The 72,089-nt window shown below is 37.1% G+C and overlaps 2 pseudogenes, besides 1 other annotated feature; both read left to right on the top strand.

The window, feature by feature from the left end:
• On the top strand, window positions 24,781–25,704 carry LOC100419795 (zinc finger MYM-type containing 1 pseudogene; annotated as a pseudogene).
• Window positions 43,279–43,779: an enhancer, noted in NCBI's record as "H3K4me1 hESC enhancer chrX:141478562-141479062 (GRCh37/hg19 assembly coordinates)". NCBI's record gives its function as "activates a minimal SCP1, AML or CMV promoter by ChIP-STARR-seq in primed H9 embryonic stem cells {active_cell/tissue: H9 hESC(primed)}" and the evidence as "EXISTENCE:reporter gene assay evidence [ECO:0000049][PMID:30033119]".
• RNA5SP516 (RNA, 5S ribosomal pseudogene 516) lies at window positions 63,556–63,674 on the top strand (annotated as a pseudogene).

Consider the following 72,089-nt stretch of genomic DNA (forward strand, 5'->3'; position numbering starts at 1 on the left):
CTAGACAATGCGGCCTGCATGTGAGCAGAGGAGGTATGCAGTTGCAGGTCTGCTGCTGCTCCTTGCTATTCCTTTCACATTCAGCATTTGCCATGTCTACTATGTGCCTTTCATAACAGGAAAACCTGTACTCAGACCCTGTACTTGGTGTAATGTCCTGCTGTCACCATCTTACGATTCTTGATAATTTTAACTCTGAACTTGTGTTTTGTAAGTCCGATGGAATAATGGAGCCTGTTGCATGATCAGAAGAGTTATCTACAATATGTTTATCCATGGCTATTTCTTGCTTCTGTTCTTGCTTATAGAGTTGGTGGTGCCCCATGAGTACAGAATTCTGGTTTACCCATGATGTGTAGGAGTTCAATAAAACTCAAAACAAGTACAAGGTGAGCATGTTATGTCTATGAGTAAGCCATGTGCTGATATCCCTGAGTGTCCACATTTTTTTCATTCTTTCCAATGCAGAAAGAACGCAATGGCATTCTAAGAAACACAAACACCAATGAACCCTATCATAATCTTTCTTTCTTTTGTTACTTCACTGTGTTAACCAACCACTTACCCTGAAAGTGACGACATGGACAGAAAGGGAAAGATAGGGCTACCCATAGTTCCTTTTCCTTTCAGTTCTTCTTTACTTATCAATTAGTCAAGGATAGAGGGTGTTGGTATAATGTGTGTGTACCAAGAAATCAAATGGGCCGGGCACGGTGGCTCATGCCTGTAATCCCAGCACTTTGGGAGGCTGAGGTGGGTGGATCACGACATCAAGAGCTCGAGACCAGCCTGGCCAACAAGGTGAAATCCCGTCTCTACTAAAAATACAAAAATTAGCCGGGCATGGTGGTGGGCACCTGTAGTCCCAACTACTTGGGAGGCTGAGGCAGGAGAATCACTTGAACCTGGGGGGCGGAGGTTGCAGTGAGCCAAGATTGTGCTACTGCACTCCAGCCTGGGCAACAGAGCGAGACTGTGTCTCAAAAAAAAAAAAAAAAGAAAAGAAAAAGTAAAGAAATCAAATAAAAGTAATATAGTTTTGTGAAGTGTTTCTACCATTCTACTAAGAAAAAAATACATTTACTTGTATGAGCCATGAAATATAAATTGTATATTTTTGATGATCTTACATAAAGTCAAATGGTCTTATATTTCCATTTAAAACTGGCAGTTCTCAATCTAAAAATGAACAGCAAGATTCAGGTTAACAATTTAAATTTTTAATTTTTCTTTACTTGAAATGACATTAAATAGCACATTTAAAAAAATGACAAATCATGAAGAGACCACTGAAGAAAGGAAGAAGTTTCATATTTTAGCAGCTTTAATGACACGTTTATCATTACCACCATTAACGATGATTTTTTTAATGACACGACACTTTTTTTCCCCTGGGAGATCCTCATTTCCATTTTACACTGAGCCTCACATATTGCGTAGTCTGCCCTAGGCTAACAACTGAGTCACAAGATCTGTAAGACTCCAAGATTCATATTATAAACTAAAGGTTCTCAATACTCTTTTATTTCATGCCACACAGAGAAAATGATTATATTTATAAGGAATGCTAACACCGAGGGAAACTGAGGACACCACTTGTGGCCAAAGATGGCCAGCTGGAGGGCCTTCAGGACTGAGAGGATCAATATCTCAGCACAACTGGAAGGGCCTCAGTACACTGCTTGGGTAGCTCCGCATCAAAATTTCTACGTAGGGATGCCTCAATAGTACTTCCTCCTTTCACCCCGATTCTTTTTGTATCTAGTACTCCAAATAGTTACTCAGTTTTTTCAAACAATACTGATAATGATAGTAAAAACATAAAATACATATATAGTTTTTGCTTTGTCCCATGTATGTTTCTCAATACTTCATATATATTAACCAATTTAATTTTGAAAACTTCATGAGGAAAATACTATTATTATTTCTATTTTATATTAAGTTGAATCACATGAAATTGTAGACATTAGACTATTTTAGACCTTCGATTACAGTAAGTTTATATATTTCAACTGAAAAGATGAGAAGACTAAGGGGTAAAGAGATTACATGCATTGATCAAGGTTATTCAACAAATACATGCCAGAGCCAAGATTCAGACACTAGCAGTACAGCTCTGAATGCTGGACTCTTGGCCACTGTGCCTTGTTACCTCTCAATAAAAATTACATTGTATATGATATTGGAGGTGGTTATTGAAAAGATAGTGAAATGCAATTAGGGCCGCAAGTTTTAACAATTTCAATCATTCAACTTGTATTTATCGATTACATATGCTGTGCTATGATATTAGAGTGAAACAAGAGCAGCTTTATCTTTATATAACTTATGGTTCTAACAGGATTAAAATATGTGATAGTCAAGTGTGTATCAGACTCAAGTAGGTGATTATTCTGGTTTTAAGTAAGATCTAAGATGGCAACAGAGAGGAAGGGAGAGAGAAGAAACTACAAGGTAGAAGTAAAGGGAAAGGAAGAATAAGCAGAAATGAGCATGTTGGAGATGCTCAGATAGAAATAGATTTCTGCTATTTATTCTTTTGATATAAGAAAAAAGGAGAAAAAAAGACAGACACTTTGAGATGCTGAACATTGAAGCTGAGGAATCCTAACTCCTGACAGCTACAGTTTTCTCAAAAAAAGGTATTAATGTGAAATGAAATTCGCAAACCAAAGAAAAAATTGAAGTATAAAAAAATCGAGTGTGATTTATGAAATGTAGCAGTTGCATTTCTATCGCATTTTTCTGAGAAAAAGGTTTTTGACATGAAGGTGTGTATGTGTGCATATGTGTGTGCTCAGTTATTATAAGTCACACAAAATGAAATCCAATTCCATTTCATTTTGTCTAAAATCTAAATAATTATTTAATTTTAGTAAATAAATGTTAGTGATTGCTGTCAGAATCACAAAAACTTCACTTGTCTTCATTTCACCACGAAGAGTTGCATCCACGATATCATTTCCGACAACAAATAAGGGCCCACAGTGATAATGAATGGGGTCCGTGGTTTTTGTATCCCCACCCTGAAGCCTCATGCATTTTTTTCTAAGCATTACTCTCCCCACTTTTATAGAGAAAATCCAACTCCTTGCCACATCACATAATCCATCCATATTGTCCATTCTCCCTCCTCCAAACAATCATCTAACGACCTCCTAGCCATTCCCCTTCTCTCATCAAAGACATAAGTACCTTGATCTCCACGACAAACCTTGAGATCAACCTGAATTATCACAGCATTCATTTGGACAACCTGTCCTTCCCTCCAGACTCCCAGTTTATAGAATTCCTCCTGTCCTTTTCCTCATTGCACTCAACAATCCACACTCGCAGGCACATGTTGAACCTTTTTGGCACTTCTGACGGAATCATATCCAAAATCACTAAGTCAAGCACCCCACTTTCTAACTCTCATCATGTCTTCTATCTAGATTGCACAACTACTCTCACTGTGATCATTATTTTAACATATTAGGACTTCTAGTCATTGAGTCCTCTACCTTCTCCCAATCCATCTGCCTTTTCTTTTTATTTACTTTTTATATATTCTAGTTTTCATGATCTATCACATTAATAAAACTCATGTCAGTCCTTAATCTCTCTCAGTCTTCTATCTTTTTGGCATAAAAATCTCAACACGGCATTTATAGTTAAACAAATATTAAATGTGCCCTTTATTTGTCTGCTAATATCATTACTTTTTTTTTCCATTTTGGTCAACTCACACCTGGGCAACAGAATGCTATTTCAAATTTTTTTCCACATTCTTTAAGACCCTTTATCACCACCCTCCCTTCCAACCCACACAGCAAAGCCCGGATGATCTCAGCAGAGAACTGCTCTCCTAAACTCACTGAGAAAATAGAACTCTCAGATTGGAATTCTCCAAATATTCAAACCTGCACGGATCCTCTCTTTTTGTGTCCTACTGAGAGGTGAAGCTAGCTGGACTTCCTGGGTCGAGTGGGGACTTGGAGAACTTTTCTGTCTAGCTAGAGCACTGTAAATGCACCAATCAGCACTCTGTAAAAACGCACCAATCTGCACTATGTGTCTAGCTAAAGGATTGTAAATGCACCAACCAGCGCTCTGTAAAACCGCACCAATCTGCACTCTGTGTCTAGCTAAAGGATTGTAAATGCACCAATCAGCACTCTGTAAAATCGCACCAATCAGCTCTCTGTGTCTAGTGAGAGGATTGTAAATGCACCAATCAGCGCTCTGTGTCTAGCTAAAGGACTGTAAATGCACCAATCAGCACTCTGTAAAATGGACCAATCAGCATTCGGTAAAATGGACCAATCAGCAGGATGTGGGCAGGGCCAAATAGGGGAATAAAAGCTGGCCACCTGAGCCAGCAGCAGCAACCCGCTCGGGTCCCCTTCCAAGGTGTGGAAGCCTTGTTCTTTCACTCTTCACAATAAATCTTGCTGCTGCTCACTCTATGGGTTTGCACCCTCTTTAAGAGCTGTAACACTCACTGTGAAGGTCTGTGGCTTCACTCCTGAAGTCATTGAGACCACGAACCCACCAGGAGGAACAAACAACTCCGGACGTGACACCCTTAAGAGCTGTAACACTCACTGCGAAGGTCTGCGGCTTCACTCCTGAAGTCAGCGAGACCATGAACCCACTGGAAGGAAGAAACTCCGGACACATCTGAACATCTGAAGGAACAAACTCCGGACACACCATCTTTAAGAACTGTAACACTCACCGCGAGTGTCCGCGGCTTCATTCCTGAAGTCAGCAAGACCAAGAACCCACCGGAAGGAACCAATTCTGGACACACTACTGTAAGAATTGAGTTTTCCCTTTTCACTGAATGTTATCTGTCAATGTTTAATTTTGCTAAAGTCTCTCTAATTAAAATAATTGTTTTCCTTAAGCCCTACATTCTCCCCAAAATGGTAGCTCATCTCCTTATTGGCAGAGCCAAACATCTTGGAAGAGTTGTCTAGACATCCCCTTTTCCTCACTTCCCAGCCTGCCTTTATCTTCTGCCACCATCACACTACTGAACAGATTGCGTTATAGCTGCCAATGACTTATATGTCAGCAAGTTGAATGGACAGTTTTTATTTTTCATCTTGCCCCTGCCTCACAGGTCTAGCTGATACTTTGATCATTCTCTCTGTATTACAACAACAACAACAACAACAACAACAACACTTTCCTCTTTTTGCATCTGATGGATATCCATCTTCTTGGATTCCTCCTATTTCTCTGGCTCCTATTTCTTACTCTCTTTTACAATCTTCCCTCCTTTATACATCTGTTAGATGCCACTTGTATCATAAGACACTTTCTATTTGCTAGGAACCCACGTTTTCCTGGAAGATCTCATACTTTACCATATACATGCCCATTATTTATGTCAATATTTCTACCACAAACTTTTCTCCTAACATAGATCGGCTTGGACTTGTGAATGCCACTGCCTTCTGAATAGTCAATTGCATGTTACAGGCCCCTGAGTCTGAATATTTCCAAAATGAAACTTTTCATCTTGAGTCTCTAAATCTATTTTTACTCTTGTGATCAATTAAAGTAGCACCAACCCAGTCTCCCATGTCAGAACTCAAGGTATCTTCCACTCTGACATTTCTCAAATCAATCTGTCCTCAGTTCTTGTCTATTATAACTCCACACTACCTCTTAAAGTTGTCCATTTATCTATCCCATACATAGTTTCTTCCAGAGTACTGGCCACCATCATCTCTTTTCTGTCTCCTTAATAATAATGTTCAGCTCTCAGATTAAGCTCCATTTCTTATTCACTGTGTTACTAGTAAAGCTCTACTGTCTTGATCTTAAACAACTACCAAACTTCTTCAGGTCTCTGTTTTCTGTTTCGCTTAAAGTGAAAAGTAATCATAGCCAATGAAATTAGTTTATTACAAGTGAAAAATTTTGTAATGTGCCACATAAGATATACTTTATAAATGGTATTTCCCTTACCTATAAAGCTGTTCCCTGTGACAGGGATTATAAGAAAATCATATAGACAAACTGCAGTGTGGTGTTTGGTTCATATTCATACTGATTTGTCCAAAATGGAGATGTGACAGGGCTAGTAGTATAAACTGTGTGATGTACCTTCCTTGGTTGGGATGTGGTGATTTAAACCATTCCTTCTATGTGTTATGAAGTAAAATACATTGGGTCATAAAACTTCTTAATTGCAGGTGAGTAGGGATGTGTGCATGTTCGTGTGTGTGTGTGTGTGTGTGTGTGTGTGTGTGTGTAACAGAGAGAGAGAGAGAGATCTCAAATATCAGAAGCCATATTCCTAGGTGAGTACTATATATGGTAGTTAGAGACTAGAAAACGAGTACAATGTAGCTCATCACTGAGTGGGGCCAGGAGATAAACAGGAGCAGAGAGATTCAGAAATGGGAGAGTGAAGAGTAACAGCAACAGACAAATGTGCACATATCTGGCTCATTTGGTAGTTAGAGCTTCAGTGCTTCTGCAGGCTATTTCTACATTCCCAATACAATTTGAATTAGTGAGCTGGGCTGGGAAGGGGTAGAGAAAGCATGATTATCAGCCACGGTGTTTAGCAAACAGTTCTACTCTAGTAAGCTACCTTATGCCTATGTAGAAAGGCCCAGGTTGAAAAGGCTGGGAACACAAAGTATTTATATGATCTTTTTCTTCTTGCACATGTAGCATATAGGTAACATTTGATCTGAGTCTTAATGGACCTGTAAGAGTTCATGAAGTCAAAAGAGGTATAGGCTCTGCACAGGCACTGGCAAGCTGAAAATCTACAAGAAGTTCATTGTTAGCTGAAATTTAAAGCATGTGGTACAGGTATGGATGAGGGACGTTGTGAGAGGGTACATAAAGCAGGCCGGGCGCGATGGCTCATGCCTGTAATCCCAGCACTTTGGGAGGCCGAGGTGGGCGGATCACGAGGTCAGGAGTTCAAGACCAGCCTGGCCAATATGGCGAAACCCCATCTCTGCTAAAAATACAAAAACGAGCTGGGCGTGGTGATGCACACTGTAGTCCCAGCTACTCAGGAGACTGAGGCAGAAGAATCACTTGAACCTGGGAGGCGGAGGTTGCAGTGAGCCGAGATCGCACCACTGCACTCCAGCCTGGGTGACAGAGCGAGACTCCGTCTCAAAAAAAAAAAAAAAAAAGCAGTGACTGTGAGTGGTGTCAGTGGTCAGGCCAGAGAAGAGTGTTCCAAAGGGTTTGGCTATCTTATTTAGGTAATTGGAAATATGTGAATGGTTTTAAGTGGAGTAGTGCATAGTTTTGAAAAACTCTGGTGGCAGAGACAGCAGAAATTAGGAACCTGTGGAAACTGGAAAATGATTCAGTGTCAGTTTCAACCATGTAATCGCATATGTGAGTCCGTGAAAGGGTTGTCTAGCTGCTATAATTTTATACAATTCTGAAGTTTTTCAATTGAGCCAGTGCAGGACTTGCATAGTACTCTCCTTAAAATGGTAGTTGTATGAAAAGTCTCTAATGGGAATATAAATGTCTAAAAAGATTTGCTTAATCCCAGTTTAGATATTTTTTGGTGGGCCCCAAATAGAACCCTGGTCCAATGCCTTCTTTTCTTTCATGACACTAGAATCCTTTTACTAACACAGTAGACTGTCAGAGCTGGCATTGTCCTTAAACATTATTTGGCTCAAATTCTCAATTTCATACGAGAAAATACTAAAGCTTATGAAGGGGGACAAATCTAAGAGGTAATATTTGCCCTGGTCTTCCAATTTCAAGAGAAGGGCTATAACATAGTCCCTCCTTATTGTAGATATGATGCTCTCAAGAATGATTTCAATGTATTATATGCAGAAATGAGCATATCAACTTTAACACTGCCATCTTTCTTATGACCTATGGCCCTGGCTAGTATCTTACATCTTCATTCACTTTATTGATCTCATGATTCCTTTCACCCTCAACAAAGCAAACAATATGAGTTTCAAACTGAGCTGAAGATAGCATTAGAAATGCTTAGTTCATTGTTAATTTATACCCCTGCCTCCTAACCTAGCCACATCCTCTCCCGTTACTGTAACAAAGAGTTCTGGGCTAAATTGTGTCCTCCAAAATTAATGTGTTAAACCCCTGACCTCCAGTACCTCAGAATGTAACTGTGTTTGGAGATAGAATCTCTAACAAGGTAATTAGGATTAAATAAGGTCATTAGAATGTGCTTTAATTCAGTATGACCGGTGTCCTTACAAGAAAAAGAGATTAGGACACAGATACACAGAGTGACGAGCATGTAAAGACGCAGCAAGAAGATAGCTATCTTTAAGTCATGGAAAGAGACTTCAGAAGAAACCAAACCTGCTGATACCTTGATCTTGACTTCTAGCCCCCAGAATTGTGAGAAAATTAATTTCTGTTGTTTAAGCCAAACCATCTGTGGTATTTTGCAATGGCAGTCCCAGCAGACCAATACATAAACCATTGCATAGCAAGCAGTAGGTAGGAGTGTTATGACCACTGAGATTGTCAAACAACACTTGCCCTCAATTCAGAGACCTGTCCTCCTTAGATTGTTTTGTATTTTAGTTTATAATTTCACTATTTTTGACGTATAAAACATGAAGTGTGCAATGAAAATGCCACCAAATGAACCTGGCTCGTGGCTCTCTGCATTTTAAGTATTGCTTGATCCATCCTGTCAGAGTATCCTCCTTTTTGAGCTTATTAGGAATAGCAGCTACAATTTGTCCTGCCCTGGCAGCATTTATAACAGGCCTGCTGCTAATCTCACTTCGTATACTATTTTATCCAATACTTATAACAGTCCTGTGAGCTAAATATCATATTCTTCTCAGCTTGCAGATGAGGAAACTAGGGCTCCAAAAGATTACATAATTTTCACAAGGTGACCCAGATAGCAAATGACAAATCCAGGGCTCAATACCAGGTCTTTTGGATGCCAAGAGTATGCTTTTACCACTATTCTGCCTCAATATAAGAATTCTCATTTTCCTACTCACAGATTCAGAGGGATAGCCATTGGCTGCTCCCGTGGTGTTCCACCAAATAGACTCTATCCATTTCTCAGGTCCACTTCTTATGACTGAAATGATTATTTTGCCTACTATAAAGAGTAAGCTGTGCAGCTGGAGAAATTTCCATCCAGATGCTAGTGTGTCAAAGTGAATTGTTATTACAATAAAAAGTTCCTGTTCATATTTGTTCCTATTTGCATATGTACAGAAGACACAGTTGTTCAGCCAAATCAAGCCTGGTTTGCAAAATGCAGCCCAGGATTCACAAAGCAGTGCTGAAAATAGCCCTTTTGTGGCCTCTTACTGAGAAAACTGCGTAAAATATGCGATGCTCTTGGATTTATCACTGAACAGTTTTACACATTTTATCTGCAATCAACTTTCCTTTGCTCCTTTTCTCCCTCCCTTCTTTCTTGAAATAAACCCTGAGAATCTACTCTGTGCCAGGCACCAGAGAAACAAAGAACAAAAAGTAACAGTCTTTTCCCAAAAGGAGCTCAAATTCTAAGATCAAAAGAGTTCACTCCAGAAACAGGATTTTTCTCAGAGATAAAACTACAGAACAAAGAAGTATACTTGAGGTTGCTGCTTGGGTTATACGGCTCCTTTCTTTGTTCATATATTTTTGTCACACTTATTGCACTAGTGAATTGGAGTTTGATTGTTTTTAAGTCTCATTACTTGGTAGTCTGAATTCTAGAAACTAGAATGAGATCTAACACAAAATAACTACCAACTGAATGTCTATGTGTAATTGCCACTGTCAGCATTGCTAGTTAATATTTGGGAGGGGCTGCATGATATTTAGAACCCACAACATGCTTTTTTAGGGCTGTACAGAGGATGAACAATGGAGTTTCTTCCTCAGCCAGGGTTTCTTAATGTAGTCTTTCCCTTTCCCCATCCTCCTTTTAGAAACTGGTTATGGTTTGTATTACTTTGTTGTGCTGGGAGACTGTACTTGAGTTTTAACGTTAACCCTTTTCACACATAGGCATTGTTAAAATTCAAATAACATTCATGTTATTACATAGCATTTTGTTAGGTCTTCTGTTTCATTATATTAGGTAAAGGGACTCTCAAAATTATAATAAGAGCATGCAGTAATGGTAATATCGTCCTCATATTGCTCATAGGGTAAAATTAGATTGAGTAAGGCTTTGTGCTTCCTACTCCGTGTCTTCCCCTTCCTCTCTCTAGAATATCAATGTAAGGGCATGCACTTTGTTGCTCAAGTCAGGGAGGAAGATTTTCAGTAATGCCAACACAGGTCTGTGCTTTTCCTTGTTCATGCATTTTCTCATTATCCCCACTAGTTAAGAATTATTATTTCTGTTTTACAGATGAAGAATAGAAAGCAAAGAGAGAACAGGTAATACATCTGATATAGTTTGGATATTTGTCCCTGCCTACATTTCACGTTGAATTGTAATCCCCAATGCTGGAGGTGGGGCCTGAAGAGAGGTGTTTAGATCATGGGGGCATATCCCTCATGGCTTGATGTTGTCCTTGTGTTAGTGAGTTCTCATGAGATCTGGTCGTTTAAAAGTGTGTGGCACCTCCGTCACCCTACTCTCTCTTGCTTGCTCCTGCTTTCGCCATGTGACGTGCAAGTTCCTGCTTCACCTTCTGCCAATGAGTAAAAGCTTTCTGAGGCCTCACCAGAAGCGACGTTTCTGGTACAATCTGCAGAACCATAAGCCGATTAAAACTCTTTCCTTTATAAATTACCCAGTCTGAGGTCTTCTTTTATAGTAACGCAAAAATAGACTAATATAAAACCCAATGGTATTTAGTAGAGATGAGGTTTCACCCTGTTAGCCATGATGGTCTCGATCTCCTGACCTCGTGATCCGCCCTCCTCAGCCTCCCAAAGTGCTGGAATTATAGGCGTGAGCCACAGTGCCTGGCCCCAAATGTCTATCTTTAAGCCATAATTATCCCCTAAACTTCACACACTTATGTTCAACGGTCCACTCATTTGTCCACTTGGATGACCAATAGATATCTCAGAAGTGAAATGTCCAGAATGAAGTTTCTGATTTTCTTTTCAAAACCTGCTCCATCCACAAACTCCTTCAATTCAATTAATATCAACTTTATTCTGTGTACTTGTACTAAAATCATCAAAGTCTATCCATCTTTCTTCTCATACATCCCACATATAATGTCCGCAAAATCTTGTTAGTTCTATCTTTAAAAAAATGTAGAATTATACTACTTCTTACCCCTTCCATAGCTACATCTCTAGGCTAAGCCATTTCTCTGGATGACTCCAATGGGCTCCAAACTTATGTCCTTGCTTTCACCATTTACCAACCTTTAGTTTACCTAACAGAGCAACCCAGCCAGAGCGATTTTGCTATAATGTAATCCAGGCTATATCATGTCTTTGCTCAAAACCCCTCAATGGTTCCTCATTTTTTGAGAGCAAAATCCAATATTCTTACAACGTTCCACAAAGCCGTATAAAATAATCTTCCATCTGCACCCCGTTACTTCCTTCAGCTTATCACCTTCTTCTTTCATCTTCTTCTGCTCTGCTCCAGGCAAATTGCTTTTCTTACTGTTTCTCAAATATGCCAGCCATTACATAACCTGATAGCCTTTCCACTTGCTGTTTTCTTTATCTGAAATGGTCCTCCTTCAAGTATATGCCAGGGTTACTATGTCACCTTCTTTAAGTTTTTGTTCAAATGCAACTTGTCCGTGAAGCCTACCTAACCATCCTGTTAAAAACTGTACTTTATTTTCCTATACTTGTGATCTTGCTTAACTTGCTCTGTTTTTTCCTCTATAGCATTTATTTTCCTCTAATGAGCTATAAGATTTACTTATGCAAGATGCTTATTTATTGTGTCTGTTCCATTGGAACTTAATTCTACATAGGCTGGAATTGTTATCTGTTTTATTCAGTGGTATGTTCCAAGCTTCTAAAATAATCTCTGACGCATACTTAGTATTTCATAGTTAGTTTTTGAATGAATTGATAAATGAGTAGAGGAATGAAATAGTAAATCTGGAATTTTAGAGGAGTCAGTGTGTCTCAGAGGCCTGGAATCTGCCTTCTCTAGCAGTAAACATGCTGTATCTCGATTAAACATTGATGTGCTTGTTTAGTTCTACCCATCTCAGGGCCCAACTCCAGAGCTATTTCTTTAGCTCTTCTTGCTGAACTTCTGTTTTTGACAGTTATTTATCATACCATCATATGCTAATGAACATCAATAATTGTCAGAACATTTATTAGGTATATGCTCCAGTTCTGTGTTGTATTGTTCTAGCCCAAAGCGCTTACTTACTTCTCACGTGACCCAGAGAAAATCTTTTCCCTTCTTGAGACCTCAGTTTGCTCATCTATAAAATGAAAACTTTCAACTAGGTGTCTTCTAAGGAATTTTTCCTTCTGGAAATTTGAGTTTATGCCACCACAGCACCGTGCCCATAATCCATATAATGGAAAGAACACAAGTTTTGCAGTCAGAGACATATGAATTTGATTCTAGGCTTCAATACATTTAAAAAGGCCAGTTCAACTTTCTGTACCTCAGATAATTTATCATAAAATATGGATTATCATCTTCTCTATGTCATAACTTTCAGGGCTATTCTGAGCATAAAATTACAGAAAATATTTTGAAATAAATAGCAAAGTGTGGGACACACTGTAATAATTCAGCATGTGTTGTTTTGTGTATAAAATCCAGTAAATCATTTTTCACCTATATGTGAGCTTGTAAAATGTGGGCTAAGGGTAAGGCTACAATTTGGGGACCATACAACACAGCACAATGACTGGTAACAGGATAGGGCCTGTTATTACATTGGCATAGGACCCAACCGGCTAGACTAGTACAAACAGGCTGCACCAAAGCATCACTCACTCTTTATATATTCAGCTGCTGCACCACTGTCATACTTATGTTTGAAATGGGATGCCATCTTTAATGCTTTGAATGTTATGAAAAAAACAATTCCCCGAGACAAATACATATCTGCTTTTAGTTTCTCAGCGTTTCATGCATTTTTCCCTCATCCATAAAATGAAAATGCTTCCCAATAAGTAACTACCATGCTTTCTTTGCATTACCCACTACTTATAGTCTAGTGTTGTGAACACAGCAGGAGGGAAGATATACTTAACTATTGATATTTATAATTCTAGTTTACATAACACTTTAGCTTACAGAACCCTTTATACCTACTTTATACATGGGAGATGAAATAATCCCCATATCACAGATGAGGAAAGCAAAGATCACTAAGATATAGTGACTTAGTGAATGTAACTTAGCTAGCAAGGGCAGAAGTGTGATCCAATCCCCTGTGTCTTGTATTTAAAGCCATTCCTTAGAGATGGAGTCAATCTGCCTCCATAATACAGAAATCTAATCATGTCCTTTTTCTAAAGTCTGCTGTTGTTAGTTATTAGGGCAATGTCTATCATTAGTAGGTGCTAATGAATGTTGGTAGTACATTGGGAACTCCTGCATTAGCTCTTTGCTGTCACCTGGACTGTCTGCAGCCACTTACCGAGAGTCCTCTTTAGCCAATGCCCTCCCTGTATACAAACTGTATCTGGGAGTCCGCTTAGACATACAACAGGTGTGAGCAAAACAGGTTCTGTGCATAGGTGAATAAGACAAACTGCCTTCAATAACTCTCATAAGCATATGTGTTAGCACCATTTTTCTTTCTTTCTTTTTTTAGGAGTTGGCAACTTTTTTTTTTATTATACTTTAAGTTCTGGGGTACACGTGTAGAACGTGCATGTTTGTTACATAGGTATACACGTGCCATGGTGGTTTGCTGTACCCATCAACCCGTCACCCACATTAGCTATTTCTCCTAATGCTGTCCCTCCCCTAGCCCCCCACCCACCAACAGGCCCCAGTGTGTGATGTTCCCCTCCCTGTGTCCATGTGTTCTCATTGTTCAATTCCCACTTATGAGTGAGGACGTACGCTATTTTTCTAGAGCTACTAAATGGCTTTAAAAGAAGAGAAAATAAGGAACAGAAATAGAAGGAAAAATTAAGATAGATATCCAAAAAGAGGACCAAACTTAAGAGTTAGAAGATGTAAGTTCCTTTCTTGGCTTCACTATTTATGGGCCCTGTGGTTTGGACAAATCATCTAATGTCTGAAGCTTAGATTTTCATTTTGAAAATGCAGTTTTTATCAGTCATGGTTCTCCAGAGAAACTGCAATAGATAAACAGATGCACGCGCGCACACACACACACACACACACACACACACACACACACACCTTATGAGATTTATTGCAAGAAATTGGCTTATGCAATTGTATTGGCTGGTAAGTATGATATCCAAAGAGCCGGCCAGCAGGTTGGAACCTTTGGAGCAGAAGTCAATGCTGCAGTCAATCTTCAGGCAGAATTTCTTTTTCCTCAGGGAAGCCTCAGTTTTTACTGATAAGGCATTTCAACTGATTCGATGAAGCCCAACTACATCATTGCGGTAATCGCCTTTACTTAAAGTCAATCAATTATAAATAATAACCAAATATAAAAAATACCTTCATAGCAACACCTAAATTACAGTTTGATCGAATAACTGGATTCTATTACCTAGCCAAGTTGACACATAAAACTAATAATTACAGGATGATGATGATGACGCTATGATGATAATGATGAAAAACATCTTTCAAAATTATGAACATCAGATTCAAACACCCATTTTTTAAGTTCTGGGATACATGTGCAGAACATGCAGGTCTGTTGCATAGGTAAACACATGCCATGGTGGTTTGCTGCACCCATCAACCCGTCATCTACATTGGGTATTTCTCCTAATGCTATCCCTCCACTAGTCCCCCATCCCCTGACAGGCCCCGGTGTGTGATGTTCCCCTCCCTGTGTCCATGTGTTCTCATTGTTCAACTCCCACTTATGAGTGAGAACATGCGGTGTCAAACACCCATTTTAGGGACCTAACACCCTTTCTAGCATAAAGTAGAAGCTCAATAAGTATTATTTGAATATGAATAGAAATAAAAGTATGGGAGTGAGGAGCTATTTATTTATGTTGTGCCTCTGTGTTTTTTTTCCTCTTTTATCCTTCTAACTTTATTTGATTCTAGCATATTGTCATTTACCTATTCTCATAAATCTAAAGCTGAACTGACTTAGGATGAGGGTATAGTTCCCAAGAGTGATTTTTAGATAGACATATTATGCTTGAGAGAGCGGTCCATAATTCCTCTATAGAGATAACACTTCTCACTACTTAAAATCTACTGCCTGAAATTCTAATATATTCTTATATTTCCCATTATGACATCTTAGTTTTTATTTTCCTATAAGCCACAAAAGTTTATTCCTGTTAAAAGAAGAAATCCTTCCAGATTTTTGGGGCTGTAAAGGTTATTACATATGCAGAAAAGACACATTTTCTTGTTATGTCTCAGTGAGTATCCATATAGACTTTTATGGTAAAGTAGAAAAGGCCTTGGCCTTTGGGTGTGGAAAAGTGAGTTTTCATCCTGGTTCTGGTACTTCCTAGCTATATGACCTTGGGCAGCACACGTAACCACTGAATCCAGTTTCCCTATCCATCGTACTATAAAACCAGCCTTGACCATCCTGCAGATTTGGGAGTTTTTTAAAAGAGATAATCCATTTTGAAAAAGTACCTAATATGCTGCCTAGCTTACTGAAGATGCCCAATAAATATTCATTGCTTCAGAATCTAAATACAACATGGGCCTTGAATCAGAACTTCATCTAGATAATACAAAATGAAATGAACAACAAGCCAAACATTATTTTCTGTGCTAGAAATCCTTCAATTTTTCATGGGCATTTGTCCTAGAATTCTCAAGATCTATCTTGTACAGATAATAACATTCTCCTGATTTTTTTTTTTTTTTGTCGGATAAAGGGACTTGGACACTTTTAGCAGAGCCAGTATGATAAGGTTAATCAGAGCTTGGATATAGACCAGCGTATAGAACATTGGATGAGCACTATCAAGCCAAATGAGCAATGAGTAATCAAGATCAACTTGCCAGTAAACAACCAGGCAACAGGAAACAGGGTTAGAAATATAGGCGGTTAGACTTCTATTGCTAAGGCAAAATCAAATTACTTTTCGGAGGATAGGAATCAGACTGCAAGAGCAACAAGAGAAACATAAGAAAATAAAGAGCCAAACTGCCATATGGAGCAGGAAAAAAGCCAAGATGAGAAACACAGGCCTCACGGTGATACCTGCCTCCCCCTTGCCCCGATGCTGGGCTGCAGTTGAAGCTCATGAATGCCCGGTTTGCATGCTTCACCATAGGTCTTAATAAATATCTTGCTTCTCAAGGTAAACAAAGAGGCTTTTTTTTAAAAATTAATGATTGGTAGAAAGAACATTCACATGCTTTAATAAGCATTAATTAGGAAAGACATAAAATTTGTGCTTGAGTTTATTAAACTCACTAAGGAAAATTAAAATAACATGTTTTCAAGGTTTTTATAATATCTTGAAAATGACATATTTTCAAGATTTTAATAATAATATGTTGTATAGGGTTCATTTGTACTGCAAGAAGTAAAGTGTTGCCATCTCAAAATTTATAGAAATCCTTTCAACTTTTATTCCATTTTTCTTAATTACTAGATGTTTACAACAGTATTTTTCACTCCTTTACTTTTCATTTGGAATTTTTCCAGATAATCCTCTTGAGAAGCAAAGCTTGATACAGTTACATGTAAAAGGCAATTATATTCTATAGAGAGTAGAGATGAGTGAGCAAAGAGGTAATACACAATAATCCAGGTACCATTATTTATTATTGTCGATTTGGATCCTTTCTGACAATGATGACATATTCTGACTTAATCCACATTCACTAAGCAGCAAAGCAGAAGAAATCACAATTGAACTCTGGTCCAAGATTTCATTAAATAATAGACCAGAGAAAAGCAGAGGTTTACTTAGAAGTATTTTTTTCAATCACTATTCATAGCACATCATCCCAAGTTAACAAGTGGATCTGATGTGAAATCTCTATTTTTCAGGACAAAAGAAAACTATCAGATATTAGACATTGCACAAAATAATGTGAAAATTGGTCTAATAATGAAACGTTAATTAAGTTGCATATATGCTCATTTACATAAATAATGTGCAGTATTGCAAAAAAGATCATATCATCCTATGAACACGCTCGCTATATACAAAAAGCTCTGTGATGTAGCTTTTAAATATAATTCTTGGACAAGGCTCTAAAGCACTACATTTTTTGTCAAGTGCTTTGTTTGAATCATATCTTCCCTATCTAGATTAGCTTTTCAGTCCGTTTAAGCCTCAGGGTTCACATCTATAAAACAGAAATTGAAATAAATTTCTTGCTTTCCATCTTTGTTCAAGTAAAAGAATGCACGGAAAAGATATTTGTAAGTGGCATGGTGCTGTAAAAATGTATTATTACCTTCAGTAATTATTTTATTCATTCATTTTTATGACTCCCATGTTCCATATAAATTTTAAAAAATTGTATGAATGAAAACAAAAATGTAATAACCATAACTTTTCCATCAATGTTTTGCATGCTCAAATTTGTGATTATAATATAACAAACACATAACAACTTATGCATCTAAGTCAAAGTTGGCCCCTTGAATTAGTTACCATTGAGTTTATATTTAAATTGACATTTATTGGCACCTACTAATTATAAGACATTTGCTAGGTATTTTACAAATGTTATTTCAACTAATCCTTACACAGTTATACATGGGTATCATTAACCGCATTTTTCATGGAAGAAATTGGAAGATATAAGGGGCATCAGTCAAGGTCATAGCAGAGTTTTCTGTTATAGCTGTCATCAGTTCTTAAATTGGAGAGAATTATTTGCATGGGCAAAACCTAAGGAAGGGGTAGGAAGGTCTACTCTGTGATGTGTGTGCCAAGACCCAAGAAAGTAAAGAGTATTCTGGATTTGGGAGATAAAAAAGAAAATGGACTGCAAAAATAAGAGGCTACATTTTGAGTCAAATTTAGAAAACAAATTAGATAATAAAGATTCAGTGAGATACCAAAATTAATGGCCTTAAAAGGCAGAAGAATTTGAGCTTAGTTCAGTGGACATAGTAAATGATGGAGTAAGGTAATAACTTGATGAGACCAGTAATTTAGGAAGATAGGCCTGAGAGTGATTTCCAGAAATTTGCACAAATTTGAAAATCTAGACACAGGAACTGAGAATTAATATAATGCCTCAAATTTGCACACAAAATTTGTTTCTTTAAAAAACATCTTAATGTGCAATGTTTCAGACAGAGATACTGATTCTACTATATTTGAGAAGCATATCATTACTCTATGTGAACATTGGTATGTTTGATAAATTTAACCTGTCAGATGCCAACCAGATTTGGGGCTATATTTTTTCATGATCAATTTTGTATTTGCCATTTTGGAACTAACTTTACATTACATTTACCAAATAAATTGGGACAAGGGAAAATACGTGTTAAATAAGTGAAGGAAATATGTATGACCTTGTTTGCTTCTTTGTGTCTGTGGTGTGTGCGTATGTGTAGAGGTCATTTCTAATCCAAGGTTTACCATTTCTTTCTTAAAATATAAGAAGTTCAATTGGGGCACCAGTGTAATGGTAAACTAAGCATTAACATTTATAATTTAGCATATGGTGTTTTGCAATTTGAAAATATCAATAAAATGCTAATTTAAAGACGGCCTCCTGTTTGGACTGATTTTTATTTTGGACAGTCCTACTTTTGCCTTTCATGTTTACATCACCAACTCATATTTCAAATGTGTGATAGTTACTGTTAGTAATTTGCATTATATTGAATGACATGTTTATCTGCATATTATTTATAAAAAAGTGGAATATCAAACTGAAAATATCCATTTTAAAGGAGATATTTTGACTGAAATTCTCATGGTGAAGAACTGGGTCACCTGCCTCCTCATCCAATGTTCTATAGAAAGTATTGAATATATGCATACAGGCATGCTTACATCAGATTGCTAGACAAGAATGGATCTTATACCTTGAAACCCAGAAGCAGATGGCTCTGAGTGGGTTAAGAGGAAAGGCATTTTAATTGAAATCAAAATGACTATCTATCTAAGTAGGAAGAAAATGCTGAAGAAAATATATCAATGATCATTATTTACTTCTGTATGTAGGGGGGCATGTGATGCTGGGTAAAGGGTGAAGGAAAGGGAAGAGATAAGCAAAAACATTTTAAAAAGTGTTCTTGACACAGACAGCATGTATATGATCTCAGGTATGTTAATTTGTTGATGTTTTGTGTGTTGCGTGTGTGTGTGTGTTGGTACGTATGCATGTGCATGTGAGCAGGAGTGAAGAGATATATAAGATGCTGGTCCCTCAAATGTTAATATCTGGTTATCTTGCAGTGGAGGGATTCTAGCTGTTTTAATCTTTTTATAATCTATATATTATAACTTTTTACAATGAGCATGCATTAATACAATAATGACAAGATAAATATCTGTATGGAAAGATGACAAGGAAGTAGATAAGAGCAGAGTAATGGGAAAATTTGAGCATAAATACATGCGTGTGCACACACATGTACACGTGCACACACACCCACACACACACCCCAAAACTAGAGAACTGGCCAGGCTGGTGGCTCATACCTGTAATCCCAGCACTTTGGGAGGCCAAGGCAGGTTGATCACTTGAGTCCAGGAGTTCAAGACCAGCCTGACCAACGTGGTGAAACCCCGTCTTCACTTAAAATACAAAAATTAGCTGGGCATAGTGGTGTGGCCCTGTAGTCCCAGCTACTTGGGAGGCTGAGGCACAGGAATCACTTGAACCCAGGAGTCGGAGGGTGCAGTGAGCCGAGATCTCGCTACTGCACTCCAGGTTCGGTGACAGAGCAGAGATTCCATCTCAAAAAATAAATAAATAAATAAAAGCACACACGCAAAAACTAGGGAAATTTGGAATAGAAAACAATAACCAACAGGTATGAATCATGAAGAAACTATCAGAGTAATTAATTAACAACATATGGAAAAACTGGGTCAATCTGGCCTGGTATTTTTATTTGTTTGTTCTGATTGATAGTGGCATTTGCATTCAGGAAATAGTTCTAAAAGATGAAAAATTGGTATCTTATTGAAAATGGTTTTGAGCGTAAGTTCTGACACTAGGGAGAAACAGAGAGCAGCCTTCTCTAATGCCAGTCCTTTCAAGTAGGGGGTTGAGGGAAGAGAAAAATTAAATCTAATTCTAGGCTTATCAACTATCTCAGTTTGCCCAGAATGTTCAGTGATAAAATTGGGAAAGTACCAGGCAAATCAAGATGAGTTGATCATCTTAGCTGATTCTTTTTTGTTTGGTTGGTTTTTATTTTCTGCTTTTTAATGAACTCTATTTTTTAGAGCAGTTTTAGGTTCAAGCAAAATTGAGCAGAAGACAAAGGAGAGTTCCCATATACCTCCTCCCCCTAGAGATGCACAGCCTCCCCATTTATCAACATTCCCCACCAGACTAGTACATTGGTTACGACTGATGAACCTGCATTGACACATTGTAGTCACCCAAAGTTCATCGTTTACAAGTCTGCAGCTTAAAAGTTTAGTTTTCTGAAGACAGGATAATATCTTAGGAAGCTTTCAAAGTAAGCAGTTGGACAGGAGAAATATGAAAGTTTCTAGGTAATCATGATCATCAGAAGAAATGGAAAGCTCTTACATTTGAGGGAATAATATACCCAAACACTCATGGCCCATCACTAGTTCTGCCTCTCTCCCACAATTATCAAAGACAGACCTTGATATTCTAGATTATTTTAATATGAGAGCTTGTGGGGTAGGGGGAGAGATGAGAATTTTTTTTTTTTGTAATTTGTGAAAGGGAGTTTTTGGTAGAGATTCACTACAGACATTGATATAATAAGTTTAAATATGAAGATTAAAAAAATAAAAGCAACCAATATACCAGACATAAGATGTAAACTTTAAGAACAGACCAGTGAGATATTAATTGAATATAGAAACAAAATGAATTTAACCAAAAAATAGGACAGAAGAGAGAAAAAAACAAAACAAGAAAGCATGTTTTTAATAGAAACATATGAGACATATCTAGATCAAAATGATAAAAAAATGTTTGAAGGAAACATGTGAAGGAAAAACAGAAAAATAACTAGACACATGCTAACAAGAAGAATACAGGCTCAGCAATATTATAAACAGATAAAGTGAAATTAAAGGTGAAAAGCATTAAATGGAACAAAGAGGAATGTTTGATATTCTAAAATTCTACAGTTCATTAAAAATATTACTCTAATGAAACTTTATTCATCCAGCAACAGAAACTAAAATATTTATAACAAAATTTGTTACAAATACAATGAAAAATATGTAACTATATAATCATAATGGGATATTTTAAGTGTCACACTAGAAATTAATAAATCGCATGGGCAAAAACTGAAGAATTACAAAACTTTTCCCATAATACATTTGACCCTATTTGTGGTCAAATTTTTTTGGCCACATTCGTGGCCAAAATTGTGGATAAATTTTTTCAAATTTATCTGCTTGCTAAAATTAATTTGTAACCCCAAGATTGACACTTGCAATGCTTTTGCAGTTATTCACAGACATGGAAAGACCTGTGAAAAATTTGGATTGCCCGATGTGCACATTTTCAGCTGAGGTCAAAACAAATCCTTGTTTTCAGTTTCATACTGTAAATAAGTGGCCTTTGTAACTTACACGTAGTGCAAAAAATGCTTTTTTTTTTTTTCTATTCTTGTGTCTTTTGTTGGTTATTTCATTTTTAAAATGCTCTCCCAAACATAGTGCTAAAGTGCTGTCTAGTATTTCTAGGCACAAAAAAGCAGTGATGTGCCTTATTAAGAAAATGCCTGGCCGGGCGCAGTGGCTCACGCTTGTAATCCCAGCACTCTGGGAGGCCGAGGCGGGTGGATCACGAGGTCAGGAGATCGAGACCATCCTGGCTAACACTGTGAAACCCTGTCTCTACTAAAAATACCAAAAATTAGCCGGGCGTGGTGGCGGGTGCCTGTAGTCCCCTGTAGTCCCAAATACTGGGAGGCTGAGGCAGGAGAATGGCGTGAACCTGGGAGGAGGAGCTTGCAGTGAGCAGAGATTGTGCCACTGCACTCCAGCCTGGGCGACAGAGCGAGACACTCCGTCTCAAAAAAAAAAAAAAAAAAAAAAAAAAAAAAAAAGCCGATGTTAGATAAGCTTCCTTCTACCATGCAGTATAGTGCTATTGCCTATTAGTTTAATATTAATAAATCAACACTATATATTAAATTAGGTATCTTTAAACAGAAACCCACATAAAGCAAAGTTATCTTATGTTTGATCAGCCGATGAAATTATTGTGACCAAAGGCCTTAAAGGTACTGTTAAAAGAAAATTTTTAGAGGAGTTAAATTTAGCAGAAGAATCTAGAGAGGTTCAGAGAATTCCACCCAGCAATGTGAGCAGGCAGTTTTTATAGAGAGGAAGAGGAAGTGAGGTACATAAACAACTTGATTGGTTACAGCTTGGTGTTTGTCTTATTTGGGCATGGTGCGATAAGGCATTTGCATTATATCAACATGATCTGATCAGTTGGTAGTGTGATTGTCTGAGACTCAGCCATGTGTCATAAGAATGTACTCTTAAATCGCAGTTTGTTGACACGCTAAGTTAGGTTGCAGTTTGCTACTTAGAAACTCAAAGTACAGAGGCAGCCTCAGGCCAAATGCACTTTAATTTTAAACAGTATGTAACTTTTGTATTTCCCCTAGGAGCAATGGTTCACTACCATTAATTCAGTGTTTGCAATGACATTTAGAATATAACTACCATGACTAGAAGAACGGACTGTATATGCGTATGTGGAAATTTGTACCGTATAATGAAACACTACATACTATTTTCAGAGACCAACGGAATACCACCAAAAAATTTCAGATAGTAAGTCATGAAACAAATTCAATGTATTTAAACAGTCAGAAGTCATGTGTTCAATCTCTTGCTAAAATGCAACAAAATTAGAAGTTGCTAATTAAGGGGCAATTCTTCAAATTATACACTGCTTTTTTTTTTCAATTTTCTGATGACATTAACCACCCACTAGAGCAACTAAAATTATAATGACTGACAGCACAAAATGTCAAGGATTTGGATTAACTGAAACTCTCACATATTTCTGAAAGGAGTATAAAATGGTACAATCACACTGGAAAATGTTTTAGCAAATTCTTGTAATTTCTAAAATAATCATCATAATTAACTGGGAAATGGAGAGGAGTGAAGGTAGGTAGTATATTGTTTGCTTTATTTTGGATGTGTTTAAAATTTGTTGTAAAAAATGTAAAAAGTACTCTTCTCAGTATTGTTTTGCTTAAAGAAAACATCAAAACTGAAAGTACAGACTATTTGGAAATGAACAACTGTCTCATCAAAACCTAGAAGTCATTCTGTTCTCCACTCCATGTCTCATTCCCCATATCCAACTGGCCAACAAGCTTTGTCAATTCAGTTTTCTGAATAATTCTCAAGTTGATCCTCTCTTTTTTATTCAAACTATTACTTACCTCATCTTAGACTTCTTTGCTCATCTGTGTTATGACAATAACTTTCTAACCTAATTCTTTGTCTTCAGTTTGGCTTTCTAGTCCAGAGTGATCTTTCTAATATACGGATCTGACCATGTTACTTTACAGTTTACATACATTCAAATGCTGCTCTTTTTCTACAAAGTAAACACCAAGCTCCTTATCCTTTATAATTATCCATATTTCAGTGATAACAAATAGCAATCTGCATAGTAAAAATGGCATTTCTTTCAGCAGTTAAATGGAGCAGATGAATGTCTAATGATGATTGCAGGATTTTTCATATACCAAAAAATTCCCTAAATCCTGAAAAAATGCTTTTAATTTTTAATTTTAAAATCTAATTTTAAAATGCATTTAATATAGTACAAGACACTAAATATCTTACAGGAAACCAACTTGTTAACCCTTTCTTCTACACTTGGAAAAAGTCTGTTGATATTTTTTCATTACATTTAAAATGTAATACTCGTCAGTGAAAAAGACTCAGTTTTATAACCTTCACTACTAGAATAGTAAATAATATACCGAATATCATTGCCACAACTGCTACTGCAGTATATTTTATATTACTCTTGCCTCTTGTGTCATTTACTTCAGATTCAAAGTTTCATGCTTCAACATCCTTTTGGCTAAGCTTAGATCATATGTTGTACCAGGAATAAGAGATGATATCTGACCGCAGCTTCTCACACTGTGACTGATTTTCTAAATATAGAAGTTTCAAATGATGGAAAAGCAAAATAAAATAAAAACCAATTTCAGTTCGTGTCTTACCTCTTCTGATAATCACTGGAACCAGAGTAGATATATATTGTGATTATCTGCATGTTTAGATGAAGAAACTGAGGTGTAAAAAGATTAAGTAATTGCCCTAGATTATGCAATTATTACATGGCAGGCCTTTTATTTGAACCTCAGCAATCTTACTCTGGAGAGCAGCCATGGTATATATTTACAGCAAAATAGTAGCAATGTCCATATGTATAGTGCTTTGAATATTTTCTTGATGTTCAGGTAGACTATGCTTATTTACTGAAATCAGTAATTGCTCTTAAGAATGTGTATTTAATCTGTGTGTAAAGTATTTGGCATTTCTAGAAATCAAAGTGAAAGTTAAAATGAGTTAAAAAAAAAATCCCTTGAGATCTCAGAAGTTGATTCCTGGAGAAATGTACAAATTCAAAATTCAATCACTGGAATAATAAAGGCTGCAATGCTGTAGGATATTTTTAATGAAATCAATGTTTTATTTGCTTATAATAATATATGAGGAGAAACATGATACTGCAGTAAAAGAACAGTTGTCAATTCAGATGAGATAACCACAAATAATTTCAAAAGCTATCTTAATTAAAGAGATTGTGTTAAGTTTCATCTGTATTGAAGAGACAACTGGGACATATTTAAACAAGGTTATAAAAATCAAGCCCTAGAAAATCAGAATTAATTTAAATAAAATGTATGGTCATGTGCTGATGGCATAGTTAATGTGAGTAGAAGATGTAACTGATTTGTAGTGAAGTTTAAAGAAGAAACACTGAGAGCGTTGTAAACACATTGCAAGCATATTCTGTTTGGATTTAACTGTGATGAGATCCTTGTAGGGAAAGAACTAGACCTAAAACTCTCTCAATACTGTCAGTTATTTGTACGACACTGCATATGTATCTTCGAAAACATTAGTGATATTCCAAATATGTCTAAGCAGGGTAAGGTTATAAAAGTAGGATGCTGTGTAATTTGTTGAAAATCTGCTGAAGGTTTTATCATTGTGTATGATTTTCTGTGATGAAGTAGCTTCCTGAGATCACTGAAATTTTGGAACTTGAATCAAGGACTACATTCAATGTTCGGGGGGCCTGTCAATTAAGTGGCTTCCTGGTTTTCTGACATTGTTTCTCAAATTCGAAAATTTATTTTTACAAAATCACATATGTCACAGGGATTCTGTATACAGAGCCTCATAGTAAAATTGTTGATGCTTTCTTGGCATCTAAAAGTTGAAGCCACACTTCACTTTTTATCATCTCAAAAACATGCTAAATATTTCAAAACTAGTTGTGATAGTGGGAAGGAATTATGCAGATTAATATTCTCTAAATTGGCACTCTCTAATAGAATTTTGCAATGATAGTAATGTTCTATATATGCACTGTTCAAGACAGTAGCCACTAGGCACACATGGCTACTTGAGTACTTGAAATGTGGGTAGTGTGACTAAGGGACTGAACTTCTAATGCTATTTAATTTGAAGTAATTTAAATACAAATTTAAATAGTCACCTGTGGTTAATGTATATGTATTGATCGATGTGGATCTAAGACTTTAAAATAGAAAACTTTGTTTGCAGAACACAAGAAAACTTTTCCTTTAATCAAAAATAGTTTATAGCAATTAAGATACGCATTTTATCTTTTCTAGACAAAGAACAATTTTCAATTAATATTAATATGGGAGACTCGATACAACATTACTAAATTGAAATGTGCACCTTTAATAGAAAATATTTTAGACAGGTAGAGCTTCTAAATATCCCCACCTCTCTCTCCACTAATCTCATACAAGGCTTGGCATAGAGTAGGTACTTTATAAATATTTATTCAAAGGATGAATGATAAAAAGAAAATAAAATGAATATCAGAAATACTACTTCAATGGAAAGAACCATTAAATCAGTAATTAAAAATCTACTATGATAGTACAGACTTAGATGCAAATGTTATTTCAGAACTTTGATTTCACTGAAACTATCCAAAGTTCAACCCTGTCCATGAATGTTTCAACTAAATCAATTTTGGCTCATTGTTGATTTTTCATTAATGCTCTGCCCATCTCAGAGCTACTGCATATTGCTTCGCCAAGGGCACAATGCTGATTTTTATTCAATAAATATGTGTTGGACATGTACTAACTTTCACACACTCTGTTGGAGAGGCGGTGCACTGAGTAAGGCTGTGAGCTCTGGAGCCTGATCACCCGCATTGGAATCCTGGCTTTCCACATGTTGTGCAATGTTGGGCAAATTACTTATTCTTGCTATGCCTCAGTTTCTGTATCTGTACACAATTGGGGTAATTATAGGATGTATAATTGGGTTATTTTAAAGGTTAAGTGACTTAATATATGTAACAAATTTAGAATGGTACCCAGTATATATTTGGCAATCAGTGGATAATGGGTATTATGTGTTGAGGATTCAGAAATTAACAAAACAAAGTCTGTGACCTTATACGGCTTAATTGCACTCTCAGTACATGAGGTGATATGGTTTGGATATTTGTCCCCTCCGTATCTCATGTTGAAATGTAATCCCCAGTGTTGGAGGTAGGACTTGGTGGGAGGCATTTGCCTCTTAGAGGCAGATGGTTCCTGAATGGATTAACACCATCTCCTTGGTGATGAGTGAGTTGACATGAAATCTGTTTTTCAAAAAACATATGGTAGCTCCCCCGCTCCCTCTCTTGCTCCTGCTCTCCCCATGTGATGCTCCTGCTCCCCCTTCACCTTCTGCCATGATTGCAAGGTTCCTGAGGCCTTTACCAGAAGCAGATGTTGGCATCACACTTCCTGTACAGCCTGCAGAACCGTGAGCCAAAATAAAATCTTTTTTCCTTATACATTATCCAGTCTCAGGTATTCTTGTTTAGCAATACAAAAGTGGCCTAATACAGAGGGAAACTGGTCTCAACATTTATATTTGTGTCCAGTTGGCCTTTTTTTATTTTTTCACATTTCAAAAGCATTTTGCATATAATTTAGAGAAGTAAGCAAAGGATTGAGAAAAATGACTTGATTACAAAATTTAATAAGAATGTAAACACAGTAAACCTATTTTACCCAGTGAATTTTGACACACAAACATTAGGAAACATAAAAGAATACTCTCTTATACCATACTCTTGGCAAAATTGATGGGCCAGGTTCTTACATAAAAATATTGTATAGTGAAGTTTTTTCTGTTGAAGAACTAACTGTAAAAAAAAAAAACATTTCCTTTATGTCCTTAGAAATATATTCTTTATTCATGAATTATTGATTTTGAGAAAATTCACCTTGGTTAATGTCATATGAAAATTCATATAATCTGAGATTTCACTTCTTAAAGGATCAATTTTATCATCATCTTTAGAGCCTAGAGCACTGATATCTTTTATGCATTCATCTTATTTGTCTAATATTTGTGAAACATTATCCTCTTTCAATTTTCTTCTCTTTGTCACTATATGTGAAAAAAATTGAATTATCAGTTGTGATCAATGAATGTGTTACCATTATCAAAATTCTAGGAGTTCCATCTAGGTCTTGCTGCTCACTGCACAGAAGGCCAGTAATGGAGAGAACGAGTACTGCCAGGAAGAAGGCTTTAACTGAGTCCTGCAGCTGAGGAAACCAAGAGATAAAGTCTCAAATCCATTTCCTTGACTGACTAAAACTGAGGGGTTTACATAGCGAGGAAGAAAGGAAAACAGGAATTAGGGAGAGGTAAGGAAGTAATCATGATGGATGTGGGGTCTGGCATCACATTGTCTGGGTGCAGTGATCTGATGAGTTTCAGTTCCTTGCCTCAGGACCAGTTTCTTGAGGAAGAAACTCAGATAAGATGAATATAAGTTTCAAGTTTTTTTTTTTTTGAGACAGAGTCTCACTCTGTCACCAGGCTGGAGTGCAGTGGCACAATCTCGGCTCACTGCAACCTCCACCTCCTGGGTTCAGGCAATTCTCCTGCCTCAGCCTCCCAAGTAGCTGGGACTACAGGTGCATGCCACCATGCCCAGCTAATTTTTGCATTTTTAGTAGAGATGAGGTTTCACCATGTTGGCCAGGATGGTCTCAATCTCTTGATCTCGTGATCCACCCACCTGGGCCTCCCAAAGTGCTCGGATTACAGGCGTGAGCCACCGCACCCGGCCAGTTTCAAGTTTTAAGACCACAGAGGGTCAATTTCTATGTTTATTTAAAAACTGTAAATATTAGTTCTATGGGAAAATTGAGCTGGTTTCAAATGCTAAAAACAGACTACGAATATATTGTATCTGGTCTTCTTTTATACCTTATTAAAAGATGATTCAATATGTTGGACAGTGCATTAATAAAACTGAAAGTTGTCTATTTCTCTATTGCATCACTTTTGTAATCCATTATTATTCTATTTGCATATTATTTTAGTCTTTTTAAACATAGTTTGGAATTTTTGATAAGTTATCATAAGTAATGTTGAAATAATTTCTGGGATGATAAAATAGAAAAAGCTTTCAAGTTATTGAGAAAATAACTTTACCTAAGATTCCACAATGTTGTCTTAGATTTATTTATTTATTTACCTATTTTCCAGTGGTGCAAACACGGCTGAATGCAGCCTTGACCTTCTGAATTCAGGTGGTCCTCCTGTCTCAGCCTCCCGTGTAGCTGAGACCACAGGTGTATGCCACCACACCTGATTACTTTTTTTTTTTTTCTTGTAGAGATAGGGTTTCACTTTTTTGCCCAGGCTGGTCTCAACTTCTGGAATAAACCAATCCTCCCACCTTGGCCTCCTGAAGTTCTGGGATTATGGGTATGAGCCACCATACCCAACTGTGGTAGATTTATTAAAGGGTCCAGTGAATGCACAAATAATTGCAAGATACAATGAGTTCTATTTTTTTAAAGTTTCTTTTTATTCCTTGGAAGACCTCTAAGAACTAGTAAAAGTCATAAAATATCAATCTTTACAAATATCTAGATTTACTCAAAAAAAGAAATTCAATAGTTAAACTCAGGTCCAATGAATCATAATAGTATACAAAAAGGTAAGATCCAGAGGAGACAGATGTTACATAATTATGTAAATTAGATAATAAAAACAGTGATAAATGCACTAAAGGAAATTTGCAATTACACTAATAAAGGAAAATGGGTTTCTTAATTTAAATTGATGGATCAGAAAAATATCCCTGAAGAAGTGAGACTGAAGTTGTGATCTGAAGGATGAGTAGGAATTAACCAAGATAAACATAGAGGTAGGAGAATAGCAGTATGTGCAGAGGCTCTGGGGCAAGACAGAACTTGACACACTTGAGAAAATGAAATAAAGACTGTGACTACGAGCAGAGAAAAAGTGTTGCTAGTGGCGTGAGATGAAACCGGAGAAACAAACCTCAGTCATCTCAAAAAAGGCCTTATAGGACGCATTAATAGTATTGAATTTTACCCTGAGTTCTGCAAGATGCCAATGACGGGTACTAAGCATGGATCTGATATAATCATACTTATTTTTAAAATTTACTAAAATAGTATATGTTCATTTTTTAAAAATAGTGCAGAAATATAGAAAAAAACTGTAATGAGATACCATCTCACACCAGTTAGAATGGCAATCATTAAAAAGTCAGGAAACAACAGGTGCTGGAGAGGATGTGGAGAAATAGGAACACTTTTACACTGTTGGTGGGACTCTAAACTAGTTCAACCATTGTGGAAGTCAGTGTGGCGATTCCTCAGGGATCTAGAACTAGAAATACCATTTGACCCAGCCATCCCATTACTGGGTATATACCCAAAGGACTATAAATCATGCTGCTATAAAGACACATGCACACGTATGTTTATTGCGGCACTATTCACAATAGCAAAGACTTGGAAGCAACCCAAATGTCCAACAATGATAGACTGGATTAAGAAAATGTGGCACATATACACCATGGAATACTATGCAGCCATAAAAAATGATGAGTTCATGTCCTTTGTAGGGACATGGATGAAATTGGAAATCATCATTCTCAGTAAACTATCGCAAGAACAAAAAACCAAACACCACATGTTCTCACTCATAGGTGGGAACTGAACAATGAGAACACATGGACACAGGAAGGGTAACATCACACTCTGGGGACTGTTGTGGGGTGGGGGGAGGGGGGAGGGATAGCTTTAGGAGATAGACCTAATGCTAAATGACGAGTTAATGGGTGCAGCACACCAGCATGGCACATGTATACATATGTAACTAACCTGCACATTGTGCACATGTACCCTAAAACTTAAAGTATCATAATAATACAATAAAAAAAAAAGAAAAAAACTGTAAGAGTTCTCTTGAACCCATGCTCCAATACCAAAATTTCTGGTTTGCATTTTTCCAGGCTCTTTTATTGATATGCAAATACAATTACAGATGAACATAGTTGTTATACTAGTCATGAATATGTTAGTCATAATCTTCTGAAATTTTCATTCAAGATTACATCTTGGACATGTTTTCATACTACTGTCTATATTGACCCATCTTATTCTGCCAATGGTTGCCTACCATTTTATTGTTAAGAATATACCAGGGATTGCTAAACATGTTCTAAAAAGAGCCAGAAAGTAAATATTTTAGGTTTTGCAGTCCAAAAGATCACATATTCTGCTATTGTAGTGTGAAAGCAGCCATATACAGTGGATAAATGAATGAATGTGGCTTTGTTCACAGGCTGTATATAACGGAGGGAGTGTAGGATTTGGCCCATGGATTGCAGTTTGCTGACTCATGGAATATACTACAATTTTAAAAATAATTATGAAAGTATCATTCATTTTTTTAAACCCAGTCTTCTCAAAATAAAATACCCACACGTATTTAAAAAATTTAAACTACCCCGAAGGGTCTAAAATTAAGGATTTTTTTGTCTCCCACTTTATTCGCTAGTCCCACTTATGTAATGTAAGCATTTTTGCCAGATTGTTTTTTTCTTGCTTTTATTAACACTTTGAATAATATTCTTATATTGCTATTTCTTGATTTAGAGACATGTTGACTGCACAATGAACAAGAGGTTAAAAAAACATGTTGACTACCTAATGCTGAAAAATGAAACTTTTTACTACATTGTTACTTCCTACCTTTCCTTCTCTCCTCCTCTTGATTTTGTTATATTATTTCATTTCTAATGAGGTTTGTATCATGTACAATTGATTCAGTAAAGATGAGGAAGTCTTCTCTGCTTCCTTTCTAGGTTAATTCTTTTAAAACTGAAATAACAAAACAGTATTGCTAAGGTTTGAATGTGTCCCCCAAAATTTATGTGTTGGAAACTTAATCCCCAATGCAACAGTGTTGACAGGTGGTACCTTTCAGAGGTGATTAGGTCATGAGGGCTTTGTCCTCATAAATTGATGAATGTGGTAACTGCAGGAATAGGTTTGTTATAAAAGTTATTTCATGGCCGGGCAGGGTGGCTCAGACCTGTAATCCCAGCACTTTGGGAGGCTGAGGTGACCGGATCACCTGAGGTCAGGAGTTCGAGACCAGCCTGCCCAACATGGTGAAACCCCGTCTCTACTAAAAATACAAAAATTAGCTGGGCATGGTGGGGGGCGCCTGTAATCCCAGCTAGTTGAGAGGCTGAGGCAGGAGAATCGCTGGAACCCAGGAGGCGGAGTTTGCAGTAAGCCAAGATAGCAACATTGCACTCCAGCCTGGGTGACAGAGTAAGACTCCATCTCAAAAACAGAAACAAACAAACAAGTTATTTCAGCCCTCTCTTGCTTTCTCTCCCACATGTGTGCTCTTTTGCCCTTATGCCCTTCTGCCATGGAACAATGTAGCAAGAAGGCCCTAGCCACATGTAGTCCCATGATCTTGAACTTTCCAGCCTCTAGAAATGTAACAAAAAAATCTTTTTGTTGTTTATAAATTACACAATCTCAGACATTCTGTATGCCAGCAGAAAATGGACTAGGACAGAAAATTGATACCGAAGAGTGTGGGGTTGCTATAACAAATATCCAAGAATGTTGAAGTGGCTTTAGAACTGGGTAAGCTGGAAGAATTTGAAGGAAAGGGCTAGAAAAAACCTAGATTGCTGTGAATGAAACATTAAAGGCAATGCTGGTGAAGGCTCAGAAGAAGATAAGCTACTTACCTTGCTGTGATAATAATGTTGGTAGAAATATGAACAGTAAAGGCCATTCTAGGCTGGGTGCAGTGGCTCACTCTTGTAATCCCAGCACTTTGGGAGGCCGAGGTGGGGAGATCACCTAAGGTCAGGAGTTCGAGACCAGCCTGGCCAACATGGTGAAACCCTGTGTCTACTAAAAATACAAAATTAGCTGGGCTTGGTGGTGTGCACCTGTAATCCCAGCTATTTGGGAGGCTGAGGCAGGAGAATTGCTTGAACCCGGGAGGCAGAGATTGCAGTGAACTGAGATCGCACCCCTGCTCTCCAGCATGGGCAGCAGAAGGAGGCTGTCAAAAAAGAGAGAGAGAGAGAGAGGGAGAGGGAGAGGGAGGGGGAGAGAGAGAGAGAGAGAGAGAGAGAGAGAGAGAGAGAGACAGAGAGACAGAGAGAGACAGAGAGAGAGAGAGGAGAAGAGAAAAGAAAAGAAAAGAAAAGAAAAAATGAAAAGAAAAGAGAAAAGAAAAGGAAAGAAAAGAAAAGAAAGAGTATTGGAAACCAAAGTAAAGGCAATCCACGTTATATAGCCGCAAAGAACTTGGTAGAATTTTGTCTGATGTTCTAGGATTTTGTGGAAGGCAGAACTTAAGAGCAATGAACTAGTGTATCTGGAAGGTAAAGTATCTAAGCAGCAAAATGTTCAAGGTGCTTCACAGCTTATTTTGGCAGATTCCAGTAAAATTACAGTAAAAAAGAGAGAACAAAGAAATGAATTTAAGACAGAATTTATAATTAAAAGGGAAGTAGAATGGAAAGATTTGGAAAACTCTCAGCCTGGATATGTAAAGAAGAAAAAAGAATATTCAGGAGAGAATACTACATGCAACCGTTTTCTAAAGAGACTAATATGGGTGAGGGAAGCCAGCATCCAGCCATCAGGACAGTGGGAGAGTGATCCGAAAATCACTTCAGAGATCTTCAAGACAATCTAGGACTTTGAGGGCAAAGTTTCCAGAGAAGTCCCTGGGAGACCTCAGAATTCACTGTTCTGTGCTACCTTGGGTCTCTGCTTCCATAATTCTGGTGCAGTGCCCCTTGGCTGCCTTAGCCATGGCTCAAGCAGGCCCAGGTGTAGCTCAACCAACTTCTCCAGAAAATACAAGCTATGAACCTTCGTGACATCTACATGGTACGAATTCTGCAGGCACGCAGAATGTAAAAGCTGTGAGGGCATGGCTTTCTCCCAGATTTCAAAGAATATTTTGTGCAGCCTTGGAGACGGCTGAGACATGTCACGGGGGTGGAGTCACTGCAGAGAGCCACTGCTAGAGCAACGCCCAGTAGTGCCAGAGAAGTGAAGCCACCACAGTGAGTCCCCAACAGAATAATGCATAGTGGAGCCATGTGAGTGGGGCAGCCCGCATGATCCCAGAAGTGTGGTGCCACCAATATGTAACTCCAGCCTGGGGAAGCTGCAGGCACAAGATACCAGACTGTGAAAGCTGCTAGGTGGACTGAGCCCAGCAAAGCCACAAGGGTGGAGCTGCCTGAGGTCTTGGGGGCCCAACAACTACCTTAGCGTAGATACAGAATGTGAAGTGAAAGGAGATTATTCTTCAGTTTAACACTTACTATTGATTTCCCTATTTGGCTTTGCACTTATTTGGGACCAGTGGCTCCTTTTTCATATTATTTTCCTTTTGAAATGGGAATGTCTATCCTATGCCTGTCTCCCTATTGTATTTTGGAAAAACATGACTTAATTTCACTGATTCACAACTAGGGATGAATTTGCCTTAGGATGAATTGCATTTTGAATCTCATTCATCTGATTCAGTTAAGATCCTGGACTTTGAACTTTTAAATTGGTACTGAAATGAGTTTATACTTTGGGGTGTTGGGAGGGAATGAATGTATTTTGCATGTGAGAAGACCACACATTTTGAGAACCAGGGGTGGAATGCCATGGTTTTAATGTGTCCCACAAAATTCATGTCCGGGAAAGTTAGTCTTCATTGCAACAGTGCTGTCAGACTTTTGGGAGGTAATTAGATCATGAGGGCTTTGTGGTTATTGCGGGAGTGGATTCATTATCATTAGTGTGAGTTTGTTATAAAAGCAAGTACAGCCCTTTTTAGTTCTGTCTCTGCGGTGTGATCTTTTGTCTTTCTGTCTTTCCACCATGGAATAACACAACAAGAAGGTCCTTTTCAGATGCTGGCACTTTGATATTAGACCTCCCAGGCCCTAGAACTGTGAGAAATGCTGTTATTCTCTTTACAAATGCTTTTATTCTCTTTACAAATTACAAATCTGTGGTATCCTGCTATAGCCACACAAAACAGATTAAGACAACTATTAACATTAGTGTAATTATGTAAATATATTTACCTCAAAATCAAGTACTGACAGAACCCATAGAAAAAGATTCTTTTGTTGCTGAGCCCCAGATTCTAGGAGACTACCTCAAGAATCCAAATTCAAGGCATTCTCTTTTCATTTCTCTGTAATTACGTTTGCCTTTTCCAGGTCAAACTCAGTTGCTTATATTTTGAGTCAGTTTTCCTTTATGTCTTTTAAATTAGTTTGGATAAACTCTTCAAGTAATACACATGCTGATACACACATGTAGTATATAAATGAAACATTTTGAGTCAGTGCATGTCTAAAGTGCTTTTATTTTTGCTCAAAGCCTTAATTAAATTTTTCGCCCTCAATTTTTTTTTTTTTTTTTGAGACGGAGTCTCGCTCTGTTGCCCAGGCTGGAGTGCAGTGGCGCTATCTTGGCTCACTGCAAGCGCCGCCTCCCGGGTTCACGCCATTCTCCTGCCTCAGCCTCCCGAGTAGCTGGGATTACAGGCGCCCGCCACCACGCCCGGCTAATAGTTTGTATTTTTAGTAGAGACGGGGGTTTCACCGTTTTAGCCAGGATGGTCTTGATTTCCCGACCTCGATGATCCGCCCACCTTGGCCTCCCAAAGTGCTGGGATTACAGGTGTGAGCCACTGCGCCCGGCCTTTTGCCCTCAATTTTGAATTCAAAGTTGAAAATCATTTGCCTTCTGAATTTCAGACACTGTTCCATCATTATCAAGTATTCAGTGCGATAGCTGAGAAATCTGAGACCATTCTAATCTTCATTATATTGTAAGTAACCAACAAGTACTTTTTTTTTTCTTTAACTCTGGGTTCTTTTTTATCCTTAGAAATGTGAAAGTTTTCAAAATGTTTTTTACATGTTGCTCCTATTGTTTAAATTATTATTATTATTTTGTATCCAGATAAATACATGATAGGGTTTCTTCTGAAGACTTGTGTCTTTATTCTGTGTCTTTATTTCAAAATTATTTTGAAATACATAGAAACATCCATAAAAGATAAATACATAGTTTAATTAATTGCTATAAAAGCAAACACTCATTTAACCACGACTCAGTTTAAGAAATACAATTTTGCTACCCTCCAGAAGCGCTTAATATCTTTCTTCCCAAACACAACTCCTCCCCCATTCCACTAAAGATAATCAGTATCCTGTTTTCTATCACAGTTTCTTGTTTCCTTTAAAAAAATTTTCCCCACCGAAGTATGTGTAAAAACTATAGATTCAATTTTCCTGTTTTTGAGCTTTAAATAGGTTAAGTTATACAGTATGTATTTAGTGTCTGAATTCTGTTGCTTGTATTTGTAAAATTCATCCCTTTTATTCCTGTATAGTCTTCTATTAAATATCAGTTTACTAATTGATAATATTGTTGATGGGAACTGAGGTATTTCTAGTTTGGGACTGCTATAAAAATGTTGTTATAAATATTTTTCTGTCTTTTGATAAACATCTGTTCACATGTCTGTTGAGTTTAAGTAGATTATAAAGCACATACATTAAACTTCACTATGCAAGGCCAAAATGTTTTTCAGAGTTTGCACTGACATGAGAAATACATGAGGGTTTCTATTGTTCTACATCTTAACCAGCAGTTTGCATTGTCTTTTTTTATGTATAAATTTTAGACATTCTGGTGGATATATGGCATACTGTGAGAGAAACAGCTATGCTGGGCTTGGTAAGACTAGTCTACAGATAGTATCCTATAGGAGAGTGAGTAAAAAGCTCCGCTTACTGAGATGAAGAGAGAAAAAAATATATATAGTCTCCAGCGAAGAGGCCTCAGATTTTAGTTAAAGCAAAGAATGCTTTTTCACAAAACTTTTCTTTTTTTCTTTTAGTTAACACTTGTGAAGAACAATACCACTGCCACACCTAAATAATCTGGTCATGCTAACGCTCTTTGCCCTCAAACAGCTTAGAATGTATAGTAGGAAAGATTAGTTCAGACATACATAAAGGGAGTTACAAGAAATAATATATAGTTTGTAAAAATGGATTAAAATGTTTTACAAGATTGCAAAGCAGAAAAAAGTAACTTTTCGATGGGTATATAAGGAATAGTATCTTGGAAGAAGGATATTTGAACAGGAATTTGGAAGAAGGAAGTATTGATAATCAAGAGTATTTATGAAATTATACTTTTTTCCATACTATGGAATGCTTCAAATGAATTATTCACTGCAGCACCCGTATGAGCAGTACTACTGCGTTCCCATTTAAGAGATGGAAAAAAAAAAAGAGAGACTCAAATAAGTTAAGTGACTTTCCCAAAGGCACACAGTTGAGGAATGACAGACCCAGTATCTTAACCCAGGTGTATCCACCTCCAGCACCTATACTCTGAAAGGAAAAATATAATTAGTAACTTATTGAAGACTGATCATGTGCAGTAATTTGTATGAATTACGGCTGGTTTAACAACAACTCTAAAAGAAGTATTGTATTGATATCTCCATTTTAGAACTGAGGAATTTGAGACTTAGTTGTTTTAATTAATTTGCTTTTTTACTATACTATACTTTCATCCAGGTAAGCAAAAAAAAAAAAAAAAAAAACAGAGTAAATCAGGTAAAGACCACAGCACATTCAACACATCCACTGGGATTTTGTCTTTGCGTATAAGTTGGATGATTGGCAGATGTAGAATATAAGACAGAAGGCATAGGTTGTCGCTATGCTGATGTGAGCTTGACTGCCAAATTGAGATGTTTTAACAACATTCTGTAGGCAGTTGGGCACCATTGACTTTTGAGAATAGATATAATAATAATTATATCTTACAAAGGCAAACTTGGTGATAGTGTGTATCATCATTTGGGGTGTCAAGATTGCAGTTTGGAAAACTTGAAAAGGGAGCTACTGCATAAACTCTAGAGAAGAAATAAAGGGAAGAGAGTGAAAAGGAAAATGGAGGACAGGAGTTACACAGTGGGTTGGTTGCAGAACTGGGAGCAGAATTCATGCCTTCAACTCTTAGTCTGATTCATAATCTATGTATCTTTTATTGAATAAACTTTTTCTTGAATCAGATTTTCAGTGAAAATTATTGAAAAAGATGTGGCTATATCAAGTGACTGGTACCTCTGGAGAATTGCTTTTTCTGCAAAATATGTCTGCTGTGGTCCATTTCCCTTATCATATGAAACGCTAATGGTAGAAGAAAAGCAAATCATTCATTTAAAATAATCCTGAAAAATGTATGCATGTAAGCTCTTTTTTTTTTCTCTTTTTTTTTTATTATTATACCTTAAGTTTTAGGGTACATGTGCACAATGTGCAGGTTAGTTACATATGTATACATGTGCCATGCTGGTGCGCTGCACCCACTAACTCGTCATCTAGCATTAGGTATATCTCCCAATGCTATCCCTCCCCCCTCCCCCCCACCCCACAACAGTCCCCAGAGTGTGATGTTCCCCTTCCTGTGTCCATGTGTTCTCATTGTTCAATTCCCACCTATGAGTGAGACTATGCGGTGTTTGGTTTTTTGTTCTTGCGATAGTTTACTGAGAATGATGATTTCCAATTTCATCCATGTCCCTACAAAGGACATGAACTCATCATTTTTTATGGCTGCATAGTATTCCATGGTGTATATGTGCCACATTTTCTTAATCCAGTCTATCATTGTTGGACATTTGGGTTGCTTCCAAGTCTTTGCTATTGTGAATAGTGCCGCAATAAACATACGTGTGCATGTGTCTTTATAGCAGCATGATTTATAGTCCTTTGGGTATATACCCAGTAATGGGATGGCTGGGTCAAATGGTATTTCTAGTTCTAGATCCCTGAGGAATCGCCACACTGACTTCCAAAATGGTTGAACTAGTTTAGAGTCCCACCAACAGTGTAAAAGTGTTCCTATTTCTCCACATCCTCTCCAGCACCTGTTGTTTCCTGACTTTTTAATGATTGCCATTCTAACTGGTGTGAGACAATATCTCACTGTGGTTTTGATTTGCATTTCTCTGATGGCCAGTGATGGTGAGCATTTTTTCATGTGTTTTTTGGCTGCATAAATGTCTTCTTTTGAGAAGTGTCTGTTCATGTCCTTTGCCCACTTTTTGATGGGGTTGTTTTTTTCTTGTAAATTTGTTGGAGTTCATTGTAGATTCTGGATATTAGCCCTTTGTCAGATGAGTAGGTTGCGAAAATTTTCTCCCATTTTGTGGGTTGCCTGTTCACTCTGATGGTAGTTTCTTTTGCTGTGCAGAAGCTCTTTAGTTTAATTAGATCCCATTTGTCAATTTTGTCTTTTGTTGCCATTGCTTTTGGTGTTTTAGACATGAAGTCCTTGCCCATGCCTGTGTCCTGAATGGTAATGCCTAGGTTTTCTTCTAGGGTTTTTATGGTTTTAGGTCTAACGTTTAAATCTTTAATCCATCTTGAATTGATTTTTGTATAAGGTGTAAGGAAGGGATCCAGTTTCAGCTTTCTACATATGGCTAGCCAGTTTTCTCAGCACCATTTATTAAATACGGAATCCTTTCCCCATTGCTTGTTTTTCTCAGGTTTGTCAAAGATCAGATAGTTGTAGATATGCGGCATTATTTCTGAGGGCTCTGTTCTGTTCCATTGATCTATATCTCTGTTTTGGTACCAGTACCATGCTGTTTTGGTTACTGTAGCCTTGTAGTATAGTTTGAAGTCAGGTAGCGTGATGCCTCCAGCTTTGTTCTTTTGGCTTAGGACTGACTTGGCGATGCGGGCTCTTTTTTGGTTCCATACGAACTTTAAAGTAGTTTTTTCCAATTCTGTGAAGAAAGTCATTGGTAGCTTGATGGGGATGGCATTGAATCTATAAATTACCTCGGGCAGTATGGCCATTTTCACGATATTGATTCTTCCTACCCATGAGCATGGAATGTTCTTCCATTTGTTTGTGTCCTCTTTTATTTCCTTGAGCAGTAGTTTGTAGTTCTCCTTGAAGAGGTCCTTCACATCCCTTGTAAGTTGGATTCCTAGGTATTTTATTCTCTTTGAAGCAATTGTGAATGGGAGTTCACTCATGATTTGGCTCTCTGTTTGTCTGTTGTTGGTGTATAAGAATGCTTGTGATTTTTGCACATTGATTTTGTATCCTGAGACTTTGCTGAAGTTGCTTATCAGCTTAAGGAGATTTTGGGCTGAGACAATGGGGTTTTCTAGATATACAATCATGTCGTCTGCAAACAGGGACAATTTGACTTCCTCTTTTCCTAATTGAATACCCTTTATTTCCTTCTCCTGCCCCATTGCCCTGGCCAGAAATTCCAACACTATGTTGAATAGGAGTGGTGAGAGAGGCCATCCCCCTCTTGTGCCAGTTTTCAAAGGGAATGCTTCCAGTTTTTGCCCATTCAGTATGGTATTGGCTGTGGGTTTGTCATAGATAGCTCTTATTATTTTGAAATACGTCCCATCAATACCTAATTTATTGAGAGTTTTTAGCATGAAACGTTGTTGAATTTTGTCAAAGGCCTTTTCTGCATCTATTGAGATAATCATGTGGTTTTTGTCTTTGGTTGTGTTTATATGCTGGATTACGTTTATTGATTTGCGTTTATTGAACCAGCCTTGCATCCCAGGGATGAAGCCCACTTGATCATGTTGGATAAGCTTTTTGATGTGCTGCTGGATTCGGTTTGCCAGTATTTTATTGAGGATTTTTGCATCAATGTTCATCAAGGATATTGGTCTAAAATTCATTCTCTTTTTTTGTTGTGTCTCTGCCTGGCTTTGGTATCAGAATGATGCTGGCCTCATAAAATGAGTTAGGGAGGATTCCCTCTTTTTCTATTGATTGGAATAGTTTCAGAAGGAATGGTACCAGTTCCTCCTTGTACCTCTGGTAGAATTCGGCTGTGAATCCATCTGGTCCTGGACTCTTTTTGGTTGGTAAGCTATTGTTTATTGCCACAATTTCAGATCCTGTTTTTGGTCTATTCAGAGATTCAACTTCTTCCTGGTTTAGTCTTGGGAGGGTGTATGTGTCGAGGAATGTATCCATTTCTTCTAGATTTTCTAGTTTATTTGCGTAGAGGTGTTTGTAGTATTCTCTGATGGTAGTTTGTATGTCTGTGGGATCGGTGGTGATATCCCCTTCATCATTTTTTATTGCGTCTATTTGATTCTTCTCTCTTTTTTTTCTTTATTAGTCTTGCTAGCGGTCTATCAATTTTGTTGATCCTTTCAAAAAACCAGCTCCTGGATTCATTAATTTTTTGAAGGGTTTTTTGTGTCTCTATTTCCTTCAGTTCTGCTCTGATTTTAGTTATTTCTTGCCTTCTGCTAGCTTTTGAATGTGTTTGCTCTTGCTTTTCTAGTTCTTTCAATTGTGATGTTAGGGTGTCAATTTTGGATCTTTCCTGCTTTCTCTTGTGGACATTTAGTGCTATAAATTTCCCTCTAACACTGCTTTAAATGTGTCCCAGAGATTCTGGTATGTTGTGTCTTTGTTCTTGTTGGTTTCAAAGAACATCTTTATTTCTGCCTTCATTTCGTTATGTACCCAGTAGTCATTCAGGAGCAGGTTGTTCAGTTTCCATGTAGTTGAGCGGTTTTGAGTGAGATTCTTAATCCTGAGTTCTAGTTTGATTGCACTGTGGTCTGAGAGATAGTTTGTTATAATTTCTGTTCTTTTACATTTGCTGAGGAGAGCTTTACTTCCAACTATGTGGTCAATTTTGGAATAGGTGTCGTGTGGTGCTGAAAAAAATGTATATTCTGTTGATTTGGGGTAGAGAGTTCTGTAGATGTCTATTAGGTTCCCTTGGTGCAGAGCTCAGTTCGATTCCTGGATATCCTTGTTGACTTTCTGTCTCGTTGATCTGTCTAATGTTGACAGTGGGGTGTTAAAGTCTCCCATTATTATTGTGTGGGAGTCTAAGTCTCTTTGTAGGTCACTCAGGACTTGCTTTATGAATCTGGGTGCTCCTGTATTGGGTGCATATATATTTAGGATAGTTAGCTCTTCTTGTTGAATTGATCCCTTTACCATTACGTAATGGCCTTCTTTGTCTCTTTTGATCTTTGTTGGTTTAAAGTCTGTTTTATCAGAGACTAGGATTGCAACCCCTGCCTTTTTTTGTTTTCCATTTGCTTGGTAGATCTTCCTCCATCCTTTTATTTTGAGCCTATGTGTGTCTCTGCACGTGAGATGGGTTTCCTGAATACAGCACACTGATGGGTCTTGACTCTTTATCCAATTTGCCAGTCTGTGTCTTTTAATTGGAGTATTTAGCCCATTTACATTTAAAGTTAATATTGTTATGTGCGAATTTGATCCTGTCATTATGATGTTAGCTGGTGATTTTGCTCATTAGTTGATGCAGTTTCTTCCTAGTCTCGATGGTCTTTACATTTTGGCATGATTTTGCAGCGGCTGGTACTGGTTGTGCCTTTCCATGTTTAGCGCTTCCTTCAGGAGCTCTTTTAGGGCAGGCCTGGTGGTGACAAAATCTCTCAGCATTTGCTTGTCTGTAAAGTATTTTATTTCTCCTTCACTTATGAAGCTTAGTTTGGCTGGATATGAAATTCTAGGTTGAAAATTCTTTTCTTTAAGAATGTTGAATATTGGCCCCCACTCTCTTCTGGCTTGTAGAGTTTCTGCCGAGAGATCCGCTGTTAGTCTGATGGGCTTCCCTTTGAGGGTAACCCGACCTTTCTCTCTGGCTGCCCTTAACTTTTTTTCCTTCATTTCAACTTTGGTGAATCTGACAATTATGTGTCTTGGAGTTGCTCTTCTCGAGGAGTATCTTTGTGGCGTTCTCTGTATTTCCTGAATCTGAACGTTGGCCTGCCTTGCTAGATTGGGGAAGTTCTCCTGGATAATATCCTGCAGAGTGTTTTCCAACTTGGTTCCATTCTCCCCGTCACTTTCAGGTACACCAATCAGACGTAGATTTGGTCTTTCAACAGAGTCCCATATTTCTTGGAGGCTTTGCTCGTTTCTTTTTATTCTTTTTTCTCTAAACTTCCCTTCTCGCTTCATTTCATTCATTTCATCTTCCATTGCTGATACCCTTTCTTCCAGTTGATCGCATCGGCTCCTGAGGCTTCTGCATTGTTCACGTAGTTCTCGAGCCTTGGTTTTCAGCTCCATCAGCTCCTTTCAGCACTTCTCTGTATTGGTTATTCTAGTTATACATTCTTCTAAATTTTTTTCAAAGTCTTCAACTTCTTTGCCTTTGGTTTGAATGTCCTCCTGTAGCTCGGAGTAATTTGATCGTCTGAAGCCTTCTTCTCTCAGCTCGTCAAAGTCATTCTCTGCCCAGCTTTGTTCCGTTGCTGGTGAGGAACTGTGTTCCTTTGGAGGAGGAGAGGTGCTCTGCTTTTTAGAGTTTCCAGTTTTTCTGTTCTGTTTTTTCCCCATCTTTGTGGTTTTATCTACTTTTGGTCTTTGATGATGGTGATGTACAGATGGGTTTTTGGTGTGGATGTCCTTTCTGTTTGTCAGTTTTCCTTCTAACAGACAGGACACTCAGCTGCAGGTCTGTTGGAGTACCCGGCCGTGTGAGGTGTCAGTCTGCCCCTGCTGGGGGGTGCCTCCCAGTTAGGCTGCTCGGGGGTCAGGGGTCAGGGACCCACTTGAGGAGGCAGTCTGCCCGTTCTCAGATCTCCAGCTGCGTGCTGGGAGAACCACTGCTCTCTTCAAAGCTGTCAGACAGGGACATTTAAGTCTGCAGAGGTTACTGCTGTCTTTTTGTTTGTCTGTGCCCTGCCCCCAGAGGTGGAGCCTACAGAGGCAGGCAGGCCTCCTTGAGCTGTGGTGGGCTCCACCCAGTTCTAGCTTCCTGGCCCCTTTGTTTACCTAATCAAGCCTGGGATTGGCGGGCGCCCCTCCCCCAGCCTCGCTGCTGCCTTGCAGTTTGATCTCAGACTGCTGTGCTAGCAATCAGCGAGACTCCGTGGGCGTAGGACCCTCTGAGCCAGGTGCCGGATATATTCTCCTGGTGCGCCGTTTTTTAAGCCCGTCGGAAAAGCGCAGTATTCGTGTGGGAGTGACCCGATTTTCCAGGTGCCGTCAGTCACCCCTTTCTTTGACTAGGAAAGGGAACTCCCTGCCCCCTTGCGCTTCCCGAGTGAGGCAATGCCTCGCCCTGCTTCGGCTCGCGTACGGTGCGCGCACCCACTGACCTGCACCCACTGTCTGGCACTCCCTAGTAAGATGAACCCGGTACCTCAGATGGGAATGCAGGAATCACCTGTCTTCTGCGTCACTCACGCTGGGAGCTGTAGACCGGAGCTGTTCCTATTCGGCCATCTTGGCTTCTCCTCTGAAACTCTTCGCATGTGAGCTCTTTTCACATAATTACCTGATTTGGATATAAAGTTACATAATTAAATGACATCTAAAAGACCAAGAATTAGGAGGGTATGAAAACGTGCATTAATCATGAGGAAATGGCTAAAAAGAGCATCTTAAATCTTCAGTGGTCATTCACTTAAATAATAGTGGACCATTTCCCATCTGTCATATTCTATGAAGATTTGCTCTGCCGTTTGCTCAGATGGGTTGTCCGTGAAGTGCAGTTAGCATTGTAGTGTGAAATGTCAACCGTTCTGCCATGACAGAATGAATCTAGGCAGCAAACATCTGATACCGTGAGATCCTTATGGCTGTTGAAGAATAAATGTGGCAACAATTATGTCCAGGAGGCATAATCAGTGCTTACAACGGCCAAAACAGGATTTTGAGAATATCCATTTAAAAGTCTTGTCAATTACTTTTAATGACAATAGTATAGCAACTAATTGACTTCATCAAGTGGCTACCTCTGCCAAATTGATAGTTTAATTAATGCTAGTCACATCAGATTTTTCCTTCAAGATACACACATATATACACATAAACACACATATTCTGTAAATATATATGTATATATCTATCTATATGTATTTCTTTATGAGTTGAGTTCCATTTAATTACACATTAAAATTTACTTCCAGCTTTGTGACAAGAGATGCTATTTCCTATTTCTTAGGAATGTGCTTTAATTCCATTTTGTGGGATTTTTGGAATAATGGACTGTATAAATCTGTTTGGTTTCGCCATAGCTAACACTTGCTGAGATCCTACACTTTCCAGTTATTATATTAGGCATTGTAACCCAATGAACATGCAATCCTTTTGCCCTATGATGTAGGGTTATATCATCCTGCTCTTGGGTTTTACATGGACTTCCCAGCAGCCCATTGGAATTTATAACCTTGTTTCCAGGCTGAGATTGGTTTTCAGTTTGAAGTAATCTTATTTATCTATTTCTGTCTTTGTTGCTTGTGCTTCTGAGGTCATATACAAAAAAAAAAAAAAATCCAGACAAATATCAAAGAGTTATTTTTCTGTTTTCTTCCAGGAGTTTTGTGGGTTCAAATCTCATATTTAAGACTTAAAACTATTTTAATTTTTATGAATGGTATAAGATAGGGGTCAAATTTTATTCTTTGGAAGGTGGAGATCCAGTTTTTCCAACACCATTTATTTAAGAGAATATTCTTTTCCCATTGTTTGTTCTTGGTGCCACTGTCAAATATTAGTTATTCGAATATAAATGAGATAATGTCCTGGCTGTCTATTTTGTTCCATTGCTCTATGTGTTTGTTTTCATGCTAGTAACACACTACTGTGATTACTATAGCTTTGTAATAGACTTTGCAATCAGGAAGAATGAAGTCTCCTGCTCTGTACTTTCTTAAGATTGATTTGGCTTTTGAGGATGTTTTGTGATAAAATAATTTTAATATTGCTTGTTTTTTTTCATGAAAAATGCCACTGGATTTTTGATAAGGATTACATTAAATTTATAGATGACAATGGATAGTGTGGATATTTTAACAGTATTAATTCTTCCAGTTCATGCACACAGGATATCTTTCCATTCATTTGTGGCTTCTTCAATTTCTTTCATCAGTGTTTTATAGTTTTTTGTGTAGAGATCTTTTGCCTTCTTGGAATATATATATAATATTTATTATAATTATGTATAATTGTATAATTTATATATTATAATTATATATAATATATTATGTAATATATTATATAATATATTATATAATATATTATATAATATATTACATAATATATTACATAATATATCATATAATTATATATTCTATATTATATAATATATATAATTATATATAATATATATTCCTAAGTATTTTATTTTTTGTAGCTGTTGTAAATGATATTGCTTTCTTGATTTCTTTTTATATAGTTTGCTATTAGTGATAGATAGGCTAGTAATTTTTGTATGTTAATTTTTTTGTCCTGCAACTTTACTGAATTCATTTATTAGTTGAAGTAATTTTTTCCGTGTAGTCTTTAGAGTTTACCATATAAAAGATTATGTATTCTGCAATCAGAGACAATTTGCATTCTCCTTTCTGATTTATATGTTCCTTTTATTATCTTTCCTAATTGCTCTAGCTGGGACTTCTAGTACTATGTAAAATAGATGTGAGAGTGGGCATCCTTGTTTTGTTCTTGATCTTAGAGGAAAAGCTTCAGCTTCTCACTGTTGAACATGATTTTAGCAGTTAACTTGTCATATATGGCCTTTTTCCTGTTGAGGTAAATTTGTTCTATATCTACTCGTTGACAGATTTTATCATGAAGGGCTATTGTATTTTGTCAAATAGCATTTCTGCATGTATTCCAATGATCACATGGTTTTGTCCTTCAGTTATTTTGTTCTTCATTCTGTTAATGTGGTGTACCACATTTATAGATTTGTGTATGTTGGACTATTGTGGTATTCTGGAGATAAATCCCACTTCATCAAGGTGAATGATCCTTTTGACGTGTTTTTGAATTTGGTTTTATAGCATTTTGTGGAGAATTTTTGCATCTATGTTCATCAGGGATATTGTCTTGTAATATTATTTTCTTATAGTATTCTTGTCTGACTTTGATATCAGGGAAATGTTGGCCTTGTAAAGTGAGTTTTGAAGTTGTCCCTATTCTTTAATTTTTTTATTATACTTTAAGTTCTAGAGTATATGTGCACAACGTGCAGGTTTGTTACATATGTATACATTGGCCATGTTGGTTTGCTGCACCCATTAATTCGTTATTTACATTATGTATTTCCGCTAATGCTGTCCCTCCCCCATCCCCCAACGTAAGAAGGATTGGTATCTGTTTTTTCAGCATTTGGTAGAAATCAGCAGGGGAGCCATCAGGTAGGTCCTGGGCTTTTATGTGATGGGAAACTATTACTAATTCAATCTTTTTACTTGTTATTGGTCTGTACAGATTTTCTACTTCCTCTTGATTTAGTCTTGGTAGGTTTTATGTGTCTAGGAATTTACCCATTTCTTCTAAATTATACAATTTATTGTCACATAAGTTTTCATAATAGTCAATTATGAAATTTTGTATTGATGTGGTATTAGTTGCAATGTCTCCTCTTGCATTTTTTTTTAACTTTATTTGAGACTTTTCACTCTTTATCTTAGTCTGGCCACAGGTTTGTTGATTTTTTTGTACTTTTTCAAAAAAGAACTTTCAGATTCATTGATCTTTCCTATTTTTTTCTATTCTCTTTGACTGATTTTTGCTCTGATCTTTCCTCTTTTTTTTCCCCGTGGATGCTGTGCTTAGCTTGTTCTTTTTTTAGTTCCTTGGGTTTTATCATTAGGTTATTTGGAATCTTTTTTCTGTCTTGATGTAGGTGTTTATTGCAATAAACATCTCTCTTAGAACTGACTTTTCTGCATTGAATACATTTTGGTATGTTGTGTGTCTATTTTCGTTTGTCTCAAGCTATTTTTACATTTCCCTTTTATTTTCTTCTTTGACCCTTTGGTTGTTCAGGAGCATGCTGTTTAAGTTTTATATATTTTCATATTTTCCAAAATTTCTCTGTTATTGATTTTTAGTTTCATAACGTTGTGGTTAGGAAAGGTACTTGAAATGACTTCAATGTTTCTAAATTTGTTCAGACTTATTTTGTGGCCTAATAAATGATCTATTCTGGGGAATGTTATGTGTGCCATTGAGAAAAATGTGAATTCTGTTGCCAGAATGAATGTTGTGTTCGGTCCATCTGGTCTAAAGTGTAGTTCAATGTTTTCGTATTTATTTTCTGTCTGGATGATTTGTCCATTGCTTCAAGTGGGGTGTCAAACTACCCTACTTTATTGCATTATAATCTGTCTCTTCCTTGACATCTGTTAATATTTGCTTAATATATGTAAGTGCTCTGATCTTGGATGTGTATATGTTTACAACTGTTATAGATATCATCTTTATGAATTGAAATCTTTCTAATATAAAATGACCTTTTAAAGTTTTTAAAGCCTATTTTATTTCATATATGTATAGCTTCATTTCTTCTCTTTGGTTTTCATTTGCATGGATATATTTTCTGTACTTTCACTTGTAATCTACTCATGGTCTTAAGTATGAGTTGAGTTTCTTGTGGGAGCGTATAGTTGGGTCTTTCTTTTTCATTTATTTATTTGTTTATTTATTTATTTTTGAGACGGAGTCTCGCTGTGTCACTCAGGCTAGAGTGCAGTGGCACAATCTTGGCTCACTGCAGCCTCCGCCTCCCAGGCTCAAGTAATTCTCCTGCCTCGGCCTCCCGAGTAGCTGAGATTACAGGTGTGTGGCATCATGCCTGGCTAAGTTTTGTAATTTTAGTAGAGATGGGGTTTCGCCATTTGGCCAGGCGGGTCTCAAACTCCTGACCTCAAATGATCTGCCTGCCTCAGCCTCCCAAAGTGCTGGGATTAGAGGCATGAGTCACTGCACCGGGCCGGGGCTTTCTTTTTAATTTATTCAGATACTTTGTGTCTTTCGATTAAATAAATTGATCAATTAACATACAAAATAATTATTGTTAGGTAATGACCTAATACTGCCATTTTGTTCATTGCTTTCTTATTGTTTGGTAGATCCTCTGCTCCTTTTGCTTTTTTCTATTGAGATTAAATGATTTTTCTCTAGTGGATTTGTTTGATTTCTTACTTTTTCTCTTTTGTGTATCTACTTTAGATTTTTGCTTTCTGGTTACCATAAGGCTTACTTAAAACTACTTATAGTTATACAAGACTATTTTAACCTGATAACAACATAACATTGACCACATAAAATAACTCTAGACTTTTACTCAACCTTGTTACATTTAATGTTTTGATGTCACAGTTTGCATATTTTTATATTTTATATCCCTTAAGAAATTATTCAAGCTAATAGTATTTTGTTTTTCCCTTTAACCTTCATACAGAAAATAAAAGTGGCTTACACACCACCAAAATAGTATTAGTGTATTCCAAATTTGATTATGCACTTGCTTTTACCAGTGTTTTATAGTTTCAAATATTTTTGTATTACTAATTAGAATTATCTTCTCTTAGCTTGAAGAACTCCCTTTAGAATTTCTGTAAGACATGTCTGGTAATGATAAGCTCCCTTTAGCTTTTATTCTTCTGGAAAAGTCTTTATTTCTCTTTCATTTATAAAGTACAACTTTACTGCATACAGTATTCTTTGTTGACTGTTATTTTGTCCTTCAGCACTTTGAATATATCATTCCACTCTCTTCCTGGCCTATAAGATTTCTGCTCAGAAATCTGTTGCTAGATTTATTGAAACTCCCTTATATTTGATTTGCTTCTTTTCTCTTGCTGCTTTCAGGATCCTCTTTGTTTATTATTTTTGATGAGTTGATTATAAGATATCTTGGTGTAGTCCTATTAAAATTGAATGTGGGCTGGGCGTGGTGGCTCACACCTGTAATCCCAGCACTTTGGGAGACCAAGGCAGATAGATCACCTGAGGTCAGGGGTTCGAGACCAGCCTGACCAACATGGAGAAACCCTGTCTCTACTAAAAAAAAATAAAAAATTATCCAGGCATGGTGTTGCATGCCTGTAATCCCAGCTACTCGGGAGTCTGAGGCAGGAGAATTGCTTGAACCCGGGAGGTGGAGGTTGCGGTGAGCTGAGATCGTGCCATTGCACTCCAGCCTCGGCAACAAGAACAAAACTCCATCTCAAAATAAATAAAATTAAATTAAAATAAAATAAAACTGAATGTGATTGTAGATTTTTGATCATCCTGTAACTGGATATTTATATCTTTCCCCATAGTTGGAAAGCTTTATGCTATTATTTCTTTAAATAATCTTCTAACCCTTTGTCTCTATTTTTCATCTTGAAATACTTTAACTCAAATATTTGCTATTTTGATACTGTCCCATAATTCCTGTAAACTTTCTCCGTTCCTTATCATTCTTTTTCTTTTTCTTTTCTTTTTTTTTCTGTGACCGGGAGATTTCAAATAACCAGTCTTCAAGTCTATGGATTCTTTCTTCTGCTTGATCAATTCAGTCATTAATGCTCTCTATTTCATTTTTATTTCTTTTATTGTATTTCATAGCTCTGGCATTTCTGTTTACATCTTTTAATAATTTCAATTTGCCTGTTAAATATCTATTGTTGATTATTTATTAATTTCCTTATTTCATTAAATTATATCTCTATATATTCAAAGTTTGCTGAGTTTCCTTAAAACAGTTATTTTGAATTGGTGTAGTTCATTTAACAATTTCATTGGGGTCAGCTACTAGGAGATTATTGTATTCTTTTAGTAGTGTTATGTCTTCTTGACTTTTCATGTTTCTTTGTGTTGATGTCTGCACATTCTTTGGAGTAGTCACATCTTGCAGACTTTAGGGATTAGTTTCGTTGCCTGTGGGGAGGTGTGAGAGTGCTTGCTTGATGAAGTGTGGTAGTTCTGGCACCAGATTGTGCTGCCTGTGTAGTCCCTGTGAAGCTCTGGCAGCTGAGGTCAGTGTTGACAAATATTTCAGGGATGCATAGTGGCCAGTTCTTTGAATTTATATCATGGCAGCATGGGTTTTGGGATCATTGGTAGCAATGGTTGCTAATGTCCTCGCAATCTTTTTTTCTTCCACAAGGGAATTTGTGGCTGAAGGGATTCCCCTTAGATTTGGGTCTGGTTTGTGAGCTCACTTGCACTGGTGGTAACATCAGTATCTGATTAGTGTAACCCATGGAGCAGTCATTTAGCTGAAGCCTGAAGTACAGGCATGCATGAGTGACTATGGCTCTGGGGTCTAGGGTGATAATGGCAATTGTGCTCAGGGTACTGATTCCCTGGCTGCTTAGTTTGTAACAGAATATGAAGCATGGATGCCTTTAAAGCACCTTTGGGAGATGAGAATGGGAACTCTGGTTGGGGCAGCATTAGAATGACTCCAGAGTCTGGGTGGTGCCTAGCTCTTTGTGACAGCTGAGCCAGTGCTTGGAGTGCAGAACTTGGCTCTGGGACCCAGAGTGCCAATTAGTTTGCTCTGATGGTGACTCTGATGTTTGAAGTATGGCACATGTGGTACAGCCTTGGTGCCTGGATTCAAAATATAGGCATGTGTTAGCTTCAGCAGCTCCAGGGTTTGGACAGGGTCTATCTCTCAATAATGGCTGAGCAGGTGCCTGGAATATAGGCACACACAATGAAAGCTTGACTCTGGGACTCAAAGAGTGAATTAGCTCACTATGGTAATTACTTTGGTGTCTGAGACATGGGTGGATACAACACAGCCATACAGCCTGGATCTAGAGTGTGGGCACTTGTGGGGTGACCATAGCTCCAGGATCAGGGCACACATTTATTGTGGAGAGGCTCATTTTCCAATGTAGTTCAACCATGCTTGGGCTGGAGAGGGATGTGTAGCCATGTGTCCTTCTCCATGGTTCTTTGTTAGGAATGATCAGTGGCAAGAGATGCCAGTGTTCTCTGAGGAGCAGGCCACTAGGGCCCATGATGGTTCCTGCCTTATGGATGATATTTCTTGTCTCATTTTTTTTTTTTTTGCTCCTGTCTCCTGGTGTCTTAATTCTGCCGTTCTAACCAGCAATTCTTTCTATGTGGATATTTTCCATTTTTCTTTCCAGTGTTGCTGCAGATTCTTTAATGGTCTCCTGGACTATTTTGGCTTGTGCATAGCTGTCTACATATTTTTTTTTTAATTTTTAAAGTTTTTGTGGGCACATAGTAGGTATATATATTTATGGGGCACATGATATGTTTTAATACAGGCATGCAATGTGAAATAGGCATGATAGAGAACGGGTTATTCACCCCTGAAGCATTTATCCTTTGACTTACAAACAATTCAATTAGATTGTTTAAGTAATTTTAAAATACACAATTAAGTTATTATTGACTGTAGTCAGCCTGTTGTGCTATTAAATAGTAGTTCTTGGCTGGGCACAGTGGGTCATGCCTGTAATCCCAGCACTTTGGGAGGCTGCAACAGGCGGATTGCTTGAGCTCAGGAGTTTGAGACCAGCCTGGGCAACATGGCAAAACACCATATCTACTAAACCACCCCCCCAAAAAAAATTAGCCAGGAATGGTGGTGTGCGCCTGTAGTCCCAGCTACTTGGGAAGCTGAGGTGGGATAATCACCAGAGCCCAGGAGGTGGAAGCTGCAACGAGCCGAGATTGCAAGACTGCACTGCGGCCTGGGCAACCCAAGTGAGATCCTGTTTCAAAAAAAAAAAAAATGTAGATCTTATACATCCCTTCAATTTTTTTTTTTGTACCCATTAACCATCCCCACCTCCCCTCCAATTCCCTACTACCCTTCACAGCCTCTGGTAACCATTCTTATACTCTCTATCTTAATGAGTTCAATTGTTTTGATTTGTAGATCCTACAAATTAGTGTGAAGGTGCAATAATTGTCTTTATGTGCCTGGCTTATTTCACTTAATATAATGATCTCCAGTTCTGGCAATCTTGGTAACATCACCTAAGCAGGCTACTTTCTGATACAGGAAGCTTCCCTGCTCCAGCTTCCCCACCCCATCCAAGCAAACCTAAACATACACAATCATTATTATAATTTCCATGTATAATATTATATATTTCTGCCAGTTAAAAATAATACCTCCATATCCACCCACAGTAGATATTTAGTCACTGGAATATCAAAGAGAAACATCAAAAACAAAGAGTTAGATAGAAGAATGTGTCAGGGATTGTGGAAATTGGCTTCTCTTCCTTAGAAACTCTTCATGCTGAGCCATAACTCTTATAAAAATATTTTAAAAATTATCTTGAAACTGAATAATTTTGTTTGGTTTCCATTGTGTAATTCTCTTTGATTTGATTCATAAGGTAAGAAAGAGCTTTTTGCTTACTGCACTAGCAATGCTCAGTGTAAGAGCATTTCCAATAGATGCAAGCTGTGTTGTTGGCATTAGGATTTTGGAGCTTAGGCACGTGACTCTCCCAAATTCCTAATAGCATGAAGTCTCAACCTGTGGAATAGAATTTAGTTTTTTCACACACTCAACATTAAAGTATAGCTGATCTGTTTTATAACAGATCGTAATAATAATTTTCTAGTTATAGAATAATTCATCTATAAAGTCAGAATCTAGAAAGACAAGGCAATAAAAGTAGAGAATGTTTTTATAGAAGTTATTTTCTTTTGAACCAGTCTTTATGATCAGTATGTAGACATCATTAAACATTTCTTAATATACCCATTCATATATATATTATTTAACAGATAAAATTTTGATTGTTGAGTTGTGAATTTAAAGTATTCCTGAAGATAAAAATTGGAATTTACCATAAAATCCTACAGAAACTAAAATTCAAACAAATAATGTATACCCATTTTCAAGTCTTTATCCTTAACTGTGAATGGTCCTTTATCAAATAAAACAAAAAGTTCAAATAGCATTCTTTTAAAACCACTTCAGAAGGCTTTTATGAACAGTCATAACAGAGATATGCATTAGGTTCTGCCAATATTGACATCTCTTCAGATAATCTTCAAGATATTTTGAAAGCTGAAATGATAATCAATTTTAACACAGATTTTCCATTGTTGAGCATTACATTGTCACTTTTATATATAAAAAGTCATTTTGTACCTAATATGATATAATAACTCTTTATAAACTATGGGCAAATTGTTCAAAGCTTGATCGTATTTCATTTTCTCACACGGGGGCTAACTTTTAAACATCAAAGCTACAGAATGCTAATCAGCCTGGCTGCTAGGGCTGGTGGTCTTCTAGCATTTAGAGTCAGTCAAGTGTCTTTGCAAGTGACAATCATGTTCAAATGTGTTTGGGTCAACTGGAATAATATTCCTTACTATTCTAATATTTTACAGTTTTGCTTTTCCATGAAAAACATCTATTTTGTCTGTGTCATCCTTATGCCAAGCTTCTATACTTAGGAATTATGGATATCTAGTATACAGAAGTTGTATTTAATAATATCAAACAGATGGCTATTGCCAATTAGCAAGCGTTCTCCATCTTATAGACACAGGTCTCCTATCTTTGTTTCCATGTGTTTCTCTTTGAAATTAGAGCAAATATTAACAGCAGCTATTTTTATTAGCCCATAGTAGAGCAATGAGAATTGAAAGTTATTTCTTTATGGCCTCTGTTCTGATACAATTCAAGCTGTTATTCAGAGCTTTGCAAAATCCAAGAGACCCTTTGTACGGGGAACGTAGTGGTTACTCACACATGTGTCATGTTTTGCATATTTAAATAGATATTTTCCATAGCCCCATTAATGACTTAGTTGTTTAATAGAAACAAGAAATTATGTGTGTTGACTCAGCTTTAGAACTGACAGTAGTCAAAACATTAAAGGTAGTAGTGTACACATCAATAAAGCAAAACCCTATTGAAGTTCACCTTTACACAGCATGAAGCACAGCTTTGAGAAATTTGACCCAGGAGGGGACAGAATATAAAAATATGAAAAGTTTCCACATATTTAAACAAAGTATGGAAGTCATGGGCCTTCGTATGATATGTCTCTTATTGTCTTTGTCAGAAGATAAGTCAAGAATTACTTGGTCCATGTGACTGACCCAGGGAGTAGTGTTTGTAATATTAGGTATACAATTTTAGAATATATATCAAGGATTCACATAAAGAGGCATAGACTTTCTTCTATTCAACAGACATTTACTTTATACCTAATATAAACTGTGCTAAGCATCGTGAGTAGTAAATCACAGAGAAATAAATGTAAAATGGATGAGTACATAGAAGGGATGAAAAGGCATGGAGTTAGATTAGACTCCAAAGAATAAAATGTCTGCTGATAAAGCACAAAGATGCACCTGTGTTGAACACTGCATAATTAGATTTTTCATCAGTCTTTTCTAAGTATAGCACATTCTCTTTTTTGAAAATTTGTTTTCTGTTTCTTATTTGGCCTGAGAGTTACTTTGATAATCTATGGTGCCATGGTTTAACCAAGACAGGATCACGGCAGTATCATCTTGTGTGACCAAGCAAATTTTTCTTGGCAGCAGTTATGATATCCAGCAGCCACTTATGTAAGTATAAAAACATTGATGTTACCACAGATTTTCATCCATTGCTCATAAAGAATATAGGAGCAAAGCAGTACAGGCCCTGCTCTGAAGAACAGACGGAATGTCAAGGTCAGATATGTTTTACAGACGTGTGTTGTGGTTTTGTAATGAAGTAGGCAGAAGATCTGTTGGGGTAGAGTGGTGTAGACATTTGACACTCTCTTTAAAAGACATTGTGAATAATTTAGCTTTACAAAACATATCCTATTAAGTGGGAGAGGAGGAGAACATGCCAAGGGAATGGATACAGAAAAATGGACAACAGAATAAAGCTAAACATATATTTGATTCATTCCCATAGGGTTATCTTTAACATATTTTATAAAGTGGTTTATGATAAAATTTTACCATAATATATATATATACATATATAAGTTTCTTCACTGAGAGAACCATTTATAAATATAAATTTCCTTTCTTATCTGCACTGCTCATAATTCACACAAAGTTGAAGAGAAGCTATATCTTCAATGAGTTAAGCAAACACTAGCATCATATTCTGTCATATCAAAGTTTAAGTCTGGGCCTTTAAAAAAAACTGTGAACATCATTCCCATTTCTGGGGACAGTCAATGTTTCTTGGAACTTAATTCGAGCGTCCCCAAACACCTGAGTTGTCATTCATTAGCTGTGGCATGCACTTTCACACATCCAAGTCTTTGAATATGCTGTATTCATACCTGGAATGTTCTTCTTCTCATTCTCTGGATGACAAATTTCTACTGTTTGTTCAAAGATTAACTTATGCACTACTTCCTCAAGAAAGCCTTGCTAGGCGTTTCCCTTTTATACTGACACTTTATAGAACTCCACAACACATACAGTGTACCATGAATGCTGCCTTCAGGACTGATAGAGGGCAGTGGCCTTGCTTACCTTCTCCACTGATGCAGGAATACTCCATCCTTTGGGTTCCCATAGCAATTTGTATATAGTTCAGCTTGATTATTTTTAAATTCTGCTGTATTACTACTTGTTTAAAAATTTGCAGCCGGGCACGGTGGCTCATGCCTGTAATCCCAGCACTTTGGGAGACTGAGGCAGGTGGATCGTGAGGTCAGGAGATCGAGACCATCCTGGCTAACACAGTGAAACCCCGTCTCATCTAAAAATACAAAAAAAAGTAGCCGGGTGTGGTGGCGGGCACCTGTAGTCCCAGCTACTCAGGAGGCTGAGGTAGGAGAATGGCGTGAACCTGGGAGGGGGAGCTTGCGTCACTGCACTCCAGCCTGGGTGACAGTGCGAAACTCTGTCAAAAAAAAAAAAAAAATTGCCTGATTTTCTTAAGCTTTTTGGAGCAGCCACTGAGACATTACACTCTTTTATTCTTCATACTGCATAGCACGAGGCCTGGAAAATAGTTGTGAAATAAATCCTTAACTTCAGATTAAAGCGATGAAGAAAGTTTGAACTTTGATCAGCCTAGATACATAAAAAGACTTTTTTTTCAAAAGAATTAAATAAATTTTATAGGACTTCTGAAGACAAAATTTAAAATTGTTTTCACAAGTTGACAGATAAACCATATCAACATTCAAACTGATATTCCATTGTCAAAATGAATGAATGAATAAATGAACAAATAAAAGAAGTTAAGAGGGAAATTTATAGCACTAAATGCCCACATGAGAAAGCTAGAAAGATCTCAAATTAACACTAAAATAACAAAAAATAACTAAGATCAGAGTAGAACTGAAGGAGATAGAGACGCAAAAAACCCTTCAAAAAATCAATGAATCCATTAGCTGATCTTTTGTAAAGAGTAACAAAATAGGTAGACCACTAGCCAGACTAATAAAGAAGAAAAGAGAGAAGAATCAAATAGACGCAATAAAACATGATAAAGGGGATATCACCACTGAGTCCACAGAAATACAAACTGCCATCAGAGACTATAAACACCTCTACCGAAATAAACTAGAAAATCTAGAAGAAATGGATAAATTTCTGCACACATACACCCTCCCAAGAATAAACCAGGAAAAAGTCGAATCCCTGAATAGAGCAATAACAAGTTCTGAAATTGAGGCAGTAATTAATAGTCTCCCAACCAAAAAAAAAGCCCAGCACCAGAAGGAGACACAGCTGAATTCTACCACAGGTACAAAGAGGAGCTGGTTCCATTCCTTCTGAAACTATTCCAAACAATAGAAAAAGAGGGACTCCTCCCTAACTCATTTTATGAAGCCAGCATCATCCTGATATCAAAACCTGGCAGAGACACAACAAAAAAAGAAAATTTCAGGCCAATATCCTTGATGAACATAGATGTGAAAATCCACAATAAAATACTGGCAAACCAAATCTAACAGCACATGAAAAAGCTTATCCACCACGATCAAGTCAGCTACATTTTCTCTCATTTTGTAGGTTGCCTGTTCACTCTGATGAGAGTTTCTTTTGCTGTGCAGAAGCTCTTTAGTTTAATTAGATCCCATTTGTCAATTTTGGCAAGACTGGTTCAACATATGCAAATCAATAAACATAATCCATCACATAAGCAGAACTAATGACAAAAACCACATGATTATCTCAATAGATGCATAGAAGGCCTTTGATAAAATTCAACACCCCTTCATGCTGAAAACACTCAAAAACCTAGGTATTGATGGAACATATCTCGAAATAATAAGAGCTATTTATGACAAACCCCCAGCCAATATCATACTGAATGGGCAAAAGCTGGAAGCATTCCCTTTGAAAACTGGCACAAGACAAGGATACCCTCTCTCACCACTCCTATTCAACATGGTATTAGAAGTTCTGGCCAGGGCAATCAGGCAACAGAAAATTTAAAAAGCATATTCAAATAGGAAGACAGGAAGTCAAATCATCTCTGTGTGCAGATGGCATGATTATATATTTAGAAAACTCTATTGTCTCAACCCCAAAACTCCTTAAGCTTATAAGTAACTTTAGCAAAGTCTCAGGATACAAAATCAATGTGCAAAAATCACAAGCATTCCTATACATCAATAACAGACAGAGAGCCAAATCATGAGTGAACTCCCATTCACGATTCCTACAAAGAAAAAATACCTAGGAATACAACTTACAAGGGACGTGAAGGACCTCTTCAAGGAGAACTACAAACCACTGCTCAAAGAAATAAGAGAGGACACAAACAAATGGAAAAAAATTCCATGCTCATGGATAGGAAGAATCAGTATCGTGAAGATGGCCACATTGCCCGAGTAATTTAAAGATTCAATGCCATTCCCATCAAGCTGCCATTGATTTTCTTCACAAAATTAGAAAAGACTACTTTAAATTTCATATGGAACCAAAAAAGAGCCCATATAGCCAAGATAATCCTAAGCAAAAAGAACAAAGCTGGAGGCATCATGCTACCTGACTTCAAACTGTACTACAAGGCTACAGTATCCAAAACACCATGGTACTGGTACCAAAACAGATATATGGACCAATGGAACAGAGCAGACGCCTCAGAAACAACACCACACAGTTACAACCATCTGACCTTCGACATATCAGACAAAAACAAGCAATGGGGAAAAGATTCCCTATTTAATAAATGATGCTAGGAAAACTAGCTAGCTAGCCATATGCAGAAAACTGAAACTGGACCCTTTCCTTGCACCTTATACAAAAATTAAGTCAAGATGGATTAAAGACTTAAACCTAAAACCTAAAACCATAAAAACCCTAGAAGAAAACCTAGGTAATACCATTCAGGACATAGGCATGGGCAAAGTCTTCATGCCTAAAACATCAAAAGCAATGGCAACAAAAGCCAAAATTGACAAATGGGATCTAATTAAACTAAAGAGCTTCTGCACAGCAAAAGAAACTCTCATCAGAGTGAACAGGCACCCTACAAAATAAGAGAAAATTTTTGCAATCTATCCATCTGACAAAGATCTAATATCAAGAATCTACAAGGAACTTAAACAAATTTACCAGAGAAAACCAAATAACCCCATCAAAAAGTGGGTGAAGGATAGAACAGACACTTCTCAAAAGAAGACATTTATCCAACAATCATATGAAAAAAAGCTCATCATCACTGGTCATTAGAGAAATGCAAATCAAAACCACAACGAGATACCATCTCACGCCAGTTACAATGGCAATCACTAAAAAGTCAGGAAACAACAGATGCTGGAGAGGATGTGAAGAAATAGGTACACTTTTACACTGTTGGTGGGAGTGTAAATTAGTTCAACCATTGTGGAAGACAGTGTGGCAATTCCTCAAGGATCTAGAACCAGAAATACCATTTGGCCTGACAATCCCATTACTGGATGTATACCCAAAGGACTATAAATCATTCTGCTATAAAGACATATGCACACACATGTTTACTGCAACACTATTTACAATAGCAAAGACTTGGAATCAACCCAAATGCCCATCAATGATAGACTGGATAAAGAAAATGTGGCACATATACACCATGAAATACTACACAGCCATAAGAAAGGAATGAGTTCATGTCCTTTATAGGGCTATGGATGAAGCTGGAAACCATCATTCTCAGCAAACCAACACAGGAACAGAAAAGTAAACACTAGTTGAACAATGAGAACACATGGACACAGGGAGGGGGACATCACACACCAGGGCCTGTCAAGGGGTGTCGGGCAAGGGGAGGGAGAGCGTTAAGACAAAAACCTAATGCATGCAGGGCTTGAAACCTAGATGACAGGTTGATGGGTTCAGCAAAGCACTGTGGCACATGTATACCTATATAACAAACCTACACATTCTGCACATGTATCCCATAACTTAAATTATAATAATAATAGTAAAAAAGAATTAAATAAATTTCATAGAATTTCTGAAGATAAAATTTATAAATGTTTTCACAGGTTGACAGATATGCCATATCAACATTCAAACTGATATTCCAAAAGCAAAATGAATGAATGAATAAATGAACAAATAAAAGAAGTCTTCCCTTTGTACTCTGTAACACTGAAGGCTCGATATCAACTCTTTGTTCAAGTATCCCTTCAGCCATACAAAAACATTCAAGCCTTCTTTTCTCATATTACCTGAGGCCTGAGATTAACAATTCATTTGTGAAGACGACAGAGACAGGCTTTTCCCATAGTCTTCATTTGCCACTTCTCTCACTTAATGGCCAAAATTAAATATATAGTGAATGGGAAGTGAATATGGGATTTCATTTGACCAATAGGAGCATGAGGATAAGGCAAAAACTCAGAGATTTTTTATCAGTCCCTTGAGTCCTTAGAATGAGTTAGGGTCTGGAGCTGTCAACCTATGAAAAAGAAGTATAATATGGGCTACTTACCTGCCTCACAGTGCTATTGAAAGATGTAATCAGGGTCTTTAAGATTCTTTCAAATAACAATTCTGTAAAGTACTCAGAGTTATGTGACACTAGTTTTTAGAGAAAGGTTACACATTTACATTTAAGAGTTAATATGAAGCTATATAATTGGTAAGAAAACCCACACAGATTATAATCAAATCCCAAGTGAGTTTATTGTAATTATATTTAATTCATCAAATGACAAGAAATTTAATAAAGACTAGGGCCTGGCGCATCTCCTGAAAAGAGAAAGATTCTGATCAGTCTAGGGTTTGCATTTTTATTTTTCTCATTTTAACTTTCAAATAGAAAAACTGGAAATTAATAGATCTGACCTGAGATCCATGGTGAAGAGAAAAGTTTTGGATTTTTTATGTGTCTTACTTTAAGCAATTCACAGTTCACTTAAAGCAATAGTGCTGAAAGTCTATTTAGAGTTGCTTTCCAATGTTGTAATGTTGGTTGTGGTTTGGAAAATGAAGCCTAGGCATTTCATAAAGAGTTTTATTGTAATCAAAATAAAACAAGTAAAATAAAATGTTACTTCAAAATCAGAAAAACAGGAAAAATGCTGATTCTATGTCAATGAATTCTAAGGTATTATACCTGTGGTACCTGCCTCTGCGTTTTGGATGAGGGAGTTCCCTATCCAGAGAATATCCTCCTGCTACCTCTTGCTTGGTCAAATCACACTCAGCAAGGCCCAGTTCTACTGCCTGCTTGTCTTCTTGAGTGCCAGATAAGCTGCAATATGATAGAATACCAGGTAGACTTCTGAAGATTTTGACTCTAGTCTTGGACTCACAGATGGCTCTGCTGGACCCACTGTGTGCCTAGAGGACCTCACTCTCCTAAAGGGAAGAATACATGCCTGGCTGGCTTTGCCACCAGCTGATTGTAGAGCCCATGGCCTTGGGTGAACATAGTCAGAAGTCAGGGAGTGGTGACAACAGACCTTGGGCAAGGGCCAGCACTGTGCTGGCTTCAGGTCTGACCCAGCACAGTGATAGTGGTGGAGGCCACAGGGCTGCTTGTGTCACTCCATCCCCAGCTGTAGGTGGCTCAGGAGAGAGAGAGAGAGAGAGAGAGAGAGAGAGATATGCTCGATATGTTTGGGAAAAAGTAAGGGAAGAGGACAAGAGTCTCTGCCTGGTAATCTAGAGAATTCTCTTGGATCTTGTCCTAGACCATCAATGTGGTACCTCTATGAGTCTGCAAGAACTGGGCTTGGGGCACCCCTTAAACCAGATACAGCTTATATAACATGACTTAAGTCCTTTCCAATATATGCAAAGTCTCCCCAAGAAGGATGGCTACAAATAAGCCAAGACAGTGAGGACTACAATAAATACCTAACTCTCCAATGCCCAAACACAGAGGAATGTCTATTAGCACGAGTAGCATGAGCACTATCCAGAAAAATATGACCTCACGAAATGAACTAAATAAGGCACCGTGGATCAATCCTGGAGTAACAGAGATATGTGACCTTTCAAAAAGATAATACAAAATGGCTGTTTTGAGGAAACCCAAAGAAATTTGAGATAGCATAGAGATGGAATTCAGAATTCTATTGGATAAAATTAAGAGATAGATCAAAATAATTTTAAAAATCAAGTAGAAATTCTGTAGTTGAAAAATGCAATTGGTGCACGTAAGAACACATCAGGGTTCTTTAATAGCAGACTGAAACAAGCGGAAGAAAGAATTTTTGAGCTTGGAGACAGGCTATTTGAAAATACACAGTCAGAGGAGACAAAATAAAAAAGAATAAAAAAAATGAAGCATGCATACAGGATCTAAAAAACAGTCTCAAAAGGGCAAATTTAGGAGTTATTGGCCTCAAAGAAGAAGGAGAGAAAGAGCTAGGTGTAGCAAATGTATTCAAATGGATAATAACAGAGAATTTCCCAAACCTAGAGAAAGATATCAATATCCAAGTTCAAAAAAGATATAAATTGCCAAGCAGATTTAACCCAAAGAAGACTACCTTAAGGCTTTTCATAATCAAACTCCTAAAGGCCAATTATAAAGAAAAGATCCTAAAAACAGCAAGAGAAAAGAAACAAATACCACACTTTAGAGCTCCTATAGATCTGGCAGCAGACTTTTCAGTGGAAACCTTACAGGCCAGTAGAGAGTGGCATGACATATTTAAAGTGCTGAAGGAAAAAAAAAAAAACAAAAACAAAAAAAAAAACTTTTACCCTAGAATACTATATCTTGCAAAAATTTCCTTCAGATATGAAGGAGAAATAAACACTTTTCTAGACAAACCGAAGCTGAGAGATTTCATCTATACCAGACCCCTACTACAAGAAATACTGAAGGGAATACTTCGATGAGAAAAAAAGGACATTAATGAGCAATAAATAATCACCTGAAGATATAAAACTTACTGGCAATGTTACATACATAGAAAAACACAGACTATTATAACACTGTAACTGTGGTGTATAAATTACTCTTATTCTAAGTAGAAAGACTAAATGATAAACCAGTCAATAACTAAAACAACTTTTCAAGATGTAGTCAGTACAATAAGATATAAATAGAAACAATAAAAAGTTAAGAAGTGGGGAGAACAAAGTTAAAGTGAGTTTTTATTAGTTTCATTCTTGCTTGTTTGTTAATACAAATAGTGTTAAGTTGTTATCAGGATAAAATAATGAGTCATAAGATAGAATTTGCAAACCTCATGGTAACCTCAAACCAAAAAGCATACAATAGATATACACAAAATATAAAGTAAGAAACTGAACCGTATCACCAGAGAAAATCATCTTCACTAGAAGAAGACAAGAGTGAAAGAAAAAACAAAGAGAAGACAAAAAGCAACCAGAAAACAAATAACAAAATGGCAGGAGTAAGTTCTTTCTTATCAATAATAACATTGAATGTAAATGAAATAAAGTCTACAATAAAAGGCATAGACTGGCTAAATTAATGAAAAAACAAGACCCATTGATCTATCGTCTACAAGAAACACCTATAAAGGCACACATAGTCTGTGGCCATACCACCCTGAATACGCCCAATCTTGTGTGATCTCAGAAACTAAGCAGGATTGGGCCTGGTTAATACTTGGATGGGAGACTGCCTGGTAATACTGGGTACTGTAGAGTTTTTTCTTATTTAAATAATAAAAAAGACACACATAGACTGAAAATAAAGAGATGAGAAAAGATATTCCATGCCAATGGGAGCCAAAAAAGAGCAGGAATCATTATACTTGTAACACACAAAATAGATTTTAAGGCCAAAACTATGAGAAGAGACAAGTAAGATCACTGTATAATGTTAATGGGGTCAATTCAGCAAGAGGACAAAGCAATTTTAAATATGTATGCACCCAACATTGGAGCACCCATATATATAAAGGAGACATTATTAGAGCTAAAGATGGAGAGAGAGAGGCCCCAATACAATAATAGCTGGAGACTTCAACACCCCATTTTCAGCACTGGGCAGATCTTCCAGCCAGAAAATCAACAAAGAAACATCAGACATAATCTGCACTATAGACCAAATGGATCTAATAGATATTTACCGAACATTTTATCCAAGAGCTGCAGAATACATAGTTTCCTAAGCACATAAATCATTCTCAAGAATAGACCATATAATAGGTCACAAAACAAGTGTTAAAATATTCGAAAAATTCAAATAATATCAGCAATTTATTTGACCACAATAGAATAAAATTAGAAATTAATAACTAGAGGAATTTTGGAAATTATAAAACTACATGGAAATAAACAATATGCTCCTTAATGACCAGTGAGTCAATGAAGAAATTAAGAAGAAATTTTAACAATTTCTTAAAATCAGTGTTAATGGAAACACAACATACCAAAACCTATGGGATACAGTAAAAGCAGTACTAAGAGGAAAGTTTATAGCTATAAGTACCTATATCAAAAAAAAGGAAAACATTAAAAACATCTAACAATGTGTCTTAAATAACTAGAAAAGCGAGAGAAAAGCAAACCCCAAATTAATAGAAGAAAAGAAATAATAAACTTCAGAGCAGAAATGAATGAAATTGAAGTGAAAATATACAAAAGATAAATGAAACAAAAATATTATTTTTGAAGTTACAAAAAGTTGACAAACCTTTAGCCAGGCTAAGAAAAAAAAGAAAATCAAAATAAATACAATCAGAAATGAAATGGAATCATTACAACTGATGTTGCAGAAATTCAAAAGAACATTAATGACTACTATGAGCAACTATATGCCAATGAATTGGAAAATATAAAAGAAATGGACAAATTTCTAGATAGATAAAACCTACAAAGATTGAACCAGGAAGAAATCCAATACCTGAACACACCAATAACAAGTAATGAGATCAAAGCTGTAATAAGAAGTCTCCCAGTAACAAAAAGCCTGGGACCTGGTGGCTTCAGTGATGAATTCCATCAAACATTAAAGAGCTAATACCAACCCTTCTCAAACTATTCCAAAAAATCAGGAGGAGGGAATACTTTCAAACTCATTCTTATGAATCCAGTAATACCCTGATACCAAAACCAGACCAAGAGACGTCAATAAAAGGAAACTGTAGGCCAGTATCTCTGGTGAATATTGATGCAAAAATCCTCAACAAAAGATTAGTAAACTGAATTCAATAGTACATTAAAAAGTTTATTCATCGTGACCAAGTAGGATTTATCACTGGGATGCAAAGATGGTTCAACATACAAAAATCAATCAATGTGATACAACATACAAAAATCAATCAATGTGATACATCATATTAACAGAATAAAGGATAAAAACCATATGATCTTTTCAATTGATGCTGAAAAAGCATTTGATAAAATTCAACATCCCTTCATGATAAAAAACCCTAAAAAATCTGGGGTTAGGAAAACTATATCTCAACATACTAGAAGCCATATATGACAGACCCACAGCTAGTATCATACTAAATGTGAAAAACTGAAAACCCTTTCTCTAAGATCCAGAACATGACAAGGATGCCCACTCTCACCACTGTTATTCAACACAGTGTTGTAAGTCCTAGCTAGAGCAATCAGACAAGAGAAAGATATGAAGAGCATCCAAATTAGAAAGGAATATCAAATTATCCTTGTTTGCAGATGATAAGATCTTATATTTGGAAAAACCAAAAGACTTCACAAGAAAACTGTTATAGCTGATAAATTCAGTAAAGTTGTACTATACAAAATCAACATGAAATATCAGTAGCATTTCTATATGTCATGAACAATGTGAAAAATAAGTTTAAAAAGTAATGTCATTTACAATAATCACACATACAATTAAATACCTAGGAATTAAATAAAGAAGTGAAAGATTTCTATAATGAAAACTATAAAACATTGATGAACTAACTAGAAGAGAACACCAAAAAATGAAAAAATATCACATGTTCATGAATTGTAAGAATCAATATTGTTAAAATGTCCATATTACACAAAGCAATCTACAGATTCAATTCAATCCCTATCAACATGCCAATGACATTCTTCACAGAAATAGAAAAAAAAATCCCAAAATTTATATGGAACTACAAAAGATCCAGAATAACCAAACCCATCCTAAGCAAAAAGAACAAAACTAGAGTAGTTACATTACTTCAAATAGTACTACAGAGCTAGAGTAATTAAAACAGCATAGTACTGGCATAAAAACAGACACACACACACCAATGAAGCACAATGGAGAACTCAGAAACAAATCCACACACCTGTAGTGAACTCATTTTTAACACAGGTTCCAAGAACATACACTGGTGAAAAGACAGTCTCTTCAATAAATTTTGCTGTGAAAACTGGATATCCATATGCAGAAGATTAAAACTAGAACCCTATCTCTGGCCATATACAAAAATCAAATGAAAAAGGATTAAATACTTAAATGTACAACTCAAATCTTGAAACTACTATAAGAAAACTTCAGAGAAAATCTCCAGGACATTGTTTTGCGCAAAAATTTCTTGAGTAATACCCCACAAGCACAGGCAACCAAAGCAAAAATGGACAAATGGGATCACATCAAGTTAAAAGGCTTCTGCGCGGCAAAGGATACAGTCAACAAAGTGAAGAGACAACCCACAGAATGGGAGAAAATATTTGAAATTTATTTACCTGACAAGGGATTAATAACCTGAATATATAAGGGGCTCAGCAAACAACTCTAGAAAAAAAATCTAATAATCTGATCAAAAGATAGGCAAAATATTTTTTTATTTATTTTTATTTATTTTTTATATTTTTGAGACAGAGTTTCAATGTTGTTGCCCAGGCTGGAGTGCAATGGCACAATCTCGGCTCACTGCAACCTCCATCTCCCGGGTTCAAGTGATTCTCCTTCCTCAGCCTCCTGAGCAGCTGGGATTATAGGCGCCCACCACAATGCACAGCTAATTTTTTGTATTTTTAGTAGAGACGGGGTTGCATCATGTTGGCCAGGCTGGTCTCAAATTCCTGACCTCAGGTAATCCACCCACCTTGGCCTCCCAAAGTGCTGGGATTACAGGCGTGAGCCACGATGCCCAGCCCAAAAGATGAAAATAGACATTTCTCAACAGAAGAAATGCAAATTGCAAACAAGCATATGAAAATGTGCTCAACATCATTGATCATCAGAAAAATGAAAATCAAAACTACAGTTATATCATCTCACTCCAGTTAAAATGGCTTATATCTAAAACACAGTCAATAACAAATACTGGCAAGGATGTGGACAAAAAAAGAGCCCTCGTACACTGTTGGTGGGAATGTAAATTAGTATAACCACTATGGAGAACAGTTTGGAGGTTCCTCAAAAACTAAAAATGGAGCCACCGTGTGATCCAGCAATCCCACTGCTGGGTATATACTCAAAAGGAATGAAATCAGTATATTGAAGAGATATATGGTTGTGGCAGCACTGTTTACAATATCTAAGATTTAGAAGCACCCTAAGTGTTCATCAACAAATGAATGGATAAAGATAATGTGGTACATATACACAATGGAGTACTATTCAGTCATAAAAAAGGAATGAGCTCCAGTCTTTTGCAACAACATGGATATAACTAGAGATCATTATGTTAAGTGAAATAATCCAGGCACAGAAAGACAAACATCGAATGTTCTCATTTGTTTGTGGGATCTAAAAATCAAAACAATTGAACTCATGGACATAGAGAGTAGAAGGATGGTTACCAGAGGCTTAGAAAAGTAGTGGGGTACTGAGGGGAAGGCAGGGATGGTTAATGGGTACAAAAAATAATTAGAATGAATAAGACATACCATTTGATAGCACAACAGGGTAACTATAGTCAATAATAACTTAAGCGTACATTTTTAAATCACTTATAGGGTATAATTGGCTTGTTTGCAACTCAGCGGTTAAATGACTGAGGGGATGGATACTGCATTTTCCATGATGTGCTTATTTTATACTGCATGCCTGTTTCAAAACATCTCATGTACCCCATAATTATATACACCTACTATCTACCTACAAAAATTAAAAATAAAAAAAAAAGAAAGCAAAAGTGTGCTGGGTTGGGCCTTAAGCCTGGACTATGCTCAGATGTGGTTTTGTCTCAGCTCCGGCCACTAGTCTCAATGCTATCCACAAAAGAAGAAATTAAACCAGGGCAACGAAAAATTACCTCTGAGACCTGTGGTCACCAAAAAGATAGTCAATGTGGGGAAAGGACAAACCCCAGTAACTATTAAAACTAGAAGATATAACATAAAGGAATTGTTCTATTTTGTAGATTGGTATCATAAGCTTCCTAAAAAGCCTTTACTATAATGGAATGTAAAAATAACTATTTTAAGGGCATTATACTTACTTTTAAATGCTACAGAATGAAAGAGCATGTTTGGGTTGACACAAGGCCCACAGATCACTATTAAACAATCGCTAATGTGCATATGTGATCCACATTCACAGTACTTATTCCTAAGAGAATGACCAGCCTAGTGGACTGGATAAATGGCCACCATAAGGTCTGTTTACCCCGAGAAGGGGGCTGCCCAACTCTCCCTATATAATGTCAAGTGGAGCACCTGATGAAGGAGCTGATATGTTTCATATTCAAGCAATATGGGACTGGATTTATAATAAGCAGGATATTTTCCCACTGAATATGCCTATTACCCAGGTTATGGTCAATGTTGGGGTTAAAGAGGCCACTTTTACATTATCACCTCAGGTGACATTATTCCTGCAGAATTATACAACTGTTTGAGAAGCCTTATTAAATTTGCTGTCTCTCATGGGACTTAACAGATACTTAATAAAATATTAGGGTAATTAACAAGAAAAAGAAAAAAAAATAGGAAAGGCAAAAGGGAGTCAATGGACTCACTCCAGAAAGGTGATGAGTTTAAAAGAAAGTTTTGTACAGTGCTATCAAAGGTAGAGTGAGCCAAAGGGAACCCTTACTGGTTCCCCAACATAAAAGGCCCTGCACCAGTTTTCAGCGTATGCCTCAGATTGGGGAAATTTTAAAGACATCAAAAGCCAAAGGTTATAATGAAAAATCTGACATTTCCTGAGGCAATGTTGAGGCAAGATAAAAATTGACAAAAGAGCCTGGGTCTCTTGGCTCAACTCTGTTCTTGGAACCCTGATATTTTTCCACCAGGAAAGGTAAAATGGTCTGAGGGTAGAAAAGAAAAGCTCCTGGGACCAGAATATCAAAATGTACAGGTTATTACAGATTATGAAATTTGAGATGTTTAAACAGGCTTTATGTAAGGTAGGCGTGACTCTTTTACCTAAATGTCTTATGAAAATTGGTATTGTATCTAACTGGGGGATGTGTCCCGTGTCTAGTACTATAAAACTGAAGGCATATAAATCTGCCCTTTGAGAAGTATTCACTGGACATGCTAAATGAGAACTAATAAGAGTGCCTGAGCCTGCAGAATATAGGATAAAAGCTGAAGTGCTAGTCGAGACAAATCTTCCACTTCATAGTTCTTTGTGGAGCGTTTATTGAGCCTTATGGCAAAAGACTGTGAGCACTTCCAAAAGACAACTGCTGGACTAGAGAATTTCCACTTAAGGGACATTTATTGGCATGTTATGGAATGGTAACTGAAGCTACCCCTATGCTAATGGAAATAATGGTGCCCAAAAGAGTTCCATGATAAAATAAAAGTGGTTTACATAGGATCTCGTTACCTGGGGATACAAGGAGGAGATACTCATGAGCAGGAGGCCTTTTCCCCACTAGGGCTGACTCTATGTGAGGAACTGCTAGATTCTACAATGCCTGATAAACAGCTCTTATCTAACAAGAGCTGCTTAGAGTGTGAATGGCAGTTCCAAGGTGAATAAACGATATCTTGTTTGGAAGGCTGCTGCTCTGGTTAAAGAAGGTCAAAAAAAAGTTTTCTTTTGAGTTATTTATAGTTTAGAGCATTTGGATGAACTATGTTTTTGTAAGCAAATTTACCTTTCTCTCTTTGAGTTCCCCAAAATTCAAGAACTATTCAGGATTTTATGAGTTTAGTAAGAATGTTTTCTTTTAAAACAAGACAATTGGAGACACTGGTTATTTTACCAAGACTTTGACTAGAATAACATATTTTTAAGTAAAGTTTCAGCAAAGCCAACTTAAAAGAGTCTATGCGGCCAATGAATTCTTACTGCACTTTATGCACATAATCAAGCCAAGTATAATAAGCCTAAAACTTACTTTGCAAACAAATTGGTCTTACTATAATTTCCCTTTAGCAGAAAAAGAGGGCCAGAAAGGGAGAAGAAAATCATTTCAATGGAAGAGTGTAACACTTGTTACTAGATTTCAGCCCTGACTTTTGTTTTTGACTGCAGCGGATTGAGTCACGAATTATTTCTTGGCTGCAATAATTCTCTGAAGAGTACCAGATTATAATTTTTCTTCATAATTTTAGTTGGTGCTCTAATGGAATAGGTTCCTTTCTCTGTTCTGTCACACAAATACTCTTTTGATTGTCAAAATATTGTTATTTCTCTCACCGAGGAAACCAGAATCATGGTATTCTGAAGACTAGAGATGTGAATCTCCCTCATTTGGCATACCACTGGGTGGGATTTGTTTTTCACTGCAAATTCCCTGCTGCTAACTGCTGCTAAGATTGTACAAACACCCTTATTCTAGACCCAGGGACTATCATGGAAGAGGTAGACACATGAGATTGTAGTAGCTGGTTTGAAAGATAAAATTAGTTCAGGCCCTCTAAATCAAGAATGATTACACACATGCCTAACCAGCTGGTAAAACAAGGGACCTTGCCTTCTGAGCTATTGTGTCGTACCATTTCAACCATCCCAACCATAAAGAACTTTCTGCTTCTTGTAGAATTAAAATTAGTGCTGGGACAATATAAAGATACCTCATGAGAAAGCCTCCTGGGTATAATATTCCTAGTTATGAAATTTATGCAGATATATATTAAAAAATTTTATCAGCCACCTTAGGGCAAATTACTAACAGACTGCAAAAAGCACTGCAGCACAACAAGCCTCTAAAATGACTTAGCTTAAAATTTTTTTAACAGCGCTTATTTTTTGTATGGCTAGTTACTATGTATCTGTAACTAAAACCAAGACTACAGTAGGTCAGTTTTGTGACCTCATCCTTGGCTCTTTGTAGGTCTTTTACTTAAAAAAAAAAAAAAAAAAGTTTAAAGGTTAATGAATGTCTATTCACCTCCATTCCCGTCTGGCCTAGAATATTTAAATTGGCTATAAGTCTTTTGACTATAAGTCCCTTGGACATGGGGGGAATCCCACCAAGGGACAGGATGGACCTAGGGCAGGCAGTCATGCCACCCTGGCAGTGCTATGGGGAAAAAAAAAAAATTAGGTGACCACTGATGTTGCCCCTGGCAAATCTTGGTTGGAAAGAGGAGAATTTATGCCCAAAAATTAAATTCTAAGACCCCACAACGATCTGAATGGATCACTCCTGTTGGCCAAGGGTATTCCAAAGTTAACCTGAAAAATTTATTCAGGCTGTAATGGAAGTGGGGTCAGACTTACATCATACCCCCCTCCCTTTTGGAATTCAGGAAAAGCCCACCAGTATTAACATCAATACAGATCTTAAGTGTGATGAAAAACATTTACTACCTATTCTCTCTGATGCCTGCTATTTGGAGGGTTCATCTGCATGATAAAACCTTGATCTCCACAAACCTTTATCATGACCCAGACAATCCTTTCTGTTGATAATAACTCAACCAATTGCCAATAAGAAAAGTATTAAACCTACCTATGACCTGGAAGTCCCCACTTCTAGCAGTCCCATCTTTCCAGATTGAACCAATGTACATTTTACATGTATTTGATTGATGTCTCACATCTCCCTAAAATGTATAAAACTAGGCTGTGTCCCAACTACCTTGGGCACATGTTCTCAGGGTCTCCTGTGGGCTGTGTCATGGGCCATTAATTACTCATATTTGGCTCAGAATAAATCTCTTCAAATATTTTACATAATTTGACTCTTTTGGTTGATGCCACAATTAGAGCATATATTTTGATATTGTGAAAGAACTTTGTACACCATCCAT

This window comes from Homo sapiens, chromosome X, assembly GCF_000001405.40.
Source record: "Homo sapiens chromosome X, GRCh38.p14 Primary Assembly".
Lineage (NCBI taxonomy): Eukaryota > Metazoa > Chordata > Mammalia > Primates > Hominidae > Homo > Homo sapiens.